Source organism: Anabrus simplex, chromosome X, assembly GCF_040414725.1.
Source record: "Anabrus simplex isolate iqAnaSimp1 chromosome X, ASM4041472v1, whole genome shotgun sequence".
Lineage (NCBI taxonomy): Eukaryota > Metazoa > Arthropoda > Insecta > Orthoptera > Tettigoniidae > Anabrus > Anabrus simplex.
Window position 1 is genome coordinate 197,361,741 of NC_090279.1, and position 72,089 is coordinate 197,433,829.

General features: G+C 39.4%; 1 protein-coding gene and 1 non-coding gene across 2 annotated transcripts; one reads left to right on the forward strand and one right to left on the reverse strand.

Annotated features, from left to right (window-relative positions):
- Positions 1–3,759: 3,759 nt before the first annotated feature.
- Positions 3,760–35,545, reverse strand: Es2 (ess-2 splicing factor homolog). The gene is made up of 7 exons (XM_067158552.2): positions 35,292–35,545; positions 35,043–35,199; positions 28,721–28,989; positions 19,851–20,010; positions 13,629–13,877; positions 11,065–11,287; positions 3,760–4,174 (listed from the first exon to the last, which is right to left on the reverse strand). The coding sequence occupies exons 1-7, from the start codon at positions 35,448–35,450 to the stop codon at positions 3,874–3,876; spliced, it is 1,518 nt and encodes a 505-aa protein (XP_067014653.2). The 5' UTR covers positions 35,451–35,545; the 3' UTR covers positions 3,760–3,873.
- Positions 35,546–52,806: 17,261 nt separating this feature from the next.
- LOC136886907 (U6 spliceosomal RNA) lies at positions 52,807–52,913 on the forward strand. The gene has a single exon (XR_010861871.1). It is a non-coding gene; the product is annotated as a U6 spliceosomal RNA (small nuclear RNA).
- Positions 52,914–72,089: the final 19,176 nt, after the last annotated feature.

Here is a 72,089-nt window from a genome sequence, read left to right on the forward strand (position 1 = left end):
TGAATTTCTGGCAGTACGAGGTTTCACCTCTGGTCACCGCTCCCTTACCTGTTTCCGCTGCCTATGTTCCGTAATTCTTTTACAAGCCATTTTCATTCCCTAATTTATGCAAGCTCCCTTAGTTTCGCTAGGTGGAATTTCTTCAATCAATTGAACTTGCTTTTTAGGAATTCAGGCACTTCAACAAATAAGGACTCTCTCAAGACATTTATGTTAGTGTGCCAGATAGTTCTCGACTATCAACGTGTCAATTCACAAAGACTATCTTTTCAAGATAGAAGTGTATATAAGACTGTAAACCTGTACATATTGTATAAAGACAGACTTTTCTCAAGATTCAATATTCCTTTTTGCTTCAAAATAAATTTCAGTTATTTGTGTAAATATCATAAAGTGAAGCAATAAAAGTTGTGTTTTGTAAACTTCAACCTTGGTTACAACACAGATATCTCAATGTAGTTACATTTTCTTGTAGCTAAGTGATCCCTCTCTTCACTCATCATCACGAAAATAATTCATACTTCCGAACAAAAAAATTTAATTTGTTCATGCAATTTTTGAAAAATTTTAAAATTCAAATTTGGATCTCAGCATATCCTAGTATTTTGATTGTACTCACCTAAATTTGGTGTTCCTGTGCACACTGTTGCATTGTTTACTAGTTTTTAAAATATCAGTGTTTTAGAAATAATAGTTCTTGTAAAAATGGATTAAAATACTGACTTGGTCTAGCATCAGGAGGAGGTGCACGTTTAGGGCCGGGCATCTCAAGGAATGCAGGAGAGGGCTAAAATTGCACGTCGTGATCAGACTGAATTTTACGGAAATCCAGAATCTGGTCATAATCGTCATTACTGTCTCCGTCAATTCCATCATTATTCCCGTCACTATCATTACCATCTTTATCGGAAATTTCATGCATCACTGTCACACGAGTAAGTCGGATAACATAACCACTATCGTCATTGTTTGAAACGTTACCGGCATTATTATTACTCTCAGTATCATCTGAATCATCGCCTGACTTGATATAATCGGAATCATCACTCAATTAATCAATATACTGTATCAAATCGTCATCAATTTCAAACACAATATGAGAACTAGTCGCCATTATTACGAACACATGGTCTACAGGTACGCGTCAAACAGCTGAAATAGAAAAAAACATAACATAAACACAACATGTCGCACAGAGATTCTGGTGGTAGATTTAGAAACTATGTAGTATCTACTACAGAGTGATGCCGACTGAAGCTGCCGTCTGTCAGATATGTGCAAACTATTATGACTTACATAGACAGCTGCAACACGGAGTGCGATCGCGCTCCCCAGCACTCTAAGAATTAAAAACGGCTTGCATGGTCGGACGGAAGTAAAGGAGAAATTCCAATTTATATGAAAGATCTCAGAACTATACCAGTGTAAATAAGGGCTTAAGGAAATTTCAAGAACAGAGCAGAAAGTATTTTAAATTTTAGCATAATAGTGACTAACTTAATAGGTTATATTCATTTTATGAATTGAAAATTATTCTAATTTTAAAGTGGTTATTGACATAGTAAGTGTAAGTGAACAGTTTGGACAAAAAAAAAAAGAAATATATATATTTTTTAGGTGTAAAATAGGACTAAGGAAAGGAGAATGTTTCAAGAGCAGAGCAGATTTTAAATTTTAGTATATAGTGACTACTTAATAGGTTATATTCATTTTATGATTTGAAAATAATTCTATTTTAAAAGTTTTTGCTAAATGACATAGTAAGTGTAAGTAAACAGTTTGGACCCAAAGAAATATTTTAACAATTTCAAGATTTATGTATAATTTGTTGTGTTGATGACTGTATTGTAGAAATGTATCAAGTCCAAGGATTTACTCTGATGTCTTGGCACCGCTGATGAAGAGACTAGTAGCTCTCAAAACGTACGGTAGATAATTATAATAAAATGTAAAGTACTGACAAGGCAGGAAAGTGTTTCATAGAAATTGGCCTACTCCTGTCGAATAACACCAAGGGGTCTGTTCAAGGCTTAACACTATGAGCCCAGACCCTGTGCCGGCATGTTTTAAACTCTCAGAAAAAATCAGAGTTTTGTCAGTTTTTGCAATATAAATAAACAATTTCATTTACATATTCTAAAAAAAGTGGACTATCACATGAAATCAATTCAAAAATGCTTACATTCAGCATCGGAAAGAAACTCGGGCTACAATACTGGTACATTCTTATTCACGCACTTGAATTTCTAATTCACTGAGAAATTTTGATGGTTTTCAGTCACTGAACAACAGAATTACACGTAGTTATTCCCAATGCCTAGCTTTTGTATGGTAACACTCAAAACATTCTCCTATGCAAAAAACTACGTCACATTTACGGCAAGATATGGTCGTCATTTTCTTCACAGCACAGCCGGTGTTGTGTGTAGACTTGTCGCAGTAAACCTTGCGCACACGCTGCTCCTCATTCTTCAGTAATTTCAGCCCCAACACTACTCATCAAATCATCCGCCAAACGTTCACAAAATTTTGATAGGGGAAATTTTTGTGAACAAGCCTTACAGTTTACTATATAGGCATTCACTATGGCAAGATCAAACAGATTTGAATAATTTTTTCCCCCACTTGATCGCCTTCCTTGTGAATGCATAATACGCCAGCAATTGGTCGGACTTACCAACAGAAATTTTGAATTTGTTATAGTCGACTACTGCTGATGGTTTGTGTTTCTCGTGGTTCCCTCTTGCTACGGGTACTTCAATCATGTCAGCATGTGCAGTGCTCAGCATATATACACATATCCATATCAAAGTGTACAATATAAACTGACTACTTGAGAGATGATTGCAGACTGCTGACTCACTAGACTTTCATTCTAAATCTGTGAAGTAATATAATCCACCACTAGAACACGCTCATAAATTTGAGATTATCTAACCGAAGCACGCGTGGAGTACATGTCAGCAATTCGGAAAGATCTAGCTCAGCGCACATGGCTACAAAACATTGTCCCTAGGTTGCACCACCAATCACTATCGATCGATAACACCACCTCTCGATAGTAAAGGAAATCGACAACACACTAAGACAAAAACTAATTTGATAACGCAAATAGCTTTCGAGTAGTTGAATATCAAATTTCGTAGTAGTAGTAACAGCAGCACTCAAGCGCACGCCGCATGGTAGTAATATTGCTACCACCGGACATATAGTGTTAACGTCCCCACCCACAAATCACTATCGACAGTGTCATATGCCCTCACTCCATAGCAACACTGCAGAGAGGTTTGAGTCCGGCTCCAAGGTTAAATGGTTACCGTGCTAGCCTGTGGTCACAGGGGTCCCAGGTTCAATTCATGGCAGGGTTGGGAATTTTAACCATCATTGGTTAATTCTGTTGACGTGGGGGATGGGTGTATGTGTTGTCTTCATCATCATTTCATCCTCATCACGACGTGCAGGTTGCCAACGGATGTCAAATCAAGAGACCTGCATCTGGCGAGGCGAACATGTCCTCAGACACTCCTGGCACTAAAAGCCATAACGCTATTTCATTTTTTTTTTTAGAGAGGTTTGTAATTGAATGCAGGATTTTGGCTCACAAACTAGTGATTAGGAATTGTTACTTCAACCTCTCCTACTCTGCTGGCCAACATTCTGATGGAGTTTTTTTTTTTTCAACCAATGGGACTCAAACCAGCTAACTTGATGCCTGAATGATCATGGCCACCAGGTGGGTTAGAAATGAAATGCCATATATTAGAGAAATATGAAACATAATTTATTGTATATTACAAACACTCATCACAGGAAATTACAAGTTAAAAACCAGGCTCTCGCTATAGGTCCGCATAGCTTGGAGAGCCGTGTACACTACTTATCGAAGAAGTCCGCTGCCCGAGGTCGTTTGGGCAGATTTAGTAAGTTATCGGTGAGATTAGGGTTGGGAGTCCTTCTCACAGATTGAGCTACTTTACTTCTGGGTGTAGGTGTTCTACCTGGAGTCTTCGGTGTGATGGGCGTGTTGACTGAGTGTCGGCCACGGGGACTGGGGCTGTACGAGGCCTGAAGTGCGCGGTCGCTGCCAAGACGTCTCAGCTGCGTCGAGGCTAATCTCTGAGCAGCAGGGGACATGGTGTTTAACCTCTCTAGAGATCCAGGACGAGGTGATGGCCTGAAAAAAGGTAATCATGGTTACTACAGTACTTCTAATCCTTGAGCTCTAGAGGTAAGCCAATAGGCTTATTCCTTATTTTTGTAAGAAGCTTAATGTTGCAATAACATATGTCAGTCTTCAGTGATTCTGGAATAGGGAAGGGCTTGGAAGGTACACAAAAAAACACCCTTATCGGCGAGTAGAGTAAACTTGTGCCACTGATCTCGATGCAAGCAGGTCCTGCTAGCATGTTCAACCCACACAGAGCTTAACTGGTGGATGTGAAGAAAGGTCAGTATCGCTCAAATAGTGGATTACATCAACTAACAACACAATAACTATAATGTGAAGAGTGAAAAATCTTATGGGTGCAATACAAGAGGCATAAACAGTGTTTCAAAAAGGAAACAAGGAATATGCAATACCTTCTGAAGTAACTACGTCACTAATTTCCAAGTTAATGAATCCACCAAAGTAGTGTCTTTAATAGAATCCAAGATTACAACCTAATAAAATCAGAGAGAGGTACTACCGAAAAATATGGTGCCTATTCTGGGTATAGCATAAGGAGCTTTACCAGATTTCATTTCAACACAGCAATTTACATATTCATTTTAAACTTTTAACTCACTACTTGTTACCACATTTAAAAACAGGGCATTCATATAAATCTATAAATCTCTAAAAATGTATAATAACTTTGTCATAAGAGTACTTATAAGTACTGTCTTCTACTTGCTAGTCTTTCTTTAGACATTTGTACCTACAACAGTATACTTATATATATTTTAGACCTTCATTAAAAGCTACAAATTAGAATAATCTGGATCCTGATTTTTCATTCTTTCAAGCTGATGATGCCCTCATTATGGGTGAAACATGTCCCTGTATCTAATATGTTAAAATCTATTTATTAATAAAAAGAACTCTTTATGTATTGAATAGATGGATTTTACAATCTAGTATTATTCTTTGACTTTAATAACGGCATTTTATGTTGTGTATCTGTGGGTACAGTGAAAACTATATCTAGGCCTACCATTTCTAAAGATGAGAGGAAAGCATTTACAGGTGTGAAAAATTCAAGAGACAAATATGAAAACCTTTTCTGCTAGGGTTTACAAAATAACAACAGTGCACTGAAAGGTGTGAAAAACACCAAACAACAAATATGAAAACGTGCACGGGGGCGAATAAAAATACCAAAGGATTATTGTAGATTGCACTCTTTCTAAAACAAATGTTAGTAGAAGCCCTTTATTTCCAACCAGTGGATTACTGTATTAAATATTATTTTCTGGCCACACTCTTAGACAAAGAATTGGAGTTACACTCAACCATGTACGACTGCCAGGAATGACTTTGGCCGCCTTTTTGAAAACTTCGACCAACTCGAGTGATCGAGTCGAAACACAAAGGTGCAAGTTTCAATATTCACGACCTCTGTGCACTTAAAGATGTTGATACCAGTCCACTTTCTGACATATTTTAATTTTTTTTTCATCAGTAACAAATTTCACGACTTTTCCCATATCCATAACTAGGCTATCACAAGAAGAATATGCACCACACTCGTCAACTTCACACAATTATGTTCCTAATCCAGATATAGGCTACCGTATCATACAACGAATATTCGCTACGCAAAATAAATTTATAATTTCAGAATGGATTGTGAAATACAAGCACAAACAGGCTCACTGTTATTCAGCATTCTCGCTGCTAACTGGCAAGCAAACCTGAACATTCCTGAAGCTAATGCCCTTCTTCCTGAAGGTACAACTTATCCTGTGAAGTTCAGGAATTCAAGGCCTTTTCCCGTAATCAAGCAACTGTGACGACGACTATGACCAGAGTTGGAAATCGTGTTTCTTTCTGAAGGGATGACAAATAACATTTCCAGGTCTAGGAAAAATGTGATTGTACTAAGCAATAATAGCAAGAATTCGTGATCCGATAAGTGAGGTATTTTTATATAGATTTAATACGATGAGTTTGAATTTTATGACATGCTGAGCGGGAAAACATATTAATGAGGAACGCACTAACGAGGTTTCACCGTATTTGTTCATGCACTGTGCTTCGCCCAAAACAACATATCTCACTCTCCCACGAACCACAGTGAAGTTGTGGGAATTACAATATTTAGCCCTGTAAAAGGCACGCGTCTTTCCCAATATTTACCGTATTTACTCATGTGTTAGACCCTACCCCCTGGCTTTTTGAGACGAAGAAAATGAAAAAATAAATCTTGCATACAAGACTCCCCCAACGCAATTCGTTAGAGAAGAACAATGATTCCACTTTAAAGTGGATACAAGATGTAATGTAAATACATGCAGTGTAAATATAACTATGTATTGAATAGGTGGAAAACTTTTATGTTTATAATTTACATGGATACAAGTCTTACTGCAGCTCTGATAACATCACACAAATTTGTGAATAGTTTTGTCCGTATGACTGACACAACGAAAACACTTGTCGAAGTAATGCGGTACATCTGTGTTTCGTAATGTCTGCCTCTGTAGCAGAGGCCTATTGCAGCTTTGCAAGCACGCATCATTCATGTATATGTGTCTGTTTTGTAGTTAAGAATGTCCGCCAGCGTAATGGTTAGCACAATCAGCTGCCACTCTTGGGAGCTTGAGTTCGATTTCCGGTACTGTATTGCCAGAGATTTACGAATAACAGGAAGACTGATATGCGATAAAAATGGTACATGCAACTCCCTTCCACTGGAGGCCTGCCTAAAAAGAGCTGCACCACCTCGGGATGAGTTAAAACATGATAAAAACAATCCAATCATAACTATTTTCACAGATGCCAAACAAAACATATTATGTGTTAATAAAAAAATGGAGACAACGATCGTAGGAAATTAAATATTATGATACTAAAATGCCACACCTGTAGATATCCATAAATGCACTAAACTTTCCTGTTATATATTTTTAATCTTCCCATTGTGGAACTTCTGGCATTATGCGGGCACTTCATGGCATACCTAACATAAACAATGCAATATTTCTTATCTCGTTTACAGCTGTTTAGGCAAATCCTGATGTGATAAATGTGGAGAACAAGCACGAAATATACTTAAAAATAAGAGTTTGGCTTTCAATAGCCGCAGTTATACAAAGAACACTTCCAGTCACTATGTATTACATTCGGAAGTACAACTCGTAACATTTTCTTACTGCTATTATGGTAAAACTTGCTGTGTACCTTCAAACTTTTGAGATTGAGTTATTTCTATGCAATGCATAGACACTGTTCATCAACACAAATACATCAGATGTTCCAAATGCACTGGGTTTATTAGCTGCTAAGTTAATTTTGTGCAAGTTAAGAAGGACCAATCGCAATTAGAGTTTACATGCACTATTGTTTAATAAATATGAATATGAACACAATTACTTTGCCCTTCACTTTTCATTGCCACAAAAAAAAAAAAATACTACACATACTAAAAATAGTGCACACTGTTATCCTTACACAAGGCTATGGAAATAATTAATATAAGAAAATCGATGCAAAAATGAACAGTCCATTCAAGAAATGTTTTATTCATAATCTAGTTTACACAGGATTCACTGTAGTTCCGTTTCTATGAGTTTTGACTTGACAGTTAACAGGAAGTCAGACATTGGTGCCAAATTGTTACGTACAAAGAGCTGATTCACGATACGTAACACGAACGGAAATGTACATAATCGAATATAACTCCAGAATAAACTATTCTTCGTGGCAACAGGCATAACTCACATAAGATGAACAATAACACATAACATATTTAGGGTAAGGCTATAGATCAATGCTCGAACAGATAAAACGCGAGAAAATGAACTAACATTTCTACTCACCATCTAGAATAGCTCGCTTTGCTAAAAGATTGAATTTCTCCTAAGCAAGGAAAAAATCCTACAAAGGGTGGCGAACAACTTTATGCCCATGCCTCCTGACTATTTCAGCCCCACATAAACTGGGTACTAGGGCTTGTTTTGCTTTATACGATGCATGAGATCCTCCCCTTCCCCATGTCATTGGGAACCGAAAGATTATGCTCCTTCAACCACTCAATCACCTCATTATTTCTAGCTATCATTGTTGGTGCTTTGTCAAGTTGACCAAGTGAACTGACAAAGACCACGCACAATACAACACACAGCAGACAGCACGTGGTTATAGTAAACGACAGATCAACAACACTGGTAACCGGAACTAGAGACTACTGCGCTCTATAGGACCGATCGGCTGCCTATGATTGACTGTTTATTAATTCACTTAGCCTCCGCCAAAAGGCAGCGCTCAAATGTCAAATCGAAACTCATAAAACTGAAGTATATATATCGGCGTTCAGGCAGAAGTGACTAAGGCCATTTTTTTTTACGAATTTGAGTTAAATGCACTACTGGGGTAAAGAAAACACTTTCTACCCGGTGGTGAGGTCGTTATTTTAATAGAATGAACCATTCTGGGGGTACGGGTACCCTACCCTCTAATGTGAAGTCCATTTTTGAAGACTGACGTCCAGGCAAAAGTGACTAAGGGCCGGTTCTACCATCTGCTGGTAAAGTGGCTGGCAGCTGCCCGGGAGGTAAACTACCTGGGGATGTAAAGCAGCTGGTACTTTGCGTTGCGTCCAACCACCTCCGCGCAAGCGCTGGGTAGCTACTAGGAGCTAGACACCGATATATGGAGTTGGCTAGACTGATTTTCAGCGACTTCTTGCTTTCGAGTGTGCTGCTATCTATCGTCAGGTGTATGAAGCTCATTTCGATTGTCTTATTTTCCTGTGCTTGCATCTGTTGATTATCTTCAAAAAGCCTAATAAGGGGAGTCTTAAGAGTTATGGACAACGATTTATGTCAAGCTTTCGTGATTTTAATCTATGAGCTTCAAAATCAATACCTAATTGGGATTAAAATCTCGAGATTACATTTTCTTATGCCAGTTATAACCTGTCATGTAAGGCAGCGTTTCTGGAAAGTATTCTCGTAGTAGATTGGTCAAGTCGCTCGCTCCGTAATAGAAGGTATGCAGGTTTTCTTTTTTTTTTTTTGCTAGGGGCTTTACGTCGCACCGACACAGATAGGTCTTATGGCGACGATGGGATAGGAAAGGCCTAGGAGTTGGAAGGAAGTGGCCGTGGCCTTAATTAAGGTACAGCCCCAGCATTTGCCTGGTGTGAAAATGGGAAACCACGGAAAACCATTTTCAGGGCTGCCGATAGTGGGATTCGAACCTACTATCTCCCGGATGCAAGCTCACAGCCGCGCGCCTCTACGCACACGGCCAACTCGCCCGGTATGCAGGTTTTCATCGTATTTCTAATTTACATTTTAAAAATATTTTCGTTCCCTGCCGTTGTTCTTAACTCTTTTTCACACGCTTCCATATACGTATAAACACCCAACATCTTCCTTACGGACTTATTGCCTTTGAGCATTCTATCTGCAGGCTTCTGTGAATTGATTAAGTATCTCCACGATGCTCTATTTGCAACTAGCTCTGTGACCTCGTTTAGTTCCACATGCTTCCATTTATTTATAATGCATTTCATTCTAATGTTTATGAAGATAAAGTTGGAAGGCACCGTACTGTTAAAGAACTAATCGGGGTAAATATCCATCATAGGAAGAGGCATTCGGGAATGGAATAATTTCCAATTTCTTCGAAATAATTTACAAGAAGACTATGTAAACAACTGATAGGGAATCTGCTACCTGGGCGACAGTCCTATACGGTATGCTATATTAATCGTATCATCACTTTCTATAGCCCAAGTAGCACACATATAAAGCATTTTTTTCCTAGTAGACATAATATTGTGATTAAACATTTCAATGAAATATGTTATTAACAAAAGAACGTATGAAAAGAGGCAAACAGATTAATACAACGCTAATAATGAGAAAAAAAAGAGTTCGTCATAAAGAAGACTCGAACCTGAAAACTTCGTATTATGAGCTGTTAGCCATTACGCTACGAGGTACCTTAAGGGAATATGGCTACATAGCAACAACTTATACCTGGAGTTTGAAAACTGAAAAAGTATAATATTAAATCTAATTTGAAATTATTTCCAAATAGGTTTCGATTTTATATCCTTTTAGAGTTTATTTGCGAAAGCTTGACGTGTAAAATGTGTTCCCTACGCTATCAATGCGAGAGGCTGGTGTGACCGTTGCAACTCTAAGGAAGCATTAATGTTCAAAATCCTGCAATACAGTATCGATCACTGTTACAGTATAATGCTTTTTTCAGTATACTAAGCTAATTTCAGTTTATGTCACCAGAAATACAGCTAATAATGTTCAGCTCTCAAAACTTGCCCGGCAGGTAAAGTCTTATCGGGGCCTCAAAGTGGCCAATAAATTACGCGCCGGGTAACGACGATTTATGCTGCCGATAGCGCTATCTGGGAGTGGTCGAACGGAAACATCCTTTTACGCGGAGGGCAAATTACGCGCTACTTTACCAGTAGGTGGTAGAACCGGCCCTAAGTGGACTTAGTCACTTAATATGCAACATAGTAGAAGGTATTGCAAAAAGAACTAGCCCAAAAGGTGTGATAGCCACACAGCAATGTAGAATAATATATCACTGATTTCTTAAAACCCATTTATCTCAAAACTATATTTTTGGACTTAGTAACTTCTGCCAGAACGCCGACGATATTATCCATCAATCAATGCTGTCCTTCATACTTGCACATAACAGGTGATGCCAAGGCAATTTTAATATGAAGGAGTTGGGAGGTGAGTGGGATCAAGGAAGACAATGCAGTTCATGACTAGTGAGAACGTTCCCAATGTCCGAGGTGAGCTTTAGAATGACCGAGACGTGTGCAAGCCCGTTCTTAAATTTGTATCCAAATCTCCAATGCTTTGCGTGCTACTTACGAGGCAAGTTGTTTGCGAGCAGCCTCGATGGCCTTCAGTTTCCGGTCGCGATGTCTCTCTCCGACCTTTTCCGCCAGAGCCAAGGCTAGTTTCTCTCTCTTGGGCGGCTCTGGGATTCTGAACGATGGACCCGGCGTTGTTCTCACTGGAGTGTCGCCACCGTCCAGTCGGAATGGAGTGCCTTCTATCTCTCCCCACGTCATCAGTGGTGATTCGTTAACACCTAGAAACCAATGTACAGTTGAACTATGTAACACTACATGATTAAACAATACAAACAATGAAACAGAAAGGAACAATCACTCTTTTCAATACAAATTACCGTATTTACCCGAATAATGCCCGCACCCTCATTTTAGGAAGGCTCATTTGAAAAAAAAAAAAATGAAATGAACTAAATTCCTTCCATCGAAAGAGTAACGTAGGCATAAACAAACATTTCGTATCACTCCGCGAGGACCACGTGGTCTTTAGCAAATATAAAAATGAGCAAGTAGGCCTACTTACGTGACAGGTATTTCATTAATCTGAACTTGCAATAAGTTCGATTCACTGTAGATGGGAAGATTCGTTGTCTCTTGCATCACTAGAATCCTCTCCTAAATTACTTACAAGTTCATCACACTCCAGTCTAAAACATTCTCACACATGGTCTCTTTTTACTGGACAGTAATACGACCAGTGGTGGATAATTCTTTTTGTGCAATGTAAACACTTGAAACAGACACACCGGTGAAATCTGATGTTAGTTTTGCGATACAGTAAAACCTCGTTAATTCGAAGCCTTTGTAATACAGAAATCGGACTTCCAATTACGTGATTTCGAATTAACAGCCATCTTGTAATTCAGAAATGCCAACCCTCGCCAGTTTTCGCGGATTCTGCTTTTATGCGTACTGCCTGCTACGTGATATTGTGGCGTTCCTTAAAACGCTGAATACAAAAGAATTACGATTTCACTCCATTTTCAACTATGAAACACACTATAGACACACCGAAATGAGTGAAAGTGCGGAAAGCTACCCCTGCACATCCCGGAAGACACGTCCTATCGGGACGCGGAGAAATTTTGAATTAAATTACTCTGTAAAATACGGAACTATTTTGATGCTGATGATGATACTTGTTGTTTAAAGGGGCTTAACATCGAAGGTCATCGGCCCATGGAACTATTTTTAGAAAATGTAAAGTCAGTTTAGAATTAAAAGTCTTAATTGTTTTCAGTTTAAATATGACATATGGGGAGATTTTTTTGCATCTACGGTTGCACAAACCGTAGCTGTACACTCGGCATCGAAAACTAGATGAGCCAGGAGCGTGTTGGCAAACTTGACGCAAATAAAACATGCACCCCAATTTCGTGCCTCGAATTTTTTTTTAAATATGCGGGGATTATCCGCGTAAATACGGTATGATTCATCAAATCACTTAAAGTGCATTAATATAGATAACGGATAAAATAATGCCCGCCCTTAATCACTTGTAATAACAGATGCAACAGTGACAGGGATCTCACTGTAACCAAAGGATAATACACAGTTTAATACAGGAATTTTGAAGAGGTCTGAAAAAAAAAGAATATTGTTACAACAGGGTCCTCGCTGTATGCTGTAATTCTACTGTACCTCAGAGTTTACTGCACAGAAGACAAAAAAAAAAAAATCAGACGAGAACTTGAGCTATTAATGTGTAAGATACTTCACTGGGGATTGCCTGTGATATTTCACTTTCTGGGTTGCATCTCTCTGTAGGCTGACAGTGAGGTGCCCTATCAGTTCACAATTGCAGATGGAATGTTTTGAGGTCCATGCAACGGCTATATTTGGAAAACTTTAGCAGAATTTAGTGATTCCAAACTATCAGAAAGTGCTGGTAGTAGATATTACAATAGTAGAAAATTTTGTGAAAAAAAATGACAACACCAGTAGTGATGACGAGCAACTTCAGGTTTTCTGTGTGTGACATGAATAACTTAAATACTGCAAAAACTGCATTTAAATGGCCTACAGAAAAATAAACTGCATGTTTAAAGTAGGCTTCTTCAAAATTTGAAAAATATTAGCTGGATAGGTTGCATGTTATGGTGAAATGGAAATGGCATATGGCTTTTAGTGCCGGGAGTATCCAAGGAAAAGTTCGGCTCATCAGATACAGGTTTCTAATTCGATGCCCATGAACAATCTGCATGCCGTGATGAGGATGAAATGAAGAAGAAGACGAAACATACACCCAGCCCCCATGCCAGCGGAAATAACCAATTATGGTTAAAATTCCCGACCCTGCAGGGAATAGAACCCAGGACCCCTGCGACCAACGGTCAGCATGCTAACCACTCAGCCATGGAGCTGGACGCATGTTATGGTACTTTATCTTGACAGCTGCATTTTAAAGTGATGGATCTTCAAATGTCCTCAGTCCTGAGCAGCAACAGCAGCCATTTACACCATGTACCTCAGCGAGGGGGTGAACATTTGAATGGCACAGTGCCAGTGAGTATGACAAACTAGAAGCTGAAAAAATACTGCAATTTCATTCAAATCATATAACAGTATGTTTTATGGTACCTGGCGCTGGTGAAGGGGTCTTGACGAAACTGTATCCATTCACTTTCGGAGTGGATGACAGAGTCAGTTCCTTGCCATCGACACCAATCTTCCCTTCCAAGTTGTGAGCTTGAGACTGGGCTAGCTGGTGGATGGTCTCCTTGTTCTGACGTTCATCGAAAGGGTTCTGTGTCAGTCTCGTGTTGCAGTGGGCGATAGACTGGCGCCGACTTGCCATCTCTACCTTCTCCTCGGGTGTTAACGATACACCTGTCAAGTAAAAAAAAGATACAAAATGAAGTAAAACAAGAAAAATAAATTAAATTGAACACTTCCTGCTCGCTTTCGTGGTCGTTTCTTTAATAAAGCAAAGGTGGAGGGATGGTGTGGAATGATATTAGTAGACAAGCTTGAATGGAATTTTTAAAAATTAAGAACATAACATGAAAATAAAGTTAGAATTTGAGGACAAATTGCATAAACACGTTTATAGGAAGAATAATTTGAGACTGGAATAACAAGGGAGATATCTGATAAAATTCCAACTTCTTCTCAGTCATTTAGTATAAGATTAGGCAAACAACTGATAGGGATTCTGCCACCTGCCGACATCCCTAAATGCAGATCAGATGTGATTGATGATGAGAACTTCAAAATTTTCCTTCATACGGTCCAAACATTTACTCACAATTTTCTCAGTCTTGGTTGATTCTATCAAAATCATTATAATGACAAGAAATATTCCAAATTAAATTTAAAGGAAATTTGGCTTGAGGCTTTTCTAAATGAACTCTACCATTTTCAAAATATTTGCACGAAATTTATCTGTGATTCCAGTTCTTTACTGATATCATATACCGGGCACATCGCACCTTAGGAAGAAGAGGACCACAAGTGCAAAAATGATACTTCTGAGATAATTGCAATGTAAGAATATATAAAATAATATTAAAAACTGAATTTACTAGACCCTTTTAAATCTTAAATTACAATTATCTCTGAAGTACCATTTTTGCACTTGTCTCTTCTTCCCAAGGTTCAATATATATATACAGTAGAACCTCGATAATTCGAAATCGGTTAATTCAAAATCCCACGTAATTCGAAGAAGCTCTCGTTCCCGGAAACATGAGATACAGTTTTGCATGTTATTTAAATTGTTTAATTCGAAATACGGATAATTCGTAATTCGAAGTACATTGTCGGCCCCATTACCAAAATTCAGACTTTTAATTCAAAACTGCCTTTACATTTTAAAACAATAGTATGTTACAGAGTAATTTCAACTCGAAATTTATCCGCGTCATAATAGAACGCGTTCCGGAACGTGGAGGGGTAGCTTTCCGCACTTACACTCACTTCGGTGGGTCTACAGTGCGCTTCATGATTGCCAAGTTGAATGAAATCGGAATTCTTTTGTATTCAACCTTTTAAGGAACGCCGTAATATCACGCAACAGGCAATGTGCGGGAAAACAGAATGCGCGAACACTGGCGATGCCGACAGTTGACGAAAAAGCGTGGCTCATATAATAAATTCGTAGGCACCGAACAATACTGTCATTGCCGATGAAACTGCATTGCTTTATTTTAATGCGAGCCCAAACGGTCTTAGGGTTTTAAAGGAGAAAGTGCCAGCCGGAGAATCGTACAAGGGTCGGAGATGATGGTCATTGTAGTGCGTTGCAATTGCAATGCACATGGAAGCGAGAAACTTTATCCCCTCGTCATAGAAAAGTTCAATAAACTACAATGTTTTAAGGGCGTCGGGCACTTTCCATCCCAGTACAAAGCATCTAAAAATGCAAACAGTACAGATATCCAAAAAACGATGCATCTGCACAGGGGGACCAGCATAATTTATCCTCGTCTTTGAATTGTGTGATTTTTTTTTCTGTCGTTGCGTGAGGTTATGTTTGTCAGTGATTTATCGAAGTGCATTATTTGAACACTGTAAATGCACCTTGTTGGGTACATTTCGGAAATAATTTTTTCCATGGGATTTGAAAGGTTTAAACTGTGAATTGAGGTGACTGCATGTATTAATGGGTCTTAGAATACTTTGTGACGTGGCAAGTGTTTACATTTGTGAAGTACAAGAGGAGTGTCATGGAGGGAAATCGTACAAGGATAGAGTCATAGGAAAGTTTGGTTTTAAGGGCATCGGGTACTTTCTGTGTAAATACAAGGTATCGAAAATGCATACAGAATAGTAATCCAATGAATAAAGCACTTGCACATGGGAGCCAGCATAGATTTCTCCTCGTCTTTGAATCGTGCTTTTTTCTTTCTTCCTTTCGTTGCGTGAGGTTATATTTGCCAGTGAGATAAGCAAGTGCATTATTTGAAAACTGTAAATGCACATTTTTGGATAAATTTTGGAAATATTTCTTTTTTCATGGCATTTGAAAGGTATAAACTGTGAATCAAGGTTAACTGCATGCAGTAACAGGCCTTAGAATATTTCGTAACGCGGCAAGGGTTGGTACTTCTGAATTGCGAATTGGCGGTTAATTCAAAATCACGTAATTCGAAGTCCGATTTTTTAGTCCCAACGACTTCGAATTAACGAGGTTTTACTGTATATATATAAGAAATAAAATAAGGGTTGAATAAAAGAACACTGCCTTGCAACTGCCACTCCCTAGCACCCCTCCGGCCCCTGGTTTTATTTACTACTGGATCAGATAACGCTTCACCTAATCTAATTCTTCCGAGTTCTTTTTTTTTTTGTAAAGAAATTTAGCCAACCACTCAATCACTCTATTGTCTAGTCCAATAGCCCTCATTTTCGTCAATGGTCTCCTACCCTATCAAAAACCTTGGTTAGGTCAGTAGCAATAAAGTCAATTTGATCTCCTGATTCTAAAATATCTGCTATATCTTGCTGGAATCCTGTAAGTTGAGCCTCACCGAATAACCGTTCTTAAAACCGAACTGCCTTCTATCAAAACAGTAATTCCAAAAATGTGTCTAATATAATTGGAAAGAATGCTTTCCCAGAACTTAAATGCAACAAAGTCATTCTGACTGGCCTACAGTTTCTGCTTTATGTTTATCACCTTTTCCATTGTACACAAGGGCTACTACAGCAACTCTCCATTCATTTCGTATAGCTCTTTCATTCAAACACTAATCAAATAAGTACCGTATTTACTCTCCTATAACACCCCACTGTTTTCCTTTTTTTGTAACTTCGAAACTGGCGAAGGGTTTAATAGGTGAAAAATTCACATGATATAGGTTAGGTTGGCATGGCTTAAAAACAGAAAAAAGAACACTTAGCACCACCTTTACATCGACACACAGAAAAGTTATTTGGTTATATTTATTTACACAAAATAACTGAAGAGAGGAAGGAAAGAAACGAGGAATAACATACTAACTGTGCTGTGATCACGAAAGGAGGGCGAATGCGGCATCTTTCCTTGACGATAAGTTTGTCCATACCAACTGCTAAGTAGGGAATACCGAATGTAGGAATTGCGCACAAGTGTGCATAATGGGAGAAATATCACATCTTACAATAGGAACTGATTGAGTTTGTTCTTTTCGTACAGTTGGTAATATGATATTTGTCACACAGCAAGTTGCAGAGATCACATACGCAGTCCTGTTGAGGTTCATGGAGCGTTTCAAGGTTCATGGAGCGTTTTGTTTTTAGATTTTTTTTTTCCCCCGAAGCTAAAATCATTCCGACCCTGTGTTACGGTATAGAAATCATCTGGCAAAATCTCAGTGTAAAGGACTTCAAGAATCTGGAGAAAACAAAGGCCCGTTTCTTAAAGTTAGCCCTGGGACTGTCCAAATATACTCCATCAAGATTAGTATATGAACTCACGAAAGAGACTTTCCTGATGGAGGACCTACGAATAATATTCTCGCTCCCCTTCACGACTAACTGGGCAAAAGTTGTTCAAGAAAGACAAGAGAAGAGAAAAATCATATGGCCAGAGTTTTACACCACAAATGCAATGCTACTAAAACCGTCATGGACAGGACCCAAACAAGACCTTCGTTACTTGACAACGGGATTAGCGGTGCACGATTATCATCACAAAAAATGTAAAAACGTTCCATGAACCTCAATAGGACTGCGTATGTGATCTCTGCAACCTGCCATGTGACAGATATATCATCATCTGTACGAAAAGAACAAACTCAATAATTTCCTATTGTAAGATGTAGGCTAATATTTCTTCCATTATGCACACTTGTGCGCAATTCTTACATTAATTTATTTACACAAAATGTGACAATTTTGTATCAGCCCCCTCCAGCATTACTAGAGCTGATTTGGCCATGACTAAACACCGCACCCACACCATAGCTGATCAGCTCTGCGTGGAGTTCAAGGCTGCTAAAAATTCAAAGTCTTGTGACAAAGCGGTGAAATTCAATCATTTTCTCTGCATAATCTAAGGGAAGCCACTGGCACAGTGATACCCTTCCCCACAAACTTAGTCCATTCTAGCGCTTAAAGCATTCTGAACAACCTCTACTTGCTTTGAAATCCTTCCCCGCAATACCAAGACCATAACACATAACAAAAGGGCTCTTTTGTTATGTGTTAATCTCCTTTCAATACGGACCAAATATGAAGTTTTTAACATTAGATACCAAGACCGTGCAATTTAAGGTGCTTTAAACTGCACCATTTCGTGATTCAGCGTTGTCATAGCTTCTTGTTCCCCTAACGCACTCCAGAACTTCTATGTCCACATTTTCATATTCTCCTTTCATCACACTGCAGAAGGAATTAGATTTGTTCTCCCTCCCAGTAATTTGTCTCTCTGGTTACAGAATCGTACGTGGCTGTGCCTCGTATTTACGACTCACCGCTCTCACATCACTTTCTGCAGCATTTTCTAACACATTCAACTTGAAGGAAGCTGTAAAACGTGTTCTCTTGCTCATTTTCACTCCTGCTTGTGTATTGGACGCTACCTGATTACAAACTACACACAGCCACACGGGATGCAGAACTCGGAAGATAAAAGGGCATTGAGAAATCTAAGAAAGGGGGAGAAAGTAGCCAAGGCCATTCCACAGGTGATGCAGAAAGGTGGGTTTTACCATCATCTGAAATGTTGGAGCTGCTGCCTGGTCACTTGTAAGATTTTTTTTTTACGATTCCTTTCTGTCCAATATTTTTTGTGATTTTTTCTCCTAATAGTAAAAAATTAAGAGGAGGCGTGTTGTAAGGCAAGTAAATATAGTACAAATCTGGAAAAAGTGGATCATTTGAAATCAGATCTAGGTGTCGCAAAGCTTATGATGTGAGCCTAACGAGGGAATCATCGGTATACTGCAAAGAAGTCTGCTCTCTGACAAAACTATTTTTACATCAGACTCTTTTCAGGCTGACTTTGCTTTACGGGAGAGAAAACTTGGTGGACATAGGATATTTCAATCAGTTGGATGTAATAGACATGAAGATAGTGAGAGTGTTTGCTGGCACAACTGAGTAGGAACAATGGCAGGAAGGTACTCCAAAAGAGGAGATAAGACTGTCCAAGGAAACAGCGATTAGACATGGTTTTTAATGATTTAACGATAAGAGGTGTAGAAGTAGACAAAGCCACAGAAATACTTCCAAATAAATTATTGTGCAGGCGTGTTGTTTATTCACAGTTGTTTCCAAACTGAACAATGAAAGACATAACAGTCTGTAGCAATGTATTAGGTACTGTATTTACTCGCCAATAATAACCCTCCCTTAATTTTCAGCTATTATCAGGAGAAAAATATAATCTGTAAAAGAAAGAATCGAAAACAAAGAGTTGCAAAAAATCTTTCAAGTAATCCTATTTTTGAAGTTGAAAATTAGGAAGGAAAAAAAAAGAAAGATTGTTGTTAAGCAAGTAAATACAGTATTTCCTACCTGACATTCAATCCTGTTGAATTCCCACACTTATGAACTCTTGCTAATTAAAACTTTTCTACTGAATACATTGCTTGTGTTTAGACCATGGGAGTAAATTTCAACAATGAACCAACAAACTAAACATCCATGAAGGGAAAAATTCTTGCATGCAAAAGGAACATGAATGGAACCTGTAATGTTTATTTCTATGCCTTTTCAAAGATCAAAGATCTACGGCCAAGCTACATCCATAATACCCCATAATTACTGTTCCACAATTGCCCCGTGAAAGGAAACCACGGAATACTAATCACCAAAACATTCATTAATACCTCTTTTCCACCACATCAGGACATAATTATGCTGTACTTTACTTACCATCAGGGACATACATAATGTAGTTCTTATTGCGATAACCCCATGTATCCACCATTAACGGTCTTTTATCATCGGAAGCCTGCTCCTCAATGGATGGAAGTGCCAGCATTTCCTTCTTCCTTTCTCCAGAATTTTCCTCTTCTTTGTACAGCCAAGCAAACTGGAACAAACAAACAAAAAAATATCAGTGAAGCTGCTCTGTGTTTGCAGCAATAAAAAACGAGATAATATATATTTAACATTAAACCTACTGGGTTCTTTTTCTTCTTCTTCTGTGTTCCTTACTTTATAGACTACCACAAATATATAAACCTTCTCATCCTCTTTCCTTCTTTTGTGTTTAAACAAGTTTCTACTGTTGAACGATTTTGGGGAATATACTAAAGACAATGGGTTGGGATATAGTACCATATCTGAAGTACTTATTTCATTATTGTTTGCATGAAGGAGCTATACCAAATGAATGGACAGTTGCTATAGTTGACCCTGTGTATGAAGGAAAGTGTGATAGACATAAAACTGAAAATTACAGGCCACTCAGTTTGACATGCATTGTATGTAAACAGGTTTAGGAAAGGTTATTCCACTGAAGCTCAACTTGTAGGATTCCAGCAAGATATAGGAGATATCTTAGATTCAGGAGGTCAATTGGACTGTGTCGTGATTGACCTGTCTAAAGCATTTGATAGAGTGGATCATGGGAGACTACTGGCAAAAATGAGTGCAATAGGACAAAAGAGTGACTGAATGGATGGCTATATTTCTAAAAAAATAGATCTCGGAGAATTAGAGCAGGCGAAGCTTTATCTGACCCCGTAATAATTAAGAGGGGAATTCCTCAAGGCAGTATTATAGGACCTTTATGTTTCCTTATATATATAAAAGATATGAATCAAGAAATGGAATCAGAGATGAAGATTTTTGTTGATGATGTTATTCTGTATAGAGTAATAAATAAGTTACAAGATTGTGAGCAATAATGTTGTGAGATGGACAGTACGCAATGGTATGATGATAAATGGGGTTAAAAGTCAGGTTGTGAGTTTCACAAATAGGAAAAGACCTCTCAGTTTTAATTACTGCGTATATGGGGTGAAAGTTCCTTGTGGGAATCATTGTAAATACCTAGGTGTTAATAAAAGGAAAAGTCTTCATTAGGGTGATCACATAAATGGGATTGTAAATATATTTTTGCTATTTGCTTTACATCGCACCGACACAGATATGACGACGATGGGATAGGAAAGGCCTAGGAATGGGAAGGAAGCGGCCTTAATTAAGGTACAGCCCCAGCATTTGCCTGGTGTGAAAATGGGAAACCACGGAAAACCATCTTCAGGGCCGCCGACAGCGGGGTTCGAACCCAGTATCTCCCGATTACTGGATACTGGCCCCACCTAAGCGACAGCAGCTATCGAGCTCGGTTGATTGTAAATAAAGGGTACAGATCTCTGCACATGGTTATGAGGGTGTTTAGGGGTTGTAGTAATGATGTACAGGAGAGGGCAAATAAGTCTCTAGTACAACCCAAACTAGAGCATGGTTCCAGTGTGAAGGACCCTCACCAAGATTACTTGATTCGAGAATTGGGAAAAATCAGTTGGTAATAGCACACCTACCAAGATGCATGGTTAGTGCATGATGAGCCCAACTTAGCACACTGTTGCAAAACGCTTGCAACTAGGAATGAGTTAGCTGGAAAATTTATAATGTCTAATAACAGACCAACTATATTGGTATTATAAATTTACTCATTCGGAACAAATATTTCAGGTTCCCTATGGGGATCAACATGTGTATCATCTGATGGCCAGGCAGGCATCAATTTTTGTAAATGAGACAGTCTCTCATAGTGCATTGGCACTGCCCTCCAAGTAGCCTACGCAGTGCCTCCACAGTATGCACTAGCCAGTGTCAGTGGAAAGATGGGATGGACCGACATTAGTAGATGAATAAATTTGAGTGGTATCTTTAAAAGTACGAAAGACCACAATATGAAGATAAAGTTGGAATTCAAGAGGACAAACTGGGGCAAATATTCATTTATAGCAAGGGGAGTTAGGGATAACTTACCAAGGAAGATGTTCAATATATTTCCAATTTCTTTGCAATCATTTAAGAAAAGGCTAGGGAAACAAGGAATAGGGTAATCATTTAAGAAAAGGCTAGGAAAACAACAGATAGGGAAACTGCCACCTGGGCAACTGCTCTAAATGCAGATCAGTAGTGATTGAGAATTATTATTCTACTGCTTTTCTCAATGGAGTAGTCGCATGCACAACCTATGTTGCAGATGTCAGCTTGGCCCAATTTAACAGTGGATGTCCACCGGCATCGGGCCCTCAAGAGCATGTTAGCACCAGGGTGCGAATATTTAAGTCACGTGATTTTTATAATACACATATATGATTAAAAGCGACTATGATGCTTGTTGTTTAAAGGAGCCTAACATCTAAGGGCATCGGCCCCAAATGATTAAAATCAGTCTATGTTCTTCACTGATAAAGAGTTGAGAAAGCACATCAAAACCTTTTTAAATCAAATTTTACATCTTTTAATGTTTTAATTATTTATGTCAATCTTTGCAATGTATGCTTTTCTTAGCTGAAAATGTTCCGCAAAATTGGAAATTGGAACGAAACATGTATTGTTATAATTAGATAAGACATTAAGCTAAAACTCATGTAAAATTCATTAATTAGCTAGTAAATTAAATATTGGAAGGTGGTTTCACATCGCACCAACACAGATAAGTCTTATGGCAACAATGGAACAGGAAAGGGTTAGGAGTGGGAAGGAAGCGGCTGTGGCCTTAATTAAGATACAGACCAGCATTTACCTGGTGTGAAAATAGGAAAACACGGAAAACCATCTTCAGGGCTGCTGACAATAGGATTTGAACCCATTATCTCCTGAATGCAAATTCACAGCTGTTAGCCACTAACTACACAGCCAACTAGCTCAGTATACAGGATAGCCTACCTAGCAGTTTCACCACAAATATCTTCAGACTAGTTGAAGGTAACGATAGATGGTCTTCACAAAGGTGAATAAAAAATAAAGAGCACGTGAAAGAATGTGCAATATGAGTCTGATCCATCATTATTTATCCTATTTTGTACTCCTATCTTCCCATAATATAAGACTTGCTTAGGTTTTGTTTATTAGTATTCTCAAGTCATCACATGAACACATGACTTTCCAACAAGGTATTCAAACAAGCAATTAGCCACACGAGTAAACACAGTAAAACCTCGTTAAGATGTTTCTGCAGTGGACAGACAAAGAGAACGTGTTATGCAAGAAAATGTACTACTGAATACCAAATAAAAACTATCCAACAGGGATATGAAAACACGAGATGTTTTTTGTATCAACATGAGTGCATTTTACGTTATGTTTGTGTGGGTATAGGGAAAGCTATAATGACCATTTATAAAGATGAGGAGAGTATTAAAAGGTGTGAAAAACATGAAAGAACAAAATGTGAAAACATTTGCATAGGGGCTCCTAAAAGTATCATCGTATTACTGCAGTTCACTCTCTTTCTAAAACAAACGTTACCAGTAGTTGAAGTCATATATTTTGGACCAGTGGGTTGTTAAACACTGTTTCTGGTTACACATTTCCAGCATAAATTATTCTGAGGTTACACTAGGCCATGTGCGCCATTCTAAATGTGGCAAAACTTCTACAGACTCGAAAGTGAGAGTTTCAACATCCACATCTCTACGTGCTTAAAGATACAGATGACAGTACATTTCCTCGAGAATTTTAATTTCTCCTTGAATAATAAGCAATTTTACGAAGTTTTCTGTGTCCATAACTAGGCTATCACTACACAAATATGCACCCTACTAACCAACTTCACATAACTATGTTCTTAATCTGAAGGTCATAACTATGTTCTTAATCTGAAGGTAGGCTACCCTTCCCTGTACTACTCAACACAGAATACATTTCAAACTTCCGAATGGAATGCAAAAAACAGACCCACTGGGTTATTCAGCAATCTTGCTGATTAACAACATCCAGAACTGAACATTCCTGAAACCGAGTTCGATAGCTGCAGTCGCTTAAGTGCGGCCAGTATCCAGTATTCGGGAGATAGTGGGTTCGAACCCCACTGTCGGCAGCCCTGAAGACTGTTTTCCGTGGTTTCCCATTTTCATACCAGGCAAATGCTGGGGCTGTACCTTAATTAAGGCCACGGCCGCTTCCTTCCCATTCCTCGGCCTTTCCTATCCCATCGTCACCATAAGACCTATCTGTGTCGGTGCGACGTAAAACAAATAGCAAAAAAAAAAAAAAAACCATTCCTGAAGCTAACAGCTCGCTCCCCAAAGCTACAATTTACCCTCTAAAGTTCAGGAACTCCAAGCAATCATGTTATCACTCAAGTTTCCTTGACCTGCCACCAGTAACAAGGGCTCTTATCTGTATTGGAAATCACATTCATTTCACAAGGAATGAAAAAACATTTTCAGGGCTAGGAAAAATGTGATTATACTAGGCATTAAGAGAGAAAATTTGTGACGCGATAAGGGAGGTATTTATAGATTTACTGTATTTTCTCACGTAATTAACGCCCTTGCATAATTTACACATCCAAATATTTTTGGATCTAAAGTGGAGAAAAAGAAATGTTCACGTATTTGACACCCCCACTTCTTCGAACATCCATCACGCAGCTCCGGATGCATTTCAAAATTTTTAGATGTCAACTACTCAGGTAGCAGACTTTCAATTGCGAAACCGGGCATTCCAAATACCAGGCAACAGCCAGTAGGAAACACCACTGCACTAGTACAGTGAGAGAATCAGCACAGAAGTGACTAGTGACGCTCTATTCCAGTCTGGTACATACGTACTTTACAAGTGTTTTGGGTATGGGCCATGCATTTTCTACGATCTCAAAATTGTTTGTTAGTCCACACTGAGCAAGTATTCGAGTAATACTGCATCATATAAACTCGCGGTGATCAGTTACACCGAAACATACGGGAATAGGGCAGTGGGCCGCAAGTATTCAGTGGCCAAATGCTACATGCGCAACCGCAGTAGCAGAGAAGTGCACTTCAAGCGACCAAGAAGTCTTGCAAAGCATTTTCTCGTGGCAAGTTTGCGAAAGTAGGGGAGGATCTGCTTAAATATGATTTTGTTACGCAACATTGGATATGCCGTTTCTCACAAAATGCTGTATTTTAAAGTACAATAAATAGCTGCTGCACATGGAATCAGTGTCTCGGATTTGAAGGTTTGGACTTTCTCTTCCGACGAAGAACAATGTTAGGCCACAAAATGCCAAATGATTTCAACCAAAAAGTAACTTATTTTCATCGCTTCGTGATTGAGAAGCATAAAATGAAGAAATATTTGCTCTACCAAAGAGGAACCATAGGTCAGACGCCAATCAGTTTCCGTAAGCCACAATCGATAAGAAAGGGCCATCGAGTGTTATCGTACGCACTACTGGAAGCGAAAAAGAACAATGTACTGCAATGCTTGCTGTAACAGGTGATGGCAGAATGCTTGCACCTTATGTTGTTCTAAAACGAAAAACAATGCCTAACGTAACATTTCCACAAGGGATCCACGTTCGTATCCAAGAAAAACGGTGGATGGACACGTCACTCGTACAAGATTGAATATGAACGATTTGGGGAAATATAGCAGGGGTCCCTCCTTCGATACTAACAGAAAAGATAAACGTCAAGCCTGGAGTGAGACAGGAGTGTGTTCTTTCTCCCACTCTGTTCCTGCTGGTCTTAGACAGTGCGATGAAGAAGGTAATAGGAGGACGGAAGAGGGGTGTTCAATGGGGGATGAGAGACAGGCTTGAAGATCTTGACTTCGCAGAGGACATTTGCCTTATGGCGCAGCGGTACCGGGACATAGAAGATGAACTGAGTAGGTTGCAGAAGGAAGCAGAATGTGCAGGTCTCATGATCAACACAAATAAGACCAAAGAGATGAGGATAAATTCGGATATCATGACCAGCTTGACAGTAAATGGAAAGGAAATTGAGCGAGTTGAATCCTTCCTCTACCTTGGAAGTATAGTTACAATGGATGGGGGAGCAGAGGAAGATGTTCGAAGCCGTATCCGGAAGGCAAATGGTGCGTTTGTCCAGCTCTATCCCGTGTGGAAGAATAGAAACATCTCCAGGAAGACTAAGCTTCGCCTCTTCAACAGCAATGTAAAGTCGATTCTTCTACACGGCTGTGAAACATGGAAAGTTACAAAACAGATCAATAACCAGCTACACGTGTTCATAAATAGATGTCTGCGTCGCATAACAAATATGAGGTGGCCAGACATAATCCCAAATGAAGATCTTTGGACCATGACCAATCAGCAGCCGATTGACATCCAGATCAAGGAGAGGAAATGGCGCTGGATCGGCCACACATTAAGGAAGCCGGATGGAGCTGTTGAGAGGGCAGTGCTGGACTGGAACTCTCAAGGCACCAGAAAGCGAGGTCGGCCAAAGAAGACCTGGAAGAGGATGATCGAAAAGGAAATTGCAGAGACTGACAAGACCTGGAGCGAAGTGAAGAGAATGGCCAGGAACCGCACTGTGTGGAGAAATTTTGCCAAGGCCCTATGCTCCAGAGGGAGCAACAGGAAATAAGTCAAGTCAAAGTCAAGTCCCTCCTTCAATACCCGGCCCTTCTCATGTTGGACAGTTTTCTTTTTTTTTGGCGGTATGTCATTATTACATACTTATATGAATTGTACTTTTATTAGTACATGTTTATTTCACTTCAAGTCGTATTTGCCAGCTTGTAGCAGGAAGAATATTTTCCAGTATCGGTACTTCAAACTCACGTGTCCAATTTACCTGATGTAGCCTATTTGACTTTTCAGAAAAAATCCCACACCAGAATTTTACGCCAAATGACAATTAACCACAAATGAGTTGAACCAATTGCATGTATATTATATTTGATGCATATTTTAAATGTAAATGAACTGTAAATAATATTTTAAATATTTGAATTCTTCGAATAATTTATGCATCCAAAGTTTCTGCCTGTATTTTTTTGTCAAAAAAGTGTGTTAATTACGCGAGAAAATACGGTAATATAATGGAAATTGGGACTTCAAATTTATGATGTGATAAGGGAAAAAGCGGTTTTGTGAGGAACGCACTGACAAGGTTTCACTGAATAAACTCCCGCCATAAGGAATTTAAATTAGCATTCCTGGCCACGTTGCGCGCATGACTCGCCAGCGAAGCTCACCTGGGTAAGGATTTGGTAGAGAACTTATTCACAGCCCCGGACTGTGTTGCGCGGTAGTGTGTCGGCCTACAGCTACAGGGAGTATCAGTCCCAAGGCAGTCTTTGCTGAGGTGGTTTCAATCGCGCAACAGTAGCTCATCTGACGTGTTGGTGCTTAATTTTACATTTGTAAGTGAATTGTGGAACAATGCACATAAATTAGACCTACAGTACTTACGCTTAGTGGATTGCAGGACATTCAGTTAAGGAGAAGAAGAAAGCTAGACAATTTGAAAATGACAAAAAATTAACATATTGAGGAAGTGGATGCTGATGCACACATGAAACATGTGCAAATCACCCAGATGGTGTTCTCCCTAGAGCATTTTTAATGGGTGCACCGTCCTGCCGTTTTTACAGACCACCCGGCTAATATAACCTAGACCTGTGCTAGTTACATAATATTAATATAGGATATTTGAGTCATTGGGTGTTCCTAATTAAAATGTAAATACTTTAAATCTGTTTACTTACAGTACATGTTAAAACTTCATTTTTATCAGCATAATTGCATCAATTATATCGGAGTTTACATGTTTAGCTTGACAATCACATAGTGCCATGCGTGAGCGGTGTCTGGATTAGAGGTGAATCCCATGCAAACACTTGATCCTACAGGACATATGGCACTCCACAGGAACCGAACGGTAAGCCCTGGTGTTTCACGATTATGAACGAGCAGTAGAACATTAGAGGTTCAAAATACTCTGTTAGGGCTTTTTTGTGATAACGCTAAAATAGTTCAACTTTGCAGTTAGTTTACCAGTCTGATATTACTGTTAACGCCCTGAGGGGAATAAACTGAAGTTTTATCATATTCATTTTTTTACGTAGTATTCTCCACCCGACTGACAAAAGTTTCTGGGGAAAATAATGCCCAGATGTTGGACATTCCTACAATAACTTTACACACAACTGTAAGCATCGTGGATAGTTCACATTTCTGCCTCTGTGGGTCCGTGGTAGAGTGTCGGCCTCCGGATCCCAAGATAGCGGGTTCAAACCCGGCAGAGGTAGTCGGATTTTTGAAGGGTGGAAAAAAGTCCATTCGACACTCCATGTCGTACGATGTCGGCATGTAAAAGATCTCTGTTGATACATTTGGTATTTACCCGACAAAATTAATTAAATCTCAGCCATAGACGCCCAAGAGAGATCCGGTTTACTCTGTCTGCCATCTAGCGGACCTAGAGTAAAACGGAACGTCGAAATTGACAAGCAGACAGCCAGATGGCATCAAATCGAAATGTCTGCAAACGGTAGCTGAGGCCGTACGATTATTATTATTATTATTATTATTATTATTATTATTATTATTATTATTTCTAATACCATTTTTCCTTGATATTTTACTATATTGGTGTTCTTAAAATGTATTATTTGTTTTTTCATTTCATTAATTATAATTGTAAACACTCGTTTCTTTGTTATTATCATAATTATTTTTATGTTCAAACCTAACTTTAAATTTAACAGCATATTGTTTTTCATTTTTTTAGCACGTTTCCTCTTTATGATGTTAATTTTTTCAGTCCCCACAAAAAGGTCCTAACCAGTTTTTGCTGTATCCAAATTAAACTTACTTTTTGTCGATGCTTTAAATCTGCTTCATGCATTATCTCCTGAAAGCTCTGGTTGTCTTCACTTGTGTGAGAACTGAGGTATTCGTCAAGGCTCTGCCGTGGTTCCTCCGAGTTATTGGGTTTGTTTTCATCGGAACTGTCAAGTTTCGAAGATGAGGACCCAGGCTCTTTATCGGCTACTTCAGGGAGGGAAGCATTTGTCTGTGGCTGTTGTTCCTCCTCCTCACGTCGCACATCCATTGGTGTTTCGAAAGTAGCAGGGCTGGCATCTATTACAAACAAGACAAACTTCAGTACATCTACACAAATAACGTAAAGCCTTCTATAAACAAAGATATAAAATTAAAACAGACATGAGTAAATGAGGTAGGCCTACTTCACACAACCCTAAAACCTGATACATTAACAATCCCTAGAAAAGTCTAAAAATTCCAAAAATTCTCTAGGGTATCGAGCTATAGGGTCAGAAATTGGGACGAAGAAGAAAAGTGTAAGCATTTTTCCACCCAGTGGAAAACTCTTTCTTCCAAAGTGATGAAATGAGGAGTTTCTGTAAATCCAAATTATTTCTTGCCATCTAATCCAGAGAAAGAGATGAGGGAGATATTTGAGATACAGGTGTAACTGTGATGATGTTACAAACTTTCAGGGATGATGGAGGATGGCAAATGGATCAATTTGAGTTACGGAACCGTAGTCCGAAAACGTTCGAGTCAAGAGTTATTAATAATCCAAGCTGTTTAACGTCCGTCCATTCTTAACAGACGCTGGGGTGTCTGAATTTCATCCTGCAGTAGTTCTTCAACAAGCCGGAAGCCAACGACATGGGGTTGTCACCTTTAAACACCCTTAAAAGCCACCGACCTCAGTCTTGACAAGAATTCTTGCTGCCTGCGACGCTGTTCAAACGACACCGGGGATACTCGAAGGGGTACAACAGAACTTTGTGCGATGATGCCATGCTTGCACTGACGCAGAATGATGCCATTTCGAACATTTGTTATAAATGGAGCAGCTTGTGAAATTTATGCAGGTAAACAGACTTAAAGGAGTAGAATTTTGCTTCACTTTTGACTCAATCGTTTCCGGAATGTGGTTCCTTATCTCAAAATGATCCATTTGCCGTTCTCTATCATCCCTGAAAGTATAGGTATAGGAGAATACTTAAGGTGAGATTGTTCGATCGAATCACTAATGAACAGGTATTGAACTAAGTAAGTGTGAGAACAATGTGGTCATGCTGTGAAATCTGTAGGACTTGTTCATTTACTTCTAGAGGGAGGTGTATGGGATTTTTTATTTTATCTTTTACAATTTTCTTTACGTCGTGTATGGGATAAAAATGGCTGAGGGAGACCAAGGGAGCAGTATAACAAACAGATTAGGATGGGTGTTAGATTTAATAGTTATGTATCCCTGAATAGATTGGCTTAGGACAAGGTGGTGTGGAGAAATACATCAAACCAGGCCAATATCTCAACACTCACAGTACCTCCTCGGCAGGCTGATAGAGACTTCCATGGTGTTTAACCAAGTTGTGGCAAGGTGATAAGTGGAACAACCTACGCGAACACAGAAGGCTGGCCTGGTTCACTACGAGACTGACAGGTTAAATCAAGAAGTTTGGGCGGTCTGTAGTGAGAAGGTTAGGGATTGTTTGTTTTTTAAAATTATTTTTATAGATACAGACCAATAAAACTTTGATTACCACATATTCAATCCATTAAAAGCAATTATAAAATTAGGATCTCATCCTTATTTTATTGCTTAATTGTTAAAACATAGGACATGTTTTGTTCATATTTTGAACATCTTCAGCTATAAATATTCTTACAAGGTTAAACCGGAAACATTATTCTAGAACTTACACTTATGGTTTGCCGTTAACAAACTTATCCATAATAAACTTTAATAAACCTCTTAAATATAAAGCTTTTATATATTATGTTGTCTTATTAAAAACAATATGACTACTTGTTGAGTTTGAAACTTTAAAACCTTATTCAGATATTGAAAAAACAATGCCATTAGTTAGTCTCTGTATAAATACATTTACAATCTGTTAAAATTGCTGAACGTCTTAAAATTATTTGTTGAAACACACATTAAAACATTTTGTTACAATTGGCGTGAGCTTTTAAACACATTGTACCATATGGAAATGAAATCTTAATACACTCTCAAAACAGCTGAGTTTAGGTGTGACTATTATTCATTTCGTCCGTAAAACGATAAAACTGATGCACACTGTTGATTATAGGTTATGAATTTTTCGTACTTTAAATATTTACCGTCCAATTTTTCGAATTCACGAATTGGTTGTAGACTTTACCAGTGTAGGGCAATCCCACAGACGTACACAAGGGCTCAGTCAAATGGTGACAGTCAACTTTTGGTGATAAGCAAGTGGTAACTTCATCAAATTTTACGTAAGAATTCTTATAAAACATTCTTACAAAAATATTTTCCTGTTACAGAGATGTCAACAGATAACGTAAAATTTGATGAAGTTACCACTTGACTGTCACCATTTGACTGAGTCCTTGTATACGTCTGTAGGATTGCCCTACACTGGTAAAGTCTACAACCAATTCGTGAATTTGAAAAATTGGACGTTAAATATTTAAAGTACTACAAAATCATAACTTATAATCAACAGTGTGCATTAGTTTTGTCATTTTATGGACGAAATGAATAATAGTCACGCCTAAACTCAGCTGTTTTGAGAGTGTATTAAGATTTCATTTACATATGGTACAATGTGGAAAAGCTTACGCCAATTGTAACAAAATGTTTTAATGTGTATTTCAACAAATAATTTTAAGACATTCAGCAATTTTAACAGATTGTAAATGTATTTATACAGAGACTAACTAATGGCATTGTATTTTCAATATTAGAATAAGGTTTTAAAGTTTCAAACTCAACAATTAGTCATACTGTTTTTAATAAGACGACGTAATATATAAACGCTTTATATTTAAGAGGTTTTTTAAAGTTTATTATGGATAAGTTTGTTAACAGCAAACCATAAGTGTAAGTTCTAGAATAATGTTACTGGTTTAACCTTGTAAGAATATTTATAGCTGAAGATGTTCAAAATATGAACGAAACATGTCCTATGTTTTAACAATTAAGCAATAAAATAAGGATGAGATTCTATTTTTATAATTGCTTTTAATGTATTGAATAGGTGGTAATCAAAGTTTTATTGTTCTCCTTTAACAGACTTTCAATACGGAAAAATGAGGATAGTCTCTTGCAAAGATATAGACCGGTCATAAAAACTTACAACGGAAATTAATATCGCTTCGTACCCAACCTCGCAGCGAAACAGGACGAGGGTTGGACATACAGACACAGATAGGTCTTATGGAGACTCTTGGATAGGAAAGTGCTCAGCTACTTGACCCAAACCGCGCAGCCACCACATGAACATGGTCTTCATGTGCTCTCTTAATCATATACAGTGTAGGCCTACTGTTCAGTATTCTATATGCTAGGCAATTGTACAAAAACACAGAATTTTCACACCTCTACTCGTTCCTTGTATGCTAATTAATATATCTAATAGCATTTCAAGGACAAGTGAACTGGCAATGGTCGGCTTTTTTACCGTAACCAGTTGTTCTATTTGAAACTGCGCGCGTGCGTAGGGCCTATATTCTACAACATTAAGCACTTGGTAACTAATAGAAATATTTACACCAAACCTGACTCGCCAATTCATCTTGCTTACTTTCAGAATTTTTAAAAACTTTATTAAATTTCAAAACTAATCAAAACACAGTTTGTTATTAACGTTTACATCTGTTTCACTGTGAAGATATGTGATGGTGTCTGCTGAATCTCTGATCTGAAAATAAACCACAGAAAAATCACCTTCAAGACTAAGTTTACCGAAGATAGGCTACGGACCTACCGACCAGATAAAAACTGACAGCAGAACCCTTACTACAGCCAACTCGCTCGGTCTCCAACTCAGAACTTGATAGTTTCATCCATTTAAATGGTAGAATGTGGTAACAGACAGTAAAGTCACCAATTACTCTCGCTAATGACAAAACCATGAAAACATCAGTGGTCTTGTTTCAAAATGTATATATTTTTTTGTTTTTAAAAAACAAGGAAATCTCTTTCTGCAGCAATCCACCCAGGCACTTTTCCTCATGCTTAAAATAGGGCTTATGGTAACTCTATTAACAAATATTACATCATTACTTCAGCCCAGTCGACAAGACCTTCACACATGCGTAACGACTGTCCTTTGTTACACGCTCGCGGCCTTCCCGGGAAGGATGTTGTTAAGCGGTGCTCAGAGCTGCCAACCACTGTACATAGGAACTATGTGAGTGGTGCTTCGATAGCTGGTGGTGGCGATTATTGTTACATGATTGGTGAGGAGTTGTCCTTGCTGTGTGGATGTTGGGATAGGACCTGGACAAGACCAGTGATATAGGGACAAGCAAAGGGGGTCTGGGGGCGTGAGCCTCCAGGTTAGAAGCCGCAAAGCGCCCCAGGCCTCTAGTTTCCTGTGCAAACACAAATGTTAGATTTTCTTGCGCTTTTATTGTGCTAGGGTTGGTAACAGATTATGATTAACATTATCCACGGGAACGACATCACGTGTTACTTTACACTGGCCAATAGGAATGCAAGTAGCTACTTCAGAAATGAAACTGGCATGTAATACTCTTCATGAGGTTATAGAAGTAAATGTGCTTCTTGGGGCAGGATAGTGGGTTCCTGGACATCGCAATGAACACATCTCTCCTCTGAGACGCTCTCCAAGTAAGGATTATAATTTCCACTTACCACATTATCATTACTTTACTTCTTGCAGCCCAGTACTCGCTACATTCAGCTGCGCGCGGAACGACCGCCGTTTGTTTACACGCTCGCGGCCTTCTCGGGAAGGATGTTGGGAAACGGTGCTCAGAGCTGCCAACCTCTGTACTGAGAAACTAATGAGCGAGGTGCTTCAATAGCTGGTGGTGGTGATTATTATTACATCCCCCTGTGGGTGGGGGCGGTAGAATAACACCCACGGTATCCCCTGCCTGTCGTAAGAGGCGACTAAAAGGGGCCCCAGGGGCTCTGAACTTTGGAGCGTGGTTTGGCGACCACGGGGCCCTCAGCTGAGTCCTGTCATTGCTTCCACTTACTTGTGCCAGGCTCCTCACTTTCATCTATCCTATCCGACCTCTCTTGGTCAACTCTTGTTCTTTTCTGACCCCGACGCTATTAGGTTTGCGAGGGCTAGGGAGTCTTTCATTTTCACGCCCTTCGTGGCCCTTGTCTTCCTTTGGCTGATATCTTCATTTTTCGAAGTGTCGGATCCCTTCCATTTTTCCTTCTGATTAGTGTTATATAGAGGATGGTTGCCTAGTTGTACTTCCTCTTAAAACAATAATCACCACCACCACCATTATTATTACACGATTGGTCTGGTCTGGTTCTTGCCGTGCGGACGGTTAGGATAGGATCTGGACAAGACCGTTGGTCTGGACGGTTAGAAGCCGCGAAACAGCCCTAGGCCCCTAGTTCCGTGAGGAAACATGATTGGTCTGGACGGTTAGGATTCTTGCCGTGGACAAGACGATTGGTCTGGATGGTTAGGATTCTTGCCGTGGACAAGACCATTGGTCTGGATGGTTAGAAGCCACGAAGCGGCCCTAGGCCCCTAGTTTTGTGAGGAAACCCGATTCGTCTGGACGGTTAGGATTCTTGCCATGGAAAAGACAATTGGTATGGACGGTTAGGATTCTTGCCGTGGACAAGACCATTGGTCTGGACGGTTAGGCCCTAGGCCCCTAGTTTCGTGTGGAAACACAATTGGTCTGGACTGGTTCTTGCCCTGCTGACGGTTAGGATAGGATCTGGACAAGACCAATGGTCTGGACGGTTACAAGCCGCATTGTTATTTTACATGGTGTTTTTTGTTTGTGATTTTATTCAGCCGGGGTTGGTAATGCAATGTATATATCAGTATTGATGGCAATGACGTCACATTCCGTTCACGTTGACCAATGAGAATGCAAGAAGCTACTTTAGCCATGGACCATGGCGGCTGCTGCTCTTTATTAGGTTAAAAAAGTAAATGTACTTCTGGGGGAGGGATAGTGGGTTCCTAAACATCGCAATGAACACATCTCTCCTCTAAAAGGAATTCCAAGTAAGATTTGTATTTTATTAACTTCCTTATAATGTTATAAACGTTGGGCTGCGGGGGATGTAAAGTTATACCCCCCCATAATAATAATAACCAAAAAGAAAACATCAAGAACTATCAGTTAACAGAAGGAAATTATTAATTTCTTACATCGTTCCGTTGGAGGACGTTTTCCAGAACTATATTTTAAATACAATTCCCTCAGTTTCTGTGCATCATTTCTTTCGATTGCTTCTAGGTATTCATTCTGAGCTTTCAGCTTCTCCAAGTCAGGAAAAAAATCCCTCTGAATAATTTTGCCCATTTCCTGAAATTAATGAAATAATTATTAGTGAATTCTGAATATCACTCGCCTCAGTAATATAAACAACGGTTCAACTTCAGGAAAGTATCTCTCACCTGTAAATAAGCATCTTCATCAAGAACTTTCTTAGTCTTGGACTTCGCTTTCACTGCAGGACACACAGGAGTTTTAAAGATGTCAACCTCTTTCACAACCTTCATCATTTGAAGTGCTCTTTCCCCTGGTCGGGGAGCACTGCATATTTCTTCAGGCATTTCTTCGAATCCTATGTATACAGTTGATGTTGATGTCACATCACTCCATTACGTATGGTGTTTACTGTTTATATCCAACCGACATTACTGCCTGCGCACCAAAGAGAATGAGTACTGCGCACCACATCTGCACCACATCAAAGAGTATCTTTGACCACGGCCGACTGGATCCCTCGCACCGCTCCTAGCTAAAGCGACGCATCAAGTTGGCCGTGCATGCAGATGCAATAATCTGTGTGTGTCTCGTGTCACTTTATAATCTTTGTTGCACTGAGTAATGGGTATTTCGTGTGTTTACACTCGATAATAAATGGTATGTTCTGCATACAAGGTCAGAAAGTTCAGAAATTCATCCTAAAAATAGGTTTTCTTAGTTACGTACCGTAATATTTCAACAAATGTCAGGATGGTTGATTTCTGCCGGGAGAGAGACAGTGAATACTGCCGGTTAAAGACAAAGAGGATGGTTAGAGATGTGACAGTCCAGAAATAATGAGCCCAAGTATAGTGGCAGCAATGCCAGGACTCAGCTAAGGACCCCTGGTCGCCAACTCACTCTCATGTTAAGAGCCCCTGCAGCCCCTTTTAGTCTCCCCTTACGATAAGCAGGGGTACCGTGGGTGTTATTCTATCGCCCCATCCACAGGGGGTTATCCTAACTGACCTCTCCTGGTCAATTCTTGTCCTTTTCCAACCCCAACGGTATTAGGTTTGCGAATCCTAGGGAATATTTCATTTTCACGCCCTTCGTAGCCTTTGTCATTCTTTGGCCGATACCGTCATTTTTCGAAGTGTCTTCCCCATCCCATCTCTGATTATTTTAACCCTTTCGCTCCCAGACATTTTGGCAGGGTATGTGCAAGAAATCCCAGGCCCTTTTTTTGCTTTATTGCAGTATTTTACTAAAATATGCATATTTCACTTATTTATTGTCCAAATTGTATATTTTCATGTTTTATTTGTAAATACATACTCTAAACGATACTAAATGCAAAAAGTAAATAGTCATGCAAAAATGATACCGGTACTATAATCAAATAGAGACTGTATTTGCTATAATTTTCAAAGATCTACTGACCAAATCAGAAAGTTTAAAAACTTCATGTTAATTCCGTATTTAACTGAGAATCTAATGGAAACAAGAGAGGTCCACCTATTCAATACCATATAATGTTATAAGATAAATTATAACATTTTATTATACTTAGTACGGTACCAGTTTCGATGCTGGTGTGCATCATCATGAGCCAAAAATAAGAAAAATATACATTGACAAGGTTACAAAAAACAATGCATAAAGTATACACAAATTTTACAAAACTGGCAAGATCTAATTAAAAACAAGGTCCATAAACATTAACTTATGACCTAAACCTAAAAACAGCACCAACTGTCTTAAAATTTTGAATTTACTTCCTCTTGACAAAAGTCCTCTGAATCTAAAATCATTAAACCATGTGCAACGTCTGAAAACACACATAATATATACGCTCCCTGAGGGCCCAATTTGAACCGAGAACATTGTTCAGGACCCTGGAAACACAGCGTCCGCCATTTTTCACTTAAAAATATCTTGTTATTTAATACTTAGCAGACTGAATCCAGCCGCGTTCTTTAAGTTAGAGAAGACCTATGTTTTATTACGCAAAATACTATCTGAAGTTCTCTCATGTTCTTTTTTAGTATACGGTACTAGAAGTTGTTACGTCTTTTGACTGGTTATCGGTACGTTATTTTAATGACAGCCAATTTTAACCAACAGAAAAATGGTTTCTTAATTCTTGCACCTGTTACTCTAATAGGCCTACTCAGTGGATGTTCATCAAGAAAACCTTTTATACATATGTTCTTACAAAATAAGAAAATATGCTTTTGGACTTTTATGATAGTGAAGCATTGGTTTTTTTTGTCCTCGGCTCAATTTAATCTGCTTGCACATGGTTTAATGTTTTTAGATTCAGAGGACTTTTGTCACAAGGACGTATATTCAAAGTTTTAAGACAGTTGGTGCTATTTTTAGGTTTAGGTCATAAGTTAATGTTTATGGATCTTGTTTTTAATTAGGTCTTGCCAGTTTTGTAAAATTTGTGTATACTTTATGCATTGTTTTTTGTAACCTTGTCAATGTATATTTTTCTTATTTTTGGCTGATGATGATGCACACCAGCATCGAAACCGGTACTAAGTATAATAAAATGTTATAATTTATCTTGTTTCCATTAGACAAATCAGAAAGGTTTTTTTTTTTTTTCCACATTTCTTCAAAATTTCAAATACAAAATAATAGCTGGCCTCCAACCATACAGGTCACTTAAAAGAACATTTAAAAATGAAGTAAACCACTAAATTTCAAAAGTTTATTTGAAAAAATAACATAATTATTTAAGATTAATCATAAACCAGCAATTTTTATTTCTCGGCACATAAATTTCATATGTTCAAAATAACAATAGTAAATAATAGGAAAATAATGTATTACTTTTTTTTTTTTAATTACACTTTACTATTTACAGTTCATATATTTATAGTACCGTACCTATATAATGTACAAACATAATTTTTAACATTTGTGCAGAGGGTAGCATAAAGGGTGCATTGCACTTTGAGCATGTAAAAGTAGATTTTTTCTTTTGTTTCCAGATTTGGTGCTAGCTGTAGTTGAAGAGGCAATTTTTCAAAAAACTCTTTCTAGATTTCTCTCGCTTCTTCCGGCACTGTATAAGTTACTATACTAACGTTTGTTTAAGTGGTTGATATGAGTAGAACATTTCTTTCCGATTAATTTGATGTATGTTATGCGTATATGTGAGAGCGTATTATATTTTCAGAAAATTATTTGCAAAACGTTCGTATCTACGGACGTTGCTACGGACGCTGGGAGCGAAAGGGTTTTAATAGAGAATGGTTGCCCACTCCTGGCTGAATGGTCAGGATTGAATCTTCGGTTCAAAGGGCTCCGGGTGCGATTCCCGGCAGGGTCGGGGAATTTAATCGCGCGTGATTAATTATTCTGGCTCGGGGACTGGTTGTTTGTGTTTGTCCCAACACTCTCCTCTTGATATTCACACAACACACCATACTACCTGTACCGGGCGGTACACCTCCACGCCGCCAATTTAAAATTTGCGCCAGTTGAAACTCCTCTGTTGGAGGAAGTCTGAACTTTATCTACGCTATTAATTCTCTACTTTCTCTGAAGATGTCACCACGTGGAAAACTTTGAGTTTTTGAACTGTGTCATTTTTGATGTGTTTTTGTTTCGCTTGAAGTAAGAAGTGTGAACTTTCTCTTCTAGAGGACACTACTGAAGATCAACAATAGTGCAACCTAGTGCGGAGTCAAAGAACTATTTTGTTGGAGAAATTTTTATTTCAAATGTTTGTTCTTTGCTAAATTTCTTTCAGTCTTTGGTTAAGTTGGCAATATTTACCCCTTCTTTCCCCTTGTTTTAAATCTAGCCTATCCCGAATTTCTTAAATTAATTTTCCACCAATTATGTGTTTCTTCTTAGTATTGTGTAGGGGGTTTATTGATGAACCAATAAAATCCTCGTGGGAGGGTGTTCTCATTCCCCTAACGCCTAGAACCTTCCGCGAGAGTATATAAACTGCTGATTTTAGGGTCTCCGGGCCACTTCTGTTCCATCTTTCAGTGTATTAAGTACATAGCAGGAGGCGGGAAGCGCCTCTTTCCTCGGCAGCGGTCAACAACAAGGTAATGGCCAATTAATAACTTCTTTCTTTGCTAGCTCAGCAGTTTAACTCTCGGGGCGGGTTCGAAGCGTTCCACCATGTAACCTTTTCCTAATGTAACTACTCTTTTCATATATCTCTTTTAAAGCTACATACTGGGATAGAGAGTGCTAACCCTCTCGAGCTCCCACTCATATTGTTTTGAGGTGAACTTATTTTTCTCAACCTATTCTTCGTTAACGTAAAACAAATTGTTCTCTTCTTAAGTCACCTCTTTAGTATGGGATTAGCCCTTGTATTAACGGCCTAGTGCCAAGTAGGTCTTAATCAAAGTGTATTAGGAGTGCAAGTTCGCCTCCTCGCAAATTGTTATTTTAGAGGTCATTTAATTAACCTTCTTTTCATTTAATAGACCTCAGTAGATTGGGTATTTTACCCCTGTGTTTATGTCCGTTGAGGACAGCTTGAAGGTGGAGTTTGGTGTGGCCTGGGAGAGGCTTAAATTTGAGAGCGAGTGGCTTTTTGAAAATTGAGTGTTGTATGCCTCGTGGAGGCTTTTCAGTGTAATTTGGAGCAAGGGCTCCTAGGCATGAATGGGGTTTTCTGCCCCTCTGTTGAAACTTGTGTTTGGGGTAAAACTGAGCTGATTGCCCTAGCATTGTGAAGTCAGGGTGCTAAGCCCAAATTCTGTAAATATTGTAACTACCCTTTGGACTTGCTACTTTGTACCTGCCATGCTTGTTTTTTCTTTGTTTTGAAAAGAAAATATAACCTTGTTAAATTTTAAATTAATTTTACTTTAGTAGCTTGAGACCTGTTCACCACCCCGCACCTTCTTTCACGCATAACTACCACAAAAACTCGGTAATACTACCAACCACCAGAGAAACACACAATAGTGATTACATCCTTCCATCCAGGGTTGGCGTCAGAAAGAGCATCCGGCAGAAATAAAGGACCAAATGCACATGTGCGACCCCACAAGGTGTGGGAAAAGCGGTAGAAGAAGAGGACGGTTGTCCAGTTGTACTTCCTCTTAAAACAATAATCACCACCACCACTCTCATTGTCTGAGTCCAAAGACATATCCTTGATTCCATGCATTTCTGTGTAGGGGTCTGCGAGTGTGAATTATTTTTCAGGGTAAACTTGAACTCAAATAAACAACAAAACACCACAATGAATTATTCTTTCATCTGGGAATGGAAAAGCCATTTATTTAAAAGGAAGTATGGCTATAAAATTAACAAGGATATAAATACAGAAAGAAACACTGCAAGAGTCCAACACATTGTCATTGTCCCAATACTTGCTTCTCCCCAGACACACAGGCCATCGAATTCTGGAGTAGTTTGGGAATACATACTGTTACAAGTCGAGCGAGGTGTTCCTATCCTGTAGACCCTTCCGCCTGGTGTTCCTGATCGAAGTCCAATAAAATTAGCATAATTACATACCAAACGAAATTGATGTTCACTTGCAGATACATTGGCTGGTGCATATTTAGCCACAGCACAGCCCACCAAATGATTGTTAGCCCAGATTGTTATGGCATATTCTCTATGATCAACATAATCAACAGGATATTCTTCAACATATTCATATTGAAATTCAACTTTTCCTGTTAACCAGTCACTGAAAATCAATTCTACGTTTCTGTAGTGATTATCAGTGTATGGAGTCCAGCCAATATTTTGTTGCGGTCGTATAGGTCTTCCATTTCTATTCTTTCTTGTTCTTAAATGTGTGCATGTTTTGTTGTCGTACATTACAAAGGATTCTTGGCATTGTTCGAGCCAACGTTGTGCAATAGCAGCAAGCTCATCATCCCATTCAAGAAGTATCATACTGGAGGCGGGAGGCAAGAATTGCTCATTGTCATCAAAGAATATATCTCCTATCATAACCCTGCCGTGTGTCACTCTATTCCTTTCATCGTTATGCAAACGGAGAATGTGTTTCTTCAGTTGTTCTGTCATATTCACAGTCTGACATGGAGGTTTGATGCCCGCTGTGAACATACACATTGTGTGATTTTTACTGATTTCACAGTAGGTCTTATCTGGTGATCCTAGTGAGTTTTTCTGTAGCGAGAGGACCAGTAGGAAGATTGTTATCAACAGCATCGATTGATTCAATGAATGACATCCAATAATATACATTTGTTGTGCTCCTGCTGATACTGTAATAAGATGTTTAAACAACTGTAATCTCTAGTGACAACAGAAGAAGCACTGAAATAAAAGAAAGAATTCAGTGAATGAATTTTGTTAAGAAGGAAGCCAGCCATACTCTACAGTGCTGACTCAATAAAAATGTAACTGAAAAGCTCTTCAATATGTCAAATACACAGGTTAAATATAAATATTATACAGAGTGTTCCGTAAGTCCCGACACCACCAGACAACCTAGCTGTAGTCAAAGGGACTTATCAACTCATATTGCCATAAATAGCAGCAATTAATTCAACATCTAAGGTTAAGATTTGATTGTCCCTTTCGACCGACACTCTTGTGAAAACTACTAGCCTCAAACTCTACATTGTCAACTGATTACTTTCAAGTCTTTAAATAGTAAACATCATCAGTACAACATAGTTGATAACGTCAATAATTAATTTATTGGAAACAAACTACAAATTCTTGTGAAGATCATAGCTACAATAATTAAATAAGTAGTACGTAATGTGAAGATGAAGGTCCATAAGACTTTTAATAATTCTCTCTCTCTCTCCAGTCGTTCCACTCATGACTGAGTATCGTGACCCAAGGACTTTGTTGTTTCTTTTATAAGCTGATAACATTCTGTACGTACTTGCATTTTCCGGACAGTAACTCTCCATGGTAAGTCCATGATCTCTCTTACTTGATCAACCCATCTTTTTGCGACCCGTCCTCGTGTCCTTGTGCCAGAAACGTTTCCTTGGACAATTAATTTTTCCAGGTTGTCATCCTCTCTTCTCATAATGTGACCAAAGAATTGCAGGATTCTCTGGTACACAACTTGGCATAAACTTTCTTGTATTCCAATTTCCCGGATGACAGAATCATTTGTTCGCCTGGCTGTCCATGGTATTCGCAACATCCTTCTCCAGCACCACATTTCAAAGGCGTTGATTCGGCTCCTGTCTTTAGCTTTTATGATCCAAGTTTCGCATCCATACAGGAAGATCAAGAACACAAGCGAATGGACTAATCTTTTCTTTGTATTCATAGATATTGCTCTATCTTGCCAGATCTTCTTTAATTTTGCCATAGCTGTACGTCCTAGAATGATGCGACGTTTGATTTCTTTCTTGCAGCTACTTTTGTCCTCGATTATTGAACCTAGACAAGGAAACTGACATACTCTTTGGAGATTGTTACGGTGCTGTGGCAGCTGAATCTCTGCACTTTTGTTGACAATCATTAGTTTTGTCTTGTTCTAATTAATTTCCATGCCAAATTTGTGACTTTTTAATAATTTTACAAGTTCAGTAAATGCATGAAAGTTTTAGCCAGATCTTTAAAATGTTTTACAACATAATTGCCTTCATTCAGCATTTCAAGTCTGAACGACACTATTGAGATTTAGACATTCACCAGTGTTTAAAAGAATTCAAAAATGTTATCGTAATTAATCTAATTGAAAGAGTACAGAACTGTGAATTTTCTTGTTCACAGCCAAGCTGTTAGGTATATGTCTCTCCATTACATCCTTACTACAACCCCTAAACACCCTCATAACCATGTGCAGAGATCTGTACCCTTTTTTTTAACAATCATATTTATGTGATAACCCCAATGAAGATCTTTCCTTATAATAACACCTAGGTACTTACAGTGATCCCCAAAAGGAACTTTCACCCCATCAATGCAGTAATTAAAACTGAGAGGACTTTACCTATTTCTGAAACTCACAACCTGACTTTTAACCCCGTTTATCATCATACCAGTGTCGACTTAGTTAAATGTAACATAAATACTTTCCAGTCTGTCAAACATACAACAATTTCTATATAAATTATAACACTATAAACATACCTGCAAAAAATACTGGTGTATAATAGTGTATATGATAGACTGGAAAGTTTTTATGTTACATTTGAGTGAGACTGACAACGCACGTGGAAAGCGGGTGAATCACACCTCATTTTCCATGACCCTGACAAAAAATATACAGCTGCTACCCTTTCTCACAGCACACACTACACGCTGCTACGTGAGTCTCCACTACTTGCTGTGGCGCTGTATGAATCTGTTAGCCGCAACGAACATCATTATGTTTCTTAATAAGTAAAGAAACTGAAGGAAGGAATTAGCTGAAAAAATAATAGATTGTAAAAATTGCTTTTATTATATTTTAGTTTCAGGTGATGTTGTAAATAATTCTTAGGTTCTTCAGTCTGCCAAAACTTTAAAATAAAATTCAGGTAGCTAAAATGGAAAAGAAATCACCAAATAATGGTGGGAGCAATTGACCCCCTTGCCCTGACCCCCAATCGCCGCTACTGAATGTCAAATGACGGGGGGGGGGGGGGGCTATTCATGATCATTTTAAAGGAAATTAACCGGTGCCACATTAGACAGTACAAAGTAGACAAAAACAAAATCTTGGGCCAATGACCTTGATGTTAGGTCCCTTTTAACAACAAGCATCATCATCATCAAAACAAAATCTTTATTGACACACTAGTCAGAAAAATTTTGCCATTCCCTGTCTAGGATATCCACATACATATTTTTACTACCAGCTACATGAATCTTCTCTGTTTCCATCCTCTTTTAATTTCTTTCCCCCATTCCTCTTATAATATTACGTAGTTTTGCTGTTCTCCTTGGTATCTTCCATTCTCTGTTTCATCATCATCACAAAATCCTTCCAGCGAGCCAGGTAGGATGTTTAAGAACGATGTGCCTCCATTTATTACACTCCTGGTATGTTTCCTTTCTCTCTAGGGCATCGCATGTTTCTTCTCTCTTCTCTAAGTCTTCCCTTATCAGATCTAACCACCATATTCTAGGGCATCCAATTGGGCTTCGTCCCGGAACAATCTTTTCTAAATACTTCCTTGGTGTTTGAGTCAGCTGCATGAAATGGCTTCTTAGAGTGATAAGATGGATTGGACAAAAGCAGTAATTGCGCCCATCTGTTAAGTAAAGGAACAGGAAGGATTGCAACAACTGTCTAGGTATCTCATTGATTAGTGTACCAGGCAATATATTCACTGGTATCTTGGAAGGGAGGGTGAGATCAGTGGTTGAGAGGAAGTTGGACAAAAACCAGTGTGGTTTCAGACCACAGAGGGGCTGTCAGGATCAGATTTTCAGTACGCGCCAGGTAACTGAAAAATGCAACGAGAGGAATAGGCAGTTGTGTTTATGTTTCGAAGATCTAGAGAAAGCATATGACAGGGTACCGAGGGGAAAGATGCTCATCATACTGGGGGACTATGGGATGATCAAGGTAGAGAACCTCAAACCTACAATTATTATTAATAGATTTTACCTAAAGCCAAAAAACTAATTGCAGCTCCTATGTGTGAACAATATTACCAGATTCTGGACTAAAAATAACTAGAAATGTATGATATTGTTCCTTTCGTTTTTTTGTTTCAAACACTCAATAGTTACGAGGGCCACTTAAAAAGCCTCAGCGGATGTGGCCCGAGGGGTGCAGTTTGGTCGGTCCTTACATACACAGTCCCCAAATACAAAACACAACAGACTTCTCTCACACAGCATTCAGGAGAATTGATGGTAGAATAAGTTCTTGGTTTGGGGTACTTACAGGAGTTAGACAAGGTTCTAATCTTTTAGCTTTGTTGTTATGTTCAGATTGACCTGCAGGTCTCTTTGTATCTGATCATTCCTAATTCTGTCCTTCCTTGTTTTCTGTACAACTGATCTAAGAAACTTCATTTCAACAGCTTGCAGTTGACTTATTTCTCTTTTATGTATGATGCAACTCTCCAGTGTGTACGTCATGATGGGGAGGAGATAAGTCTTAAACAGGGTCTGTTTAGCCCTCTGAGGAACTCCCTTGTCCCATACTATATTCCGTACGTGAAGGAAGAAGATGGATACTTTTTGCACCCTGTTCAACACTTTGTTCTTGACACTTCCGTCATTTGATATTGTACTCCCGAGATATTTAAAGGTATTGCTCTTGCTCACAGTTAACTTATATTCTTTAAAGGTGGTGTTGCAAAGATCCAGTCTCCTCTGAACATCTCTCTCAGTTTCTCCTCAAACAGCAACATTATCAGCAAAAACAAATGCATTAAGATCTTCCTTATCTATTTCTTTGAGTTCCTTCATAATAGTATCCATGAGTGAAATGAAGAGCAAAGGGGAAAGAGAACTCCCTTGTTGGATCCACTTCTTGTTTTAAACCACTGAGATCTTCCATCTCCTACTTGCACACTACTTTCACAACTATCATACAACATCTGAACTTTCTAAATTAGTGCTTCAGGGATGTTACGTTTTTCTAAACATTCCCATATTTTTCCTCTCTCCACCCTGTCATATACTTTTTTTAAAATCCAAAAACACTATTATCAACTCCTTCCATTTTTTCCAAATTTTTTTTTGCCTGAGTAAAAAATAAGGTCTGTGGTTCCTCTGTTTCTTCTAAATCTATGTTGTTCCTCTTCAAACTGATCTTCCAGTATTTCTCTGTCTCTGTTCTATAATCTTCTCCATTAGGCCTATCTATCTTAAGGCAATGTGACAAAAGGGTGATTGTCTCTATAACTGGTGCACTTCCTTTTTTAAACAATGGTATTATAATGTCTTTTTCTTTTTTCCGTCATCTGGCAACTTGTTCTCTTTCCATATAACACCCAGTGTTTGATGTAGCCATTGTATTCCAGGGATACCAGCTGTCTTAATCACCTCTGCTGTTAGTTCATCTGCTCTGCTGACTTTCAACTTTTCGGTTTTTTTTCAGGGCATTTTCTGTACCTTTCCAAGTAACTGGAGGTTGTTCCTTCTTATTCTTTAGTGACTTTAGTAATTTGTTCTTGTTCACACTCCCCATTCAATAATTTTTCAAAATAACTCTTCATTTCTTCTCTGATTCCTACCAAATCTCTGATAATGATCCCATCCTCAGTTTCAATAACTTTAATTTCTTCTGTTTTTGATGTTTTACTTTCCATTAACATATATAACATTTCCTGAATTCCTTTACTAACTTTCTCAATTCTTTGGGTGAACAGTTCCCACCTCATCTCCTTTTCTTCTTTCACTACTCTCTTTACCTAAAGTTTCTTGTTCCTGTATTCCTGTTCCAGTCTTCATATTTTTTCATTGTCCTTTGGTACAATTCCCTGAGCCTGATTATGATTCTCAACAGCTTTGTTTTTCTTTTCCATGTTACTTTCTTCAATTGTATGCTTTACTTTTTCATTCCACCAACTTGTTTCTTTCTCCTTGACTTTACCTTTTGTTTTACCACATACCTCCATAGCACAATTAACTGCTGTTGTTCTAAATGTATTCCGCTCTTTATCAACACTACCTGTCTCATATTTTGGCAATTTAGTCGCTATCAAATTTTGGAAATCCTTCTTGGTTTCTTCATTTTTCAGTTTCCATACTTTAATCTTTGGCAATCTCTTTAATGCAGGTGTAGCTTTAAGTATGCAATTTAGATCCACTACTATAAAGTCTGTGGTCACTATCCAAGCTTTCACTTGGGATAACTTTTGTATCCCTCACTTTTTCTCCAATTAATTTATCAGTTATCACATAATCAATAACTGTCTTTGATTTCTCATCCCAGCTATACCTGGTAATCTTATAACTATCTCGTTTTCTGAAGAATGTAATTTTTTTAATTACAAGATTGTTTCTCACAGGCAAATTTAGAATATGTTCCCCCTCTACATTTCTTGTTCCATATCCAAAAGTGCCCACCACCAACTCGTACCCAGATCTATTGTCCTCAACTTGGGCATTCAGATCCCCAATTATCATACACTGTCTTCTCATATTTGATCTTCCAAATCATCCAGGAACTCTGTTTTCTCATTATCACTGCATCCTTGCTGAGGGGCATACACTTGGACTATTGTAAAACTATTCTTCCCCAAGTTTACTCTGGCTTCCATTATTCTATCATTTACAAAGGTGGCGTGTGATATCTTTGTGTAGTACTAAACCTACTCCATTTCGTGCATCATTTCTATAACCAATATCAGCATGCCAGTACAGTTTGTAACCTCCTCTTAATAAGTTTTAATTTGTCCCTTTTCAATTTTGTCTCGCTCAATCCCAGTGTATGTATCTTCCTTCCTTCCATCATATCTACAATCTCGTCACTCTTGCCTGTCAGAGTTATCATGTTTATCTCAGTTTGTGTTTGTATTTTAGTCCAGTCCGAGTATTTTGTCTTTGCTTGATATTACTTTCTGTATTCCTAGGATTATTTTCAACTTCTGGAGAGTTGTCATTCATTCCAAGGGTATATGGAGTTTGGCCTAAATTTGGTTTGTTCTTCTATCCGAGGCTCATTCTTAGATTGAAAGCAACAGATAAAAACACTATTCTGCTGACCTGCAAAGCCTAACGGATCAGAGGATTTTCTTCCAGGGTTTACTCCCTTAGCCTTTGAGGATCCCTCCTTTACCCACAAGGCAGTGGGTACCTTCTGTACTATCCCCAGATGGGCGGGTTGCCTCCTCCGCCAGTTCAGCTGTATTGAAAAATTTCATTTTACATTTTTTTTCTGCCGTTAAGGTCTTCATACGTATCCCTGTGCACGAGGCCCATGTTATACTCCCTGGAACTGGGTCCCCAACAGAACTTGACCGCTTACGTAGCTTCGACTGCAGTACCGTTGCCCATCCCTGCGACGTGCCACGCCTGACGGGATTTATCCATGCAAACACACATCATCTCTGATATCTTATGGACCGGGTTAAGGAGGCTGTCTGATGTCGGCTCCATGGCCCATTCTCTGTTTAATACGTATAATTTAATAATAATAATAATAATAATAATAATAATAATAATAATAATAATAATAATAATAATAATAATAATAATAATAATGTAAAGTTTATTTTCATTTTAGATTTAACTTATTTCCTTCACATCTATATATTTCTCTCTGATATTTCTCGTTTCCTTTTAGTACAATTAAAATTAATAAAATTATGTAATGGTTCCATATTTTCAATGCATGTAGACTTAACTGTAAGGTTACATCTCTAGTTGAACATAAAAGGTACAAGTTTCGATCCCAAACTCCAGGTCAACATCAGCCGATCACTTAAAAACAGAAAAACAATGCACAGATACATAACCAGTAATGTAGAAGATATAGTTTTTTCACCAGACTTAAGTTCTTGTGGAGCAGTAAAACACATGTGACTGCAGCACTCTGTTTTAAAAATTTTTAAATCTTGAAGGAAAGAAGAATAAATAGCTCGAGGATGTATGCTTGATGTATGAAGATACAAGTGATTAGTTTTGTAATGCAGAACAGTTGACATTAAAAAGCAAATGTGAAGAGAAATAAGTAAAAAAAGTGCAGTCTTTTAGTAGGTGAACCACTTCCATATCTCTATTGCATAAGATGCATCAATTTCCCCCTATTTATTTGTCTTGTAGTTTTATTCTTATGTGCTCCAATCAGCCACTAAATAATCCCCCTCATTTCCCTGTTGTTATCATTTAAATCCTTATTGTTATATTTTGACTTATTTTACAAAATTCAACCCATGTTCTCTTCCTATTACATTCTGTCCTTATTGTTTGTTTTTGAATGTCTTTCAGTCTTTGGACCACCATTTTACACGATCCCATATCATCCCTTGATAAACTGGGAGCGAATAAACTGAAAGCGGATGGAAACTTTGGAGCAACGAAGAAGTTTACCAGAAGATGGAAAGAATCTCAGAGACCATGAAGGAAAGGAGACTGGAATTTCTCCGACATCTGTACAGAATGAATGCAAACAGACTTACCAAACAGATATTTGATTACTTCTGGAGGAAAAATACCACTACAGCACGGATTAAGGAAACGAAGAAGGATATGGAAAGGTTAAGCATCTCAGAAGTCCAGCTGTTAGAAAGGAATACGTTTAGGAACACAGTGAAGAATTTGGAAGGTGTTCAAGCCGCAGGAAGAACTAAGAAGACTGGAAGAACCTGGAGAGATGAACAACGGAAGCAGGCCAGCGAACACATGGAGGAGTAATGAACACAGAGAAAACTCTGCATGAAGAGAAAGAAATGAAGGTGTACCGTGATCTTCAGTGGTCCATTCGCCTGTAAAATAATAATAATAATAATAATAATAATAATAATAATAATAATAATAATAATAATAATAATAATAATAATAATAATAATAATAATAATAATAATAATAATAATAATAATAATAATAATAATAATAATAATAATAATAATAATAATAATAATAATAATAATAATAATAATAATAATAATAATAATAATAATAATAATAATAATAATAATAATAATAATAATAATAATAATAATAATAATAATAATAATAATAATAATAATAATAATAATAATAATAATAATAATAATAATAATAATAATAATAATAATAATAATAATAATAATAATAATAATAATAATAATAATAATAATAATAATAATAATAATAATAATAATAATAATAATAATAATAATAATAATAATAATAATAATAATAATAATAATAATAATAATAATAATAATAATAATAATAATAATAATAATAATAATAATAATAATAATAATAATAATAATAATAATAATAATAATAATAATAATAATAATAATAATAATAATAATAATAATAATAATAATAATAATAATAATAATAATAATAATAATAATAATAATAATAATAATAATAATAATAATAATAATAATAATAATAATAATTGGAAGATGGTTACTAACTGACCAAGGATACCTATAATAACAAGAGTCTCTGCTTCAAAACTAAAATCAGACACTACAACACCATTAGAGTTGTTAATTAGCTAAGTCTGCGGAGTGATACAGTATAAATCCCGGATTATCTTGGAGACATACGGTACCATAAGCACACAGAAGTTGTTCCTTGTTTACAAATGATAAGAAATGTACAAAACAAATTTATGAAAAGAAAATGATCACACATTAGTCTATATTTTTCAACAAATTAGAGAAAGGTGGGCATTTCAAATTAGAAGTAAAATTAAGTGGAGATGAATAAAATAATCTGTATAGAGTAATAAATAAGTTACAAGATTGTAAGCAACTACAAAAAGTCCTCAACATTGTTGTGAGATGGATAGCTGGCAATGGTAAGGTGATAAACAGTGTTAAAAGTCAGGTTGAGAGTTTCACTAATAGAAAAAGTCCTCTAACGTTTAATTACTGCGTTGATGGGGTTAAAGTTCCTTTTGGGGTGTTAATATGACAAAAGATCTTTATTGGGGTAATAACATAAACAGGATTGTAAATAAAGGGCACAGATCTCTGCACGTGGTTATGAGGGTGTTTAGGGGTTGTAGTAAGGTTGTAAAGGAGAGGGCATACAAGTGTCTGGTAAGACGCCAACTACATACGGTTCCAGTGTATGGTACCCTCACCAGGAATACTTGATTCGAGATTCGAGATCTGGAAAAGATCCAAAGAAAAGCAGCTTGATTTGTTCTGGGTGATTTCCGACAAAAGAGTAGTGTTACGAAAATGTTGCAAACTTTGGGCTGGGAAGACTTGGGAGTAAGGAGACTAGCTGCTCGACTAAGTGGTATGTGATATAGATGTTGATTCCCATAGGGAATCTGAAATATTTGTCCTGAATGAGTAAATTTATAATACCATTACCAAAAACTGATGCCTGCTTGGCCATCATATGCATTGGCACTGCCGGTTGCTCCAAGTAGCTATGCAGTGGCCTCCACAGTATGCACTAGCCATGCGTCTTGGTAGGTGTGCTAGGTACCAACTGATGAGCCCAACCTAGCACACAGGGGCGAAATGCTGACAACCAGGAATGAGTTAGCTGGAAAATTTATAATGTCCAATAACGGACTATTTATATTGGTATTAAGTGGTACGTTCCGAGCTGTGAGTGGGGAGATAGCATGGAATGACATTAGCAGATGAAAAAGTTTAATAATAATAATAATAATGTTATTTATTTTACGTCCCACTAACCACTTGTTAAGGTCTTCGGAGACGCCGAGGTGCCGGAATTTAGTCCCGCAGGAGTTCTTTTACGTGCCAGTAAATCTACCGACACGAGGCTGTCGTATTTGAGCACCTTCAAATACCACCGGACTGAGCCAGGATCGAACCTGCCAAGTTGGGGTTAGAAGGCCAGCGCCTTAACCGTCTGAGCCACTCAGCCCGGCATGAAAAAGTTTGAGCTGTGTTTATAAAAGTAGGAAAGATCATAATTTGAAGATAAAGTTGGAATTCACAAGGACAAATTGGGGCAAATATTTGTTTAAGGGAGGGGAGTTAGGGATTGGAATAATTTACCAAGGGAGATGTTGAATAAATTTCTAAATTCGTTGCAATTATTTAAGAAAAGTAAAAAAGTAAACTAGTGTTATCATCCTGAGGTGATGCAGCTCTTTTCAGGCACACCCCGAATGGAGGTGAGCTGCATGTACCTACCATTTCAACCACATACCAGCCCTCCTCCCATTCTTAAATTTCTGGCAGTACCGGGAATCATACCCGAGCCTCCGAGGACGGCAGCTAATAACACCAACCATTACGCTACAGAGGTGGACTATTTAAGAAAAGACTAGGAAAACAACAGGTATGGAATCTGCCACCTGGGTGATTGCACTAAATGCAAATCAGTGGTGATTGACTGATTGATTGATCCGACGGACGAATCACCATCAATAGCGTCATATGCCCTCACTCCATATGAAGACTGCTGAGAGGTTTGGAAATTAATCCAGGCTTTTGGCACTCAATCTACTGATTGGAAATTGTAAAGGCCCACCACCACCTCTCCTACCCTGCCGGCCAACATTCTGAAGGTGAAGTTTCTTTTTCTATCAATGGGACTCGGTTCGAGTGTCAGACAAAATAGACTTGATGCCTTAACGATCCTAGCTATCAGGGGGCTCTCTTCGCTGTAGTAGTGCAGTGAATAATTTACCCAGTGTCCTTCCCACTGAAACATGTTTCGATTTTCCCTCTTCCAGAGTCATGTCTGTGTTCCTTACATACCAACATTGAGCCTGTTCCCAATAGCTTTGAGGATAGAATATCTAGAGCTCGTAAGTGCCCTAATTTTCGTACGGCTATTACTGTCACATCGAAAGGTTCTTCCCACAGATAGATTTTTAAAGCTACACCACATCGAGTTACACTGGGCCTGCGGACTTGCAGGAAAACCGTAAAGTTGGCTTTCATGAATACACCAAAGTCACATGATCATGACGTCCATGGCGAAGTATAACTTTCTGCAAAACGTCGCTACTTTAACTCCGTCAAACAATTGAATTTGCAATTTATAATAAGATAGTTAATTAAAATATTATAGAGAATAATTATTCTCGCCAACACATTTGATACTAATGTAAGAATAGGCAAACAGGAAAAGACTAATGGCTAACGAATATACGTGTAATCCATATGTATTAGTCACTCGCTGTTAGTAAGTATATATACAAGTTTGAAGAAACGTGCTGCTGTACTCGCTTCGGCGGTACATATACTAAAATTGGAACGATACAGAGAAGATTAGCATGGCCCCTGCGCAAGGATGACACGCAAAATCGTGAAGCGTTCCACATTTTTTCGCTTGGTAAAATGAACTTTGATGATGATGCTTGTTGTTTAAAGGGCCTAACATCTAAGGTCATCGGCCCTAAATAAACTTTGCCTTTGCTCTTAATACTGGTAGATAATTTTCAGGAATATGTTTTTTGTCGCAAGTGCGTATGTTTTTTACGAGTTGATATGAGATTCGTCCCTGCTCTGGCAAACTAACGAATCTGCAAATTGGCAAAACATTAGGAGAGTTGAAAGAAGTTGTGATTACTCATGTCAAATCAATTTTGATATTTAATGATTGGTTTCATGTGTTAGACATACAGAACGAGCTGCAAATGTGATAAATTTTTAGAGGGTTAGACATTATATAAATAATAAAATCTAGACCAAAACTTCACAACTACACTTTCCCTAGTATGTCACTTTCGCTAGTTTGCCGTTGTGGGGACGATATGGAAAAAATCAACGGAAAGCAGCACGATTTGTTTTGGGTGATTTCCGACAAGGGAATAGTGTTATCAAAACGTTGCAAACTTTGGGCTGGAAAGACTTGAGAGTAAAGAGACGAGATGCTCGGCTGTGTGGTATGTTTCGAGCTGTCAGTAGAGAGGTGGAATGACGTAAAAACTTGAGCAGAAAGATCATATTGTGAAGATAAAATTGGAATTCAAAAGGACAAATTGGGGCAAATATTCGTTTATAGGACGAGGAGTGAGCGATTGGAATAAATTCTTTCTTAATCCGTGTACTCTCCACGGGACAGTGCCGTGGAGCGTGAGACATTGGGTCGGGGGATACGACTGGGAAGGAGGACCAGTACCTCACCCAGATGGCCTCACCTGCTGTGCTGAGCAGGGGCCTTGCGGGGGGATGCGAAGATTGGAAGGGATAGACAAGGAAGAGGAAAGGAAGCGGCCGTGACCTTAAGTACCATCTCAGCATATGCCTGGAGGAGAAGTGGGAAACCACGGAAATCAACTTTGAGGATGGCTGAGGTGTGAATCGAACCCAACTCTACTCACTTGACCTCCCGAGGCTGAGTGGACCCCGTTCCGCTTTTCAAATTTCGTGGCAGAGTTGGGAATCGGGTGGCAGCTAATCATGGTAACCACTACACCACAGAGGCGGACTATTTATTTATTTATTTATTTATTTATTTATTTATTTATTTATTTATTTATTTATTTATTTATTTATTTATTTATTCTTCTTCTTCTTAATCTGCTTACCCTCCAGGGTCGGATTTTCCCTCGGACTCAGCGAGGAATCCCGCCTCTACCGCCTCAAGGGCAGTGTCCTGGAACGTGAGACATTGGGGAGGATGACCAGTACCTCGCCCAGGCGGCCTCACCTGCTATGCTGAAAAGGGGCCATGTGGGAGGTTTGGCAAGATTGGAAGGGATAGACAAAGAAGAGGGAAGGAAGCGGCCGTGGCCGAACGTTAGGTACCATTCCAGCATTTGCCGGGAGGAGAAGTGGGAAACCACGGAAAACCACTTCCAGGATGGCTGAAGTGGGAATCGAACCCACCTCTTCTCAGTTGACCTCGCGAGGCTGAGTGGACACCGTTCCAGCCCTCGTACCACTTTTCAAATTTCGTGGCAGAGCCGGGAATCGAACCCGAGCGTCCGGGGGTAAAAAATGAAATGGCGTATGGCTTTTAGTGCCGGGAGATCCCAGGAGGGGTACGTCTCGCCAGGTGCAGGTCTTTTTGATTTGACTCCCGTAGGCGACCTGCGCGTCGTGATGAGGATGAAATGATGATGAAGACAACACATACATCCAGCCCCCGTGCCATGGAAATTAACCAATGATGATTAAAATTCCCGACCCTGCCGGGAATCGAACCCGGGACCCCTGTGACCAAAGACCAGCACACCAACCATTTAGCCATGGAGCCGGACGCCTCCGAGGGTGGCAGCTAATCACACTAACCACTACACCACAGAGGCGGGCAACATTATTATTATTATTATTATTATTATTATTATTATTATTATTATTATTATTATTATTATTATTATTATTATTATTATTATTATTATTAACTGCTGATGGTTAGAGCCCTGCGCGGATATACGAACTATTATCCTCATCCGCATTTCCTTCATCCGAAAATGATTATCCACCGATATTGTAAATAGTTAACTATATTACACCCAAGGTATTGAAATCGATAGATCTGTTAACATAATACAATAGGCTTTATACCCGGTAACTGTCCCCTACAGACACAGGTTTTAATGTTATTTGCTTTATGTCCCACTAATTACATTTTTACGGTTTTCGGAGACGCCGAGTTGCCGGAATTCTGTCCCGCACGAGTTATTTTACGTGCTAGTAAATCTGTTGATATCAGGCTGACGTATTTGAGCACCACCCGACTGAGCCAGGATCGAACCTGCCAAGTTGGGATCGGAAGGCCAGCGCCTCAGCCGTCTGAGCGACTCAGCTCGGCAGTCAAAGATTTATGAGGAATTTTCTCTTGCGACAGCTATCGACATATTGTGATACTGAGCGGTTCCCTTTCGAAACCTTTGTTCCTTCCTTCCACTAATTGCGGGCAAGGGCCAGTTAGGCTTAGATCAGATTTACCGCTTTATGGTCGCAAGCCTCTTTATATATCACCATTGTCCCAGTGGTGGTGGTAATGATTATTGTTTCAAGAGGAAGTACAACTAGGCAATCATCGTCTGAAATGGTGTATGGGTTTTAGTGCCGGGGGTGTCCGAGGATATGTTCGGCTCGCCAAGAGCAGGTCTTTTGATTTGACGCCCGTAGGCGACCTGTGCGTCTCGATGAGGATGAAATGATGATGACGAAGACGACGCATACACTCAGCCCCCTTGCCAGCGAACTTAACAAATGATGGTTAAAATTCCCGACCCTGCCGGGAATCGAATTCGGGACCCCAGTGACCCAAGGGCAGTACGCTATATAACACTAATCAGAGAGAAAAAATGGAAGGGATTCGGCACTTCGAAAAATGAAGATGTCGGCCAAAGGAAGACAAGGGCCACGAAGGGTGTGAAAATGAAGGACTCTCTAGGCCTCGTCGTGGTCGAAAAAGAACAAGAGTTGGCCAAGGGAGATCGGATAAAATAGATGAAAGTGAGGAGCCTGGCTCAAGTCAGTGAAAGCAATGGTAGGACTCATCTAAGGGCACCGTGACGAACAGGCAATAGAGATTCCACCATCCCATTCATTTATAGTGCGTCTCTCCCTTATAAGACAGAGCGCCTTAAATGGGGTGCAATGATGCCAGATCACAAAGAGGTTATTTTGTTTCTTATAGTGTACAGTATATATTATATCCAATTGCAATTTGTTTCAACAACTGATTTCCTGTTGATAAGATGAGGTTTCTAGTTTTTATGATTGATCCTCCATTTTGGATGCTAGTTACTCAATGCGTATAAAACCTGAAGATGGTTTTCCGTGGTTTCCCATTTTCACACCAGGCAAATGCTGGAGCTTTACCTTAATTAAGGCCACGGCCGCTTCCTTCCCATTCCTAGGCCTTTCCTGTCGCATCGTCACCATAAGACCTATCTGTGTCGGTGCGACGTAAAGCAAATAGCAACGTGTATAAAAGGTGATTTTTCCCGGCTACTGGATCCCTTAAGAAACTAAGGAAAAATTTTAAATTACACGAATAATTGTAAAGAATTTGGAAATGTATCGAAGTAGTATAATTGGATGGTTCGGGCGCCTCCTCCTCCTCCTCCTTCCGCGGGAAATCTGAATTTTGGCGGGAAATTTGAATTTTGGCGCGAGATTTGAATTTGTAAACAAAGCCACGTGCTTTTTGACAGCTGTCATCGACAACAACGCATCGCTAACCTCACTGCTGCTATCTTGACGGGCCTAAACCTCAGTGGTACCAACTTAACCTCACTAGCGCGAGATTTGAATTGGGAAACAAATCCACGTGCTTTTTGACAGACAACAACGCATCGCTAACCTCAGTACTGCCATCTTGACGGGCCTAAACCTCAGTAGAACCAACTTAACCTCACAAGCGCGAGATTTGAATTTGTAAACAAATCCACGTGTTTTTTGACAGCCACGTGCTTTTTGACAGACAACAACGCATCGCTAACCTCAGTACTGCCATCTTGACGGGCCTAAACCTCAGTAGTACCAACTTAACCTAACTAGCGCGAGATAAACAAATCCACGTGCTTTTTTGACAGCTGTCATACGCCATCTTTAAACTACAGAGCACCGTGCTGCCCTCTTTATCGCAGTAGCTGCAAATTCGTCACCTGTCATCGGCAGTGCTGCCATCTTGGCGGGCCTGAACCTCAGTGCTACCAACTTAACCTCACTAGCGCGAGATAAACAAATCCACGTGCAGCTGGCATCCACCATCTTTAATCTATAGAACACAGTGCTGCCCTCTTTAGCTAGATACCTGTGGTGGCAGGCAATTCTACGTGACAACAGCCATCTTTGAGCACCGTGCTGCCCTCTATGTGGTGGCGTCAAATTCTGCATGCTCTTGTTTGGAAACAAACCCACGCGCTTTTTTTGACAGCCATCATCCGCCATCTTTAAGCAACAGAGTACAGTGCTGCCCTCTTTAGTTGAAATGTGGTGGCGGCAAATTCCACGTGCTCTTGTTTGGAAACAAAGCCACATGCTTTTTTGACAGCTGTCACCCGCCATCTTTAACCAACAGAGCACTATGCTGCTATCATGCGGGCAATTTCGTTAGCTGTCATCCGCCATCTTTAATGAACAGAGCACCGTGCTGCCTTCATGCGGGGCAATTTCGTTAGCTGTCATCCGCCATCTTTAATGAACAGAGCACCGTGCTGCCCTCATGCGGGGCAATTTCGTTAGCTGTCATCCGCCATCTTTAATGAACAGAGCACCGTGCTGCCCTCATGCGGGGCAATTTCGTTAGCTGTCATCCGCCATCTTTAATGAACAGAGCACCGTGCTGCCATCTTTGTGTTGGCATCTTTATTCTTTGACATGTGGTGGCGGCAAATTCTACATCCACAATCTGAGAGCACCGTGACGTACTCTTCGTTGTGGCGGACAATTTAAAAAGAACATGTCAAGGAATACCTTTGTTCTAAAAGAAAACAAAACTACGGTTCTGAACGGCTTGCGTAAGATAGCGATTGTTATAACCTCCTTTTCCCTGATCTGTAAAGGCATAGCTTTATCGAATACTTGAAGATTATATTACAAAATAAGTGATTAAGAATATAATCGATACAACATATGATCAGAACATTGAATGATGTGTTTGGGGTGCACCTTCGTTCTAAGAGAATCGAACCCGAGACTGCTGGGTGAGAGGCAAGCACACTAAACCAAACCGTAGGAGCCGGCAATTCTCTTTCTATATAATAATTTCGTGTGGCTATTTCTAGTCAAGTGCAGTCTAAAAATAAATCCTAGTCTTGTTGCATCAGGACGGGTAACTGGCTAAATCCTGGTCTTTCAGCGTCAGGAAGGGCAACCGGCCGTAAAACAGATTCTTGATATTTAAACTCTTGCGTCAGGAGGGGGCACTCGGCTGTAAAACATATTTTTAATCCCAAGAGAATCGAACCCGAGACTGCCGGGTGAGAGGTAAGCATACTAAACTAAACCGTAAGAGCCGGTAATTCTCTTTCTATATAATAATTTCGTGTAGCTATTTCTAGACAAGTGCAGTCTAAAAATAAATCCTAGTCTTGTTACATCAGGAAGGGTAACTGGCTAAATCCTGGTCTTTCAGCGTCAGGAAGGGCAACCAGCCGTAAAACAGATTCTTGCGATTTAAAATCTCATGTTAGGAAGGGGCACTCGGCTGTAAAACATATTTTAATTCCAAGAGAATCGAACCCGAGACTGCCGGGTGAGAGGCAAGCACACTAAACCAAACTGTAGGAGCCGGCAATTCTCTTTCTATACAATAATTTCGTGTAGTTATTTCTAGCCAAGTGCAGTCTAAAAAAATAAATCCTAGTCTTGTTACATCAGGAAGGGTAACTGGCTAAATCCTGGTCTTTCAGCGCTAGGATGAGCATCTAGCGGTAAAACAATAGTTCAAGAAACTGTGATTTAAATTTCTAGCTGTAAAAAAACAGATTCTTGCGTCAGGAAGGGCATCTGGCCGTAAAATAGGTTCTTACAATTTAAAATCTCATGTAAAAACAGGAGGAGAGCAGCAGCTAGCTGCTTCCTAGTGCATTTCAGGTGTTATGCCTTACGAGTAGCTACGTACTAGCACCGGATTTAGAATAAGCAGACTCTAGAACGAGAAAAAAAATATCTGGGATGTTTTTGAAGCATGCCTACACACGCGCGCGCAAGCTGCATCCGGCTAGCCAGCTCCTACCTGGAATGTGTTTGCCTCAGCAGAGTACGAAGTCCACTGCACGCGTACAGTTCGCATTAAAATTATTAGCAGCTTCTCGAGCTGAGCTCAAACCTTCCCGTTTAATCGTAGTACAAATACGTCTGCTTGTAGAACTTGTATATTTCGGTACCTCAGCGTTTCGTGTTGTTGCTAACAGGTGGGGGGTACTGTGGATGTAGGCTTAGTTTAGTGAAACTCACGACAATGTCTGACCTCTGTAGGTTGAAACTTGGTTTCTTCCGAACATTGCAACTTTAGTTTATTGATAAATAGTTGTTCTCTTCAATCCTCATGCTATAGAAGAGGTCAATCTTATAATTTCAAACTTACAACCATGTCCGACTTCTATAGGTTGAAACTGGGTTTCTTCCGAACATCGTAACATTTAGCTAATTTTTATTGATGAATAGTTGTTCTCTTCAATCCGCATGCTGTAGGAGAGGAAACTCACAACTATGTCCGTCCTCTATAGGTTAAAACTTGGTTTCTTCTAAACATCGCAACTCTAGGCTAGCTGACTCGCGCTTTGGTTTTTTAGCACTCTAGGATTAGAAGGTGTAGACATGGTAGAGGTTAATCTTGTAATTTCAAACTTACAACCATGTCCGACTTCTATAGGTTGAAACTGGGTTTCTTCCGAACATCGTAACATTTAGCTAATTTCTATTGATGCATAGTTGTTCTCTTCAATCCGCACGCTGTAGGAGAGGAAACTCACAACTATGTCCGTCCTCTGTAGGTTAAAACTTGGTTTCTTCTAAACATCGCAACTCTAGGCTAGCTGACTCGCGCTTTGGTTTTTTAGCACTCTAGGATTAGAAGGTGCAGACATAGTAGAGGTTAATCTTGTGACTTCAAACTTACAACCATGTCTGACCTCTATATGCTGAAACTTAGTTTTTTCCCTAAACATTGCAATCGCGCGCTAACTTTCTAAGGCTCGATCCGCTGCAGAACTCTTAAATTCTGACACCTCGGCATCAACAGCAGGTTCGATCCCGGCTTAAATACGTCAGCCTGCAGAACTCAGCGTAAGACCCTCAGGAGAGCTCTTGTTGCATAAACATTTCGTTCCGACTGTACTGCAAACGTCTGCAATTCTTGATATCCGCTTGGTAACAAGCAGCATATTTACCCGCTGCAGTCTGCGTGAAGCGCTCACAGTTCTTTGTGTGTGTTTATTACGTGCACATCTCCCGTCTAAGTACTGTCTGCTGTGAATATTATTCTTCAGCCTTCAACTTAAGGTAAGCCTGAACTGTTAGTTACTGTTTGCAAAGCAACTTCTACGCTAGGTAATAAACATCTACATTCATATATATTTTCTTTTCTTTTTTAGGTACAACTAGAATATTATCATTCGAGTTACAGACTTGAAAGTACGCATTTTATTCATCTGAGTAACAGTCTGCAGCACGTGCATTTTTAAGGTATGTTTCGAACTTTGAGTTGTAAAGATAGCTAGGCTAGCTGACGTACCCTACACTACATTCATATATGTTCCTTCTTTTTTAGGTACGACCAGAATATTATCATTCGTGTTTCAGGCTTAAACGCACGCATTTTATTCATCCGAGTAACAGTTAGCAGCGCGAAGATTTTAAGGTATGTCCGACCTCTATACGTTGAAACTTGGTTTCTTCCGAACATTACAACTTTAGTCTAATCATAAATAGTTGTTCTCTTCAATCCTCATGCTGTAGAAGATGTTAATCTTATAATTTCAAACTCACAGCAATATCCGACCTCAATAGGTTGAAACTTGGTTTCTTCCGAACATCGTAACTTTAGTCTATTGTAAATAGTTGTTCTCTTCAGTCCTCATGCGATAGACGAGGTTAATCTTATAATTTCAAACTCACAGCAATGTCTGACCTCTATAGGTTGAAACTTGGTTTCTTCTGAACATCGTAACTTTAGTCTATTGATAAATAGTTATTTTCTTTAATCTGCATGTCATAGAAGATGTTAATCTTATAATTTCAAACTCACAGCAATGTCTGACCTGTACAGGTTCAAACTTGGTTTCTTCCGAACATCGTAACTTTAGTCTATTGATAAATAGTTGTTCTCTTCAATCCTCATGCTATAGACGAGGTTAATCTTATAATTTCAAACTTACAGCAATGTCTAACCTCTATACGTTGAAACTTGGTTTCTTCCGAACATCGTAACATTAGTCTAATGATAAATAGTTATTTTCTTTAATCTGCATGTCATAGAAGATGTTAATCTTATAATTTCAAACTCACAGCAATGTCTGACCTGTACAGGTTCAAACTTGGTTTCTTCCGAACATAGCAACTTTAGTCTATTGATAAATAGTTGTTCTCTTCAATGTTTTATGCTGTAGAAGACGTTAATCTTATAATTTCAAACTCACAGCAATGTCTGACCTGTACAGGTTGAAACTTGGTTTCTTCCGAACATAGCAACTTTAGTCTATTGATAAATAGTTGTTCTCTTCAATCTTTCATGCTGTAGAAGAGGTTAATCTTATAATTTCAAACTCACAGCCATGTCCGACCTCTATAGGTTGAAACTTGGTTTCTTCTGAACATCGTAACTTTAGTCTATTGATAAATAGTTGTTCTCTTTAATCCACATGCTGTAAAAGAGGTTAATCTTATAATTTCAAACTCACAGCAATGTCCGACCTCTATGCGTTGAAACTTGGATTCTTCCGAACATCACAACTTTAGTCTAATGATAAATAGTTGTTCCCTTCAATCCTCATGCTGTAGAAGAGGTTAATCTTATAATTTCAAACTCACAGCCATGTCCGACCTCTATAGGTTGAAACTTGGTTTCTTCCGAACATCACAACTTTAGTTTTGCTATTTGTTTTACGTCGCACCGACACAGATAGGTCTTTTGGCGACGATGGGATAGGAAAGGCCTAGGAAGTGGAAGGAAGCGGCCGTGGCCTTAATTAAGGTACAGCCCCGGCATTTGCCTGGTGTGAAAATGGGAAACCACGGAAAACCATTTTCAGGGCTGCCGACAGTGGGGCTCGAACCCACTATCTCCCGATTATTGGATACTGGCCGCAATTAAGCGACTGCAGCTATCGTGCTCGGTAACAACTTTAGTCTAATGATAAATAGTTATTCTCTTCAGTCAGCATGCTGTATATTATAGAAGAGGTTAATCTTATAATTTCAAACTTTCAGCAATGTATGACTTCTATAGGTTGAAACTTGGGTTTTTTTTCGAACATCGTAACTTTCGCCTAATCTCTATTGGTTGTTCTCTTTTCAGATGTTCCCCTGCTGTGAGGAATGCAATGTAGCGTTTACAAGGCGAGATAACTTCATGCGCCATATGAAATCAAAACATCTGTTTTATGTAAAGTTTGTAGTGTGTATTTCGCTAACGTAGAGCGATACGAGGCTCACTTAGTAGAAGCGCATCAGGTATCTACTTGCCCTCAGGTAATAGGAGAAAAGCGTAAAAAAACGGATGTAGCTGTAGAAAGTACTAGTAGTAAAAACCTAGAAAAAATCATGAACTTCAAACTATTCACTGCGAGCACTGTAACACTGATGTACCATCTTCACATTTTCAGGGACACTTACGGAGTAATGCGCATAAAAATAATGCGTGTAGAAGTGGTAGTAACGCAAACATCGAGGAAATTAATACAGCATTTAAAAGTAGGATTTCTAGTTACAGAATTCGCACCAGTCAAAAGTTTCAGAGCACTTCAAACTTTTTAAATTGTGTTCAAGCGGATGTACAACAGCTTCTTGCTAAATCTTTGTCCAATCATAATTTATTTAAAGTTAATTTTGAACTTTTCGCCTTGTACATTAAAAGCACGGACGAATCCGAAATAACGGACATTAAATCATTTAATACGAAGAATTTTGTCATAAGTGAGTCGACTAATTTTGGTGATGTACTTAGGGATGTCTCTAACATTATTTCAACTAAGAGCGAGGAATTTCAGGAAAAGTAATCAGGGTGGGCTTTAGTTGAAATAATGTATCTAGAAGTTAACATCAATAAGTACAATCCCATGCGAGGTTCATCGTACATCGAGCTGCCGACATGGATTCAGCGAAAAGAAGCTGTTGTAAACATCCAAAACAATGACGAGGCATGTTTTGCACGGGCGGTGATGTCGGCTTTAAATCCTGTGAAACGGAATGTAGCGAATAGAACATCATCGTATCCACACTATTCAACGCAGCTATATTTCGATAGTATAGAATTTCCTGTGCAGTTAAAGGATATTAAGCGCTTTGAGGAACTAAATAACATTAGCATTAATGTGTATGGTGTAGAGAAAAAGTCTGTAGTAGGTCTTCTTTATTATACATGTCATAAGAAGAGTACTCATGTTAACTTACTCTATATCGAAAACAGTGAGAATAGCCACTTTTGCTGGATTAAAAATCTAAGTAGACTTGGTAGTCAGTTGTCAAACAGGTGTAACAAAAAGTGGCTATGTGATGGATGCTTGCAGTATTTTAGAACTGAAGATCAGTTAACGAAGCATTCCAAGAATGACTGCAATCATGTACGTACAGAGATACCTACTACAGGCAATAATGTTTTAAAATTTACAAATTTTCACAAGCAGATGTGGGTACCTTTCGTGATTTATGCAGACTTTGAAGCCATCCTCACGCCATGCAACACATGCTCACCTAATCCTGACAACTCTTTCACCGAGCTCGATAGCTGCAGTCGCTTAAGTGCGGCCAGTATCCAGTAATCGGGAGATAGTGGGTTCGAACCCCACTGTCGGCGGCCCTGAATATGGTTTTCCGTGGTTTCCCATTTTCACACCAGGCAAATGCTGGGGCTGTACATTAATTAAGGCCACGGCCGCTTCCTTCCCATTCCTAGGCCTATCCTATCCCATCGTCGCCATAAGACCTATCTGTGTCGATGCGACGTAAAACAAATAGCAAAAAAAAAAACCTCTTTCACTAATACTACGCACATGCATGTCCCGTATAGCTTCGCGTATTACATCAAGTGCAGTTATGATAGTACGCTTAACAAGTTAGAGCTGTATCGAGGACCTGATGCTGCTAAAGTATTTTTAGAAAGACTTGACAGTGATGCAGTTCGTCTTGGTCATATTCTAAATAGTAATATTCCTATGAAGCCACTCACCGAAATTCAGTTAAATGATCATGAACGTGCTACAAAATGTGGCATTTGTGATGGGGAATTTTCCGAAAATGACCCTAAAGTCTTTGATCATGATCATTTAACTGGTTTCTACAGATGTGCCGCTCATAATAGCTGTAATCTTAAGTACAGAGTTCCTAAATTTATCCCTGTAATTTTTCATAACTTATCTGGTTACGACTCACATTTCATCATTTCACAATTCGGAGCTTCAGATGAAAAAGTAGATATACTCCCTCAGAATAAAGAGCGGTACATTGCGTTTGCAAAGTCTGTAAAAGTAGATGCGGAGCATTCTATAAAACTGAGATTCCTTGACTCGTTTCGCTTTATGGCGAGTAGCCTCGATAAACTATCTAGTCAATTACAGCCAGAACAATTTACGGAAATTCGACGCGTTTTTCCTGAAGAAGCGCAGTTTAATTTACTTCGCCGTAAGGGTGATTTTTGTTATGAATATTTTGACTGCTTAGAACGCCTCGAAGAACGTGCCTTACCATCGAAACAATCCTTTTACAGCTCGCTGAATTCAGCAGATATTAGTGATGATGACTATTTACATGCACAACATATCTGGGAGCAGTTCCACATTCAAACGCTGGGTGAATACTCCGACTTATATTTAAAGACGGATGTACTTTTGTTAGCTGATGTTTTTGAAAATTTTCGCTGTGTTTGCAAGAAAACCTACAGCCTTGACCCATGTCAGTATTTTACTGCGCCTGGGTTAAGTTGGGATGCCATGTTAAAATACACGCAGGTGAATTTTGAACTGCTAACTGATATTGATATGGTGCACTTTATAAAATCGTCTATTCGAGGCGGTCTAAGTCAGTGCAGCGGGCGGTATTCTAAAGCAAATAATAAGTACATGCCGAGTTTCGATTCTAGTCAGGAATCTCAGTATATTGTTTATCTCGATGCTAATAATCAGTATGGGTGGGCAATGAGTCAGCATCTACCGGTGAGTGGTTTCCGCTGGCTAACGCAGTGCGAAATTGATGCTTTACAGCTGCACGCCCTAGGCGATGAAGCTGATAAAGGCTATTTCCTCGAAGTTGACTTACAGTATCCTAAAGAGTTACACACTTCTCATAATGACTTACCGTTCTGCCCTGAAAATGTGAAGTCCCCGTACATCGCATCAACGACGAAAATTCTAATTGCTAATTTGTGTGATAAATCTAAGTATATCATTCATTACCGAAATTTAAAACAGTGTTTGCAGCATGGTTTGAAGTTATCCAGAATTCATCGCGTACTAGAATGTAATCAGTCACCGTGGCTAAAGCCATATATCGATGTGAACAATAATTTAAGAACGAATGCGGTTAACGGGTTTGAAAAAGATTTCTACAAGCTCATGAATAACAGTGTGTTTGGTAAGACTATGGAAAAAGTTGACAAACGCGTTGATGTAAAATTGATTACAAACTGAGAAAATATTAAGAAAAGGTATGGTGCTAACTATTTAATAAGTAAACCAAATTTCCACAGCTGCACCATCATACATGAGAATTTAGTTATTATACAGATGAATCGTGTTAAGGTTAAGTATGACAAACCTACCTACGTCGGCTTTGCAGTACTTGAATTGGCTAAAACACTCATGTATGAATTCCATTACGATTATATGATGAAGAAGTACGCGTATAAAGCGCAATTGCTCTACACAGATACCGATTCGTTTATTTATCAAATCAAAACTGATGACTATTACAATGATATAAAGCCAGACTTGGGTAGATTTTGATACAAGTAACTATCCTGCAAATAATCAATATCATCTACCGCTAGTGAACAAAAAGGTTCTAGGTAAAATGAAAGATGAAGGTGCTGGGAATATTATCGATTCATTTGTAGGTACTAAATCCAAGTCATATTGCATAAAACTCTTAAATGAACTACAAATAAAGAGATTGAAGGGGGTTAAAAAGAATGTCGTTCAGAATCAACTAAGTTTTGAAAACTATAACAATTGCATTAAAAGTAATCCACCTGTTTTGCACAAGCAAATGTCTGTCATTAGAAACAAGAAGCACCAGTTGTACATTCATTTAATTAGTAAGGTAGCCCTTAATAGTGATGATTGCAAACGGTTTGTCATTCCAAATTCTACCAACACTCTAGCCTGGGGGCATAGTAGTATTGATAGGTACTACTTTACATAAAGCAGATGTGTGTAAACATTATGCTAGAGGTGTGTACTTTGTAATATATACGTTACGCTGTCTTACATCACAATTCACTGTACATATTGCATAAAGATAGGGAGTGGTACGCTGAGAGCGTAGTACGGCAAGTTTAAACTTGTACATACAAGAATTGCGTCGAGAATGGGAGAAGTACGCAAACATCACTACGGTAAAATGATTCGAGATAAAATTTGTACATACAAGATGTAAATAAATAATGTAGAATTGGCATATTCTTTTATTTTAGATTAGGTATTACCTTCCTCCCGCTCCTTATTTGCAAGATAGAGTTTCGTTTATTACTCAAAGAAGAAAAGCACGAAAGAAGGCGATGAGCAGATTCGTAAGTATGTTATTGTCTAGCTCATGTTGAGAAGAGAATTTTTTTCTTGTTCTAAACAGTGTTTGATTGCAATGCAGTGTTCAACAACATCGAACTATAAACGGTAGTATGTGTTCAAGTCTAAACTTGCAATACTCTTGCTTTTGCAATGCATGTTCGATAGAGATGTAGCTTGATAGAGCAAGAAGAGCAGCTTAGTAAGTATGTTGTGAAGATCATTTTTTCTTTCTAAACAGTGCTCGATTCTAGTCATACAATGCAGTGTTCAACAACATCGAACTCTAGTATGCAGTTCAAGTTGTAATAAGTTTTGAACAGTAGTATGTGTGTTCAAGTCTAAACATGCATCACTGCGGGTATGCGAGCGAATGACAGCTAACGAAATTGCCCCGCATGAGGGCAGCACGGTGCTCTGTTCATTAAAGATGGCGGATGACAGCTAACGAAATTGCCCCGCATGAGGGCAGCACGGTGCTCTGTTCATTAAAGATGGCGGATGACATCTGACGAAATTGCCCGCATGATAGTAGCATAGTGTTCTGTTGGTTAAAGATGGCGGGTGACAGCTAACGAAATTGCCCCGCATGAGGGCAGCATAGTGCTCTGTTGGTTAAAGATGGCGGGTGACAGCTGTCAAAAAAGCATGTGGCTTTGTTTCCAAACAAGAGCACGTGGAATTTGCCGCCACCACATTTCAACTAAAGAGGGCAGCACTGTACTCTGTTGCTTAAAGATGGCGGATGATGGCTGTCAAAAAAAGCGCGTGAGTTTGTTTCCAAACAAGAGCATGTAGAATTTGCCGCCACCACATAGAGGGCAGCACGGTGCTCAAAGATGGCTGTTGTCACGTAGAATTGCCTGCCACCATAGGTATCTAGCTAAAGAGGGCAGCACTGTGTTCTATAGATTAAAGATGGTGGATGACAGCTGCACGTGGATTTGTTTATCTCGCGCTAGTGAGGTTAAGTTGGTAGCACTAAGGTTTAGGCCCGCCAAGATGGCAGCACTGCCGATGACAGGTGACGAATTTGCAGCTACTGCGATAAAGAGGGCAGCACGGTGCTCTGTAGTTTAAAGATGGCGGACGACAGCTGTCAAAAAGCACGTGGATTTGTTTATCTCGCGCTAGTTAGGTTAAGTTGATACTACTGAGGTTTAGGCCCGTCAAGATGGCAGTACTGAGGTTAGCGATGCGTTGTTGTCTGTCAAAAAGCACGTGGCTGTCAAAAAACACGTGGATTTGTTTACAAATTCAAATCTCGCGCTTGTGAGGTTAAGTTGGTACTACTGAGGTTTAGGCCCGTCAAGATGGCAGTACTGAGGTTAGCGATGCGTTGTTGTCTGTCAAAAAGCACGTGGATTTGTTTCCCAATTCAAATCTCGCGCTAGTGAGGTTAAGTTGGTACCACTGAGGTTTAGGCCCGTCAAGATGGCAGCAGTGAGGTTAGCGATGCGTTGTTGTCGATGACAGCTGTCAAAAAGCACGTGGCTTTGTTTACAAATTCAAATCTCGCGCCAAAATTCAAATTTCCCGCGGGAGGAGGAGGAGGAGGCGCCCGAACCATCCAATTATACTACTTATCGAACATCTTCCAATCCCTAACTTCTCTTCCATTAAATGAATATTTGCCCCTATTTCCTACTTTTAAAAACACCACTCATACTTGTTCGTCTACTACTGTAATCTAATTCCACGCCATCTCTCCGCTGACAGCTCTGAACATATCGCTTAGTCGAGCAGTTCGTTTCCTTAGTTCCAAAGCCCTGAGGGTGGGGGCAATAGAATAACACCCACAGTATCCCTATCGTGTTGTAAGAGGCAACTGAGAGGGGCCCCAGGCGCTCTGAACTTTCGAGCGTTGGTTGGCGACCACGGGGCCATCAACTAAGTCTCGAGTTTGATTTCACTTGTTTGTGCTAGGCTCCTCAATTTCATCTATCGTGTCCAACCTCCCTTGGTCAACTCTTGTACTTTTCCGACCCCGACGATATCAGAACATTCGAGGCCTAAGTAGTCTTTCATTTTCACGCCCTTCATGGCCCTTGTCCTTCTTTGGCCGACACCTTCGAAGTATCGGATCCCTTCCCTTTTTCTCTCTGATTATTGTTATATAGAGAATGTTCGCCCAGTAGTACTGTAACCTGACAAACCCCGGTCAGATATTATTATTATTATTATTGTCATTATTACACTGACTGACAGAGCAAATGCAACACCAAGAAGGAGTGGTCAGAACTTTATGCCAATTGCAGGGTAGACTGACGTCACTGAGGTATGCTCATGATGTGAAATGCGCCGCTGTGCTGCGCACGTAGCGAACGATAAATGGGACACGGCGTTGGCGAATGGCCCACTTCGTACCGTGATTTCTCAGCCGACAGTCATTGTAGAACGTGTTGTCGTGTGCCACAGGACACGTGTATAGCTAAGAATGCCAGGCCGCCGTCAACGGAGGCATTTCCAGCAGACAGACGACTTTACGAGGGGTATGGTGATCGGGCTGAGAAGGGCAGGTTGGTCGCTTCGTCAAATCGCAGCCGATACCCATAGGGATGTGTCCACGGTACAGCGCCTGTGGCGAAGATGGTTGGCGCAGGGACATGTGGCACGTGCGAGGGGTCCAGGCGCAGCCCGAGTGACGTCAGCACGCGAGGATCGGCGCATCCGCCGCCAAGCGGTGGCAGCCCCGCACGCCACGTCAACCGCCATTCTTCAGCATGTGCAAGACACCCTGGCTGTTCAAATATCGACCAGAACAATTTCCCGTCGATTGGTTGAAGGAGGCCTGCACTCCCGGTGCCCGCTCAGAAGACTACCATTGACTCCACAGCATAGACGTGCACGCCTGGCATGGTGCCGGGCTAGAGCGACTTGGATGAGGGAATGGCGGAACGTCGTGTTCTCCGATGAGTCACGCTTCTGTTCTGTCAGTGATAGTCACCGCAGACGAGTGTGGCGTCGGCGTGGAGAAAGGTCAAATCCGGCAGTAACTGTGGAGCGCCCTACCGCTAGACAACGCGGATCATGGTTTGGGGCGCTATTGCGTATGATTCCACGTCACCTCTAGTGCGTATTCAAGGCACGTTAAATGCCCACCGCTACGTGCAGCATGTGCTGCGGCCGGTGGCACTCCCGTACCTTCAGGGGCTGCCCAATGCTCTGTTTCAGCAGGATAATGCCCGCCCACACACTGCTCGCATCTCCCAACAGGCTCTACGAGGTGTACAGATGCTTCCGTGGCCAGCGTACTCTCCGGATCTCTCACCAATCGAACACGTGTGGGATCTCATTGGACGCCGTTTGCAAACTCTGCCCGAGCCTCGTACGGACGACCAACTGTGGCAAATGGTTGACAGAGAATGGAGAACCATCCCTCAGGACACCATCCGCACTCTTATTGACTCTGTACCTCGACGTGTTTCTGCGTGCATCGCCGCTCGCGGTGGTCCTACATCCTACTGAGTCGATGCCGTGCGCATTGTGTAACCTGCATATCGGTTTGAAATAAACATCAATTATTCTTCCGTGCCGACTCTGTTATTTTCCCAACTTTCATCCCTTTCGAACCACTCCTCCTTGGTGTTGCATTTGCTCTGTCAGTCAGTGTATTATTATTATTATTATTATTATTATTATTATTTATTCATGTGTATATTTCATTTATGTGTGTATTTAGCTGTCGCGGCTTAGTAACTCTTTTTGGAACTCTCGTTATTATGGATACTCTCTATATTTTATTTGGGACTAGTGTGTTTCGATCACTCAGTTTATCTCCCGGTTGTGTACGTGACGAGTCTCCGAGCGGGGGTTTACGTGTTGACAGAGCTGAGGTGGAAAATTCCAGGAACTGGGCTATTTTAAGATGCTGTTGTGTTGGCTTGGGCTAGTGTGGGGCAAGCACGCGTGGAGAGTTGGAAGTTGCAGCTTGTAGTGTGCAGATGTGATACTGGTGGTAATCGGAGAGGTGTTTTGTACGAGTTGTGGGAAGATGTCCCATGCCATGTTGGGAGTTCGAGATCTGCTGTTGAAGGAACCAGGGAGAAAGATGCTGGAGTGTAACAACATTCTATGGTTATGAATGTTAGCCATATATAATTCTACGGAGAGTCTACGTAAGGTAACGTGTTGGGCCTTTTCAAACTATACCAACGCCATCAGCAAAGTGGAGTCCATTCTTGAAAAATGAGTCATGACTGCGTGTGAATATTTTGCGTTGCGGAATAAACTGAGTACCAGTTATTGAGAGAGAGTTATTTCGTAAATTAAGACATTTATTATTTATATCAATATTCTCTTTATTTTGTTATATATGTTCAAGGGTGTATCACGACGAGCTCTGCTCGGATTTCTAGGTAAATACAGGTTTAATTGACTAAGTATATTGTATGAGATTAATATATATTCTGTTTAATTTCTATGGGTGGGGGAAATTACCAGATGGACTCCTTTTCCAATATTAATTTTTTAGGTATAATGTGATTCAGATCTCCTTGTCACAAGGCAACGACCCTGAAGATGAGTTTCAACAGCCGGCAAAGTTTAAGAATTATTTATTTGTATATTTATGGCTCCCAAATTCCATTAGTCATTATTATTTATATTTATATTTAATAGAAAGATTTCAGTACTTCCTCTTCAAACAATAATCACCACCACCACCACTCCTTACTGCCAAGTCTTCCCAGCCCAAAGCGCGAAACATTTTCGTAACGCTACTCTTTTGCCGGAAATCACCCAGAATAATTCGAACTGTTTTTACTTTGGTCTGCCTCTGTGGTGTAGTGGTTACTGTGATTAGCTGCCACCCCCGGGGGCCCGGGTTCGATTCCCGGATCTGCCACGAAATTTGAAAAGTGGTACAAGGGCTGGAACGGGGTCCACTCAGCCTCGGGAGGTCAACTGAGTAGAGGTAGGTTCGATTCCCACCTCAGCCATCCTCGAAGTTGTTTTCCGTGGTTTCCCACTTCTCCTCCAGGCAAATGCCGGAATGGTACCTAACTTAAGGCCACGGCCGCTTCCTTCCCTCTTCCTTGTCTATCCCTTCCAGTCATCCCATCCCCCACCAACGTCTCTGTTCAGCATAGCAGGTGCGGCCGCCTGCGTGAGGTACTGGTCATCCTTCCCAGTTGTATCCCCGACCCAGAGTCTG

Excerpts from the sequence above, each read along its gene's own strand:
- Es2 (XM_067158552.2), bottom strand. The coding sequence starts at position 35,450 with ATGCCTGAAGAAATATGCAGTGCTCCCCGACCAGGGGAAAGAGCACTT. Across the intron at positions 28,990-35,042 it reads ACGTCCTCCAACGGAACGAT|ATGCCAGCCCTGCTACTTTC; the intron begins GTAAGAAATTAA and ends TGTTTGTAATAG. Across the intron at positions 13,878-19,850 it reads CATTATGTATGTCCCTGATG|GTGTATCGTTAACACCCGAG; the intron begins GTAAGTAAAGTA and ends TTTACTTGACAG.